Source organism: Anopheles merus, chromosome X (genome assembly GCF_017562075.2).
Source record: "Anopheles merus strain MAF chromosome X, AmerM5.1, whole genome shotgun sequence".
NCBI lineage: Eukaryota > Metazoa > Arthropoda > Insecta > Diptera > Culicidae > Anopheles > Anopheles merus.
In genome coordinates, this window is record NC_054081.1 from 19,367,432 (window position 1) to 19,437,196 (window position 69,765).

At 42.8% G+C, this 69,765-nt stretch overlaps 7 protein-coding genes across 12 annotated transcripts; 2 read left to right on the forward strand and 5 right to left on the reverse strand.

Annotated features, from left to right (window-relative positions):
• Window positions 1-5,077: 5,077 nt before the first annotated feature.
• LOC121592686 (rapamycin-insensitive companion of mTOR) lies at window positions 5,078-12,248 on the reverse strand. The gene is made up of 6 exons (XM_041914356.1): window positions 11,336-12,248; window positions 8,783-10,878; window positions 8,501-8,689; window positions 6,798-8,440; window positions 6,641-6,732; window positions 5,078-6,534 (listed from the first exon to the last, which is right to left on the reverse strand). Exons 1-6 carry the CDS (start codon window positions 11,379-11,381, stop codon window positions 5,144-5,146), a joined length of 5,457 nt encoding a protein of 1,818 aa, XP_041770290.1. The 5' UTR covers window positions 11,382-12,248; the 3' UTR covers window positions 5,078-5,143.
• A 1,621-nt stretch (window positions 12,249-13,869) lies between these two features.
• Window positions 13,870-17,412, reverse strand: LOC121593281. Its single transcript, XM_041915517.1, has 2 exons — window positions 16,824-17,412; window positions 13,870-14,798 (listed from the first exon to the last, which is right to left on the reverse strand). Exons 1-2 carry the CDS (start codon window positions 17,117-17,119, stop codon window positions 14,726-14,728), a joined length of 369 nt encoding a protein of 122 aa, XP_041771451.1. The 5' UTR covers window positions 17,120-17,412; the 3' UTR covers window positions 13,870-14,725.
• Window positions 17,413-26,589: 9,177 nt separating this feature from the next.
• Window positions 26,590-31,154, forward strand: LOC121596305 (putative nuclease HARBI1). The gene is made up of 3 exons (XM_041921133.1): window positions 26,590-27,003; window positions 27,069-27,146; window positions 30,072-31,154. Exons 1-3 carry the CDS (start codon window positions 26,632-26,634, stop codon window positions 30,816-30,818), a joined length of 1,197 nt encoding a protein of 398 aa, XP_041777067.1. The 5' UTR covers window positions 26,590-26,631; the 3' UTR covers window positions 30,819-31,154.
• A 12-nt stretch (window positions 31,155-31,166) lies between these two features.
• Window positions 31,167-33,280, reverse strand: LOC121596319. Its single transcript, XM_041921169.1, has 4 exons — window positions 32,844-33,280; window positions 32,751-32,782; window positions 31,541-31,781; window positions 31,167-31,473 (listed from the first exon to the last, which is right to left on the reverse strand). Exons 1-4 carry the CDS (start codon window positions 32,845-32,847, stop codon window positions 31,346-31,348), a joined length of 405 nt encoding a protein of 134 aa, XP_041777103.1. The 5' UTR covers window positions 32,848-33,280; the 3' UTR covers window positions 31,167-31,345.
• A 1,767-nt stretch (window positions 33,281-35,047) lies between these two features.
• Window positions 35,048-36,669, forward strand: LOC121596312 (protein LST8 homolog). 2 transcript variants are annotated; one of them, XM_041921156.1, is made up of 3 exons: window positions 35,048-35,254; window positions 35,370-35,520; window positions 35,611-36,669. In XM_041921156.1, the coding sequence occupies exons 2-3, from the start codon at window positions 35,404-35,406 to the stop codon at window positions 36,490-36,492; spliced, it is 999 nt and encodes a 332-aa protein (XP_041777090.1). In that variant the 5' UTR covers window positions 35,048-35,254; window positions 35,370-35,403; the 3' UTR covers window positions 36,493-36,669. The 2 variants fall into 2 exon arrangements, with proteins under 2 accessions (XP_041777090.1, XP_041777081.1); XM_041921147.1 differs by having other exon boundaries at window positions 35,375-35,520.
• Window positions 36,670-37,651: 982 nt separating this feature from the next.
• On the reverse strand, window positions 37,652-41,019 carry LOC121594207 (xaa-Pro aminopeptidase ApepP). 3 transcript variants are annotated; one of them, XM_041917268.1, is made up of 5 exons: window positions 40,610-41,019; window positions 40,346-40,375; window positions 39,013-40,290; window positions 38,617-38,924; window positions 37,652-38,479 (listed from the first exon to the last, which is right to left on the reverse strand). In XM_041917268.1, exons 2-5 carry the CDS (start codon window positions 40,360-40,362, stop codon window positions 38,187-38,189), a joined length of 1,896 nt encoding a protein of 631 aa, XP_041773202.1. In that variant the 5' UTR covers window positions 40,363-40,375; window positions 40,610-41,019; the 3' UTR covers window positions 37,652-38,186. The 3 variants fall into 3 exon arrangements, with proteins under 3 accessions (XP_041773202.1, XP_041773209.1, XP_041773194.1); XM_041917275.1 differs by lacking the exon at window positions 40,346-40,375 and having other exon boundaries at window positions 40,610-41,017; XM_041917260.1 differs by lacking the exons at window positions 40,346-40,375; window positions 40,610-41,019 and having other exon boundaries at window positions 39,013-40,339.
• Window positions 41,020-53,804: 12,785 nt separating this feature from the next.
• Window positions 53,805-57,210, reverse strand: LOC121596536 (cholesterol 7-desaturase nvd). 3 transcript variants are annotated; one of them, XM_041921576.1, is made up of 6 exons: window positions 56,894-56,967; window positions 56,613-56,709; window positions 55,687-56,025; window positions 54,883-55,592; window positions 54,497-54,788; window positions 53,805-54,406 (listed from the first exon to the last, which is right to left on the reverse strand). In XM_041921576.1, the coding sequence occupies exons 3-6, from the start codon at window positions 55,900-55,902 to the stop codon at window positions 54,245-54,247; spliced, it is 1,380 nt and encodes a 459-aa protein (XP_041777510.1). In that variant the 5' UTR covers window positions 55,903-56,025; window positions 56,613-56,709; window positions 56,894-56,967; the 3' UTR covers window positions 53,805-54,244. The 3 variants fall into 3 exon arrangements, with proteins under 3 accessions (XP_041777510.1, XP_041777517.1, XP_041777525.1); XM_041921583.1 differs by adding an exon at window positions 56,326-56,450 and having other exon boundaries at window positions 56,613-56,939; XM_041921591.1 differs by lacking the exons at window positions 56,613-56,709; window positions 56,894-56,967 and adding an exon at window positions 56,982-57,210.
• Window positions 57,211-69,765: the final 12,555 nt, after the last annotated feature.

A 69,765-nucleotide genomic window follows, 5' to 3' on the forward strand; every position in this document is an offset into this window, starting at 1 on the left:
AAGTGGTACCCTGAATGCCAAAAAGCCTTCGAGCAGTTCAAAAGTATCCTTTCATCGGAACTGCTCCTGACGCACTACGATCCAAGGCGTGAGATCGTTGTATCCGCGGACGCGTCATCCGTCGGATTAGGCGCAACAATCGGTCACAAGTTTTACTTTTAAAGTTGTGCAGCATGCGTCCCGTGCACTTACAAAGGCAGAGAAAAACTACAGCCAGATAGATCGGGAAGGCTTGGCAATTATCTTTGCTGTGACGAAAATCCATAATTTTATATTTGGACGGCATTTTATTCTACAAACGGACCATAAGCCACTTTTGAGAATTTTCGGCAGCAAGAAAGGCATCCCCGTTCACACCGCTAATCGCTTGCAGAGATTCGCGCTCACCTTACAGCTGTATGATTTCGACATCAATTACGTATCGACCGACAATTTTGGGATCGCCGACATCCTTTCGCGACTGATTCGAAATCACGGAAAGTTAGAGGAGGACTACGTGATTGCTAGCATCGGCCTGTAGGAGGACGATCAGTCGTCGTTAACTCATTGAGTTTAGTTGCATTAAATGCAACGGATGTCGCAACGGCTACTAAAACCGATCCCATTCAGTGGCGGATCTAATGGTAGGCGGACTAGGCGGTTGCCTTTGGCCCCGCCGATTTAGGGGCCCCGTAGATCGCCATTCAGTAGTATGCCGTAAGGACAAGGAGTACTAGCGACAAGGGCCCCCGGGAGGATGGCCGATGGGGCCCCGAGGCTGGCGACTGATTTGCACCCCCCAACCTACCCCCCAACCCCTCCACGAATCCTTAATACCATGTTTGCGCGATACGGTATGCCAGTAACCCTTGTTAGCGATAATGGTCGCCGATTCATCAGTTCCGAATTTGAGGATTTTTGTATTTGTAACGGCATAGAGCACCTCACATCCGCCCCGTTCCACCCTCAGTCTAACGGGCAAGCGGAACGCTTCGTGGATACATTCAAGCGCGCCAGAACCAAAATCACGAGCGATGGAACTGCAATAGAAGATGCACTTGACATGTTTTTACAAACATATCGCTCCACGTCAAATCCTGAAGTGCCAAATAAAGAAGCGCCAGCGACAGTCATGTTCGGACGACAAATTCGCACTTGTTTAGAGCTTATACGCCCTGTGCCTAAACCGCAAGAAACCAATAACGATGAGTAACGCCGCAATTTCGTCCCAAATGATCTAGTCTTCGCAAAGATTTCCTCGTAAAACGGATGGAAATGGAAGCCAGGAAGAAAATTGCGGTATAGAATATAGCACCGTGTTATGACTGAGGACCATAAGATTATACGAAGCCATACCAACCAACTACGTCGTCGGGTCCCTTCTAACCAGCATGCCAGTAAGCGTGATCAACACCTTTTGTCGCTACATATTCTCTTGGATGAGTGGAACCTTACGCCTCCGTCGTCGTCACCTCCCAAGTAACATTTTAAATCTTATCATAGTTTTAACTTTGTTGTTACGGTTATTCCATTAAGCCTCCCTTTTTCATTTGAATGTCTTGTATGACCTAACAAGACTATAATAAAACTCTCTTCAGACTGATAGGGCCCATCTACAGAATTCTGTTAAGACTACTTGTTAAAACCAATTCTAGACCATTGAGATGTGAGGCGTAAATAAATTATCAAAATTACAGCTTATTGCTATGGATATGTTCTTAAGACGGCAATGAAGTAATGATTGTGAAGTCATAATAATGGTGAAGAATTATTTTTGAATTAATATGTTGCCTTTTGCCCGTCATGGGTTCAAGCCCCAAATAGACCGTGCCGCCATACGTAGGACTGACTATCCTGCTATGGGGGGGGAAATCAATAAGTCACTGAAAGCCAACCCCACAAGTGGGTTGGCAGGCCTTGACCGACATCGGTTGTTGAGCCAAACAAGAAGAAGAAGAATATGTTGCCTTAATATTTTTTCTGATTCTGAAATCGCTCGCGTATAAGCAGAAATCCACGCCAAGAAAATTTCACTGTTGAAATACATTATAATAATTTAAAAAATATCAATTATAATCAACTTTTTAGTTTAAAAATAAATTATTTTAAAATATAGTTTTCATTGAAACGCCCTCAATTTGCACAAAAAGCTTATTCAAGGCTGTGGCATGATAAACATGACGGAAAAACGTTTAAAAAAATGCCATTTTTTCTATTTGTCTTGTAAATTATGAATGGGTTTATCTACACATCAACATTGCTGACACGTTTTGGGTACACAAATCAACAATCTTATGCATTAAAATGGATTCAATTGGCTTAAGATAAAGAGGACTTTCCTGATCACAAGTTCAGTCGATTTGTAGTGCTGTATGTGTGGCTAAGATAGTTTTAAACAGCACATAGCTTTAGTAAGCGCTTGTGCAAGACTAACAAGTTTTAACACTCTCCACGTACAGGTAGTGTCCGAGATACGCGGATCCTGGTATATGCAAATTTACACAATCATGGGTTTCTGAATTTGACAGTTCTTTGAACAAATTTTATTGATTTGATACAATATCAGTTAATAGCAACATGATTAAAAAACAAAAAAATGTTTAGAATTTGAATAATAACCCCTCACTGCAAGCAAAAGGAAAAGAAACTTAAATATATAATGGCTGAAAACCGCTTCTTCGCGATTTGCGATAATAGCGTATCTGAGATACAGCCTGTATAGTTTGTTCCAAGTTCCCTTCATTCAAGAATTAATAACCATTTAATAAGATCAGTTGATCTTGATGTCCCAGTCTCAAATAACGTGTCTTAAAACATGCTTTAGAATACGTTTACTGGATGGTTTAAGCCAACCATCTTATAAGTCTTATAAGACAGTCTTATAATAGGTTTCAGAACATTTTAAAGGTTTAACAACTTAAAGACTGTTAAGCATCTATAAAAGACATGTTAAAACTATGTGGCTTCTATTATAGTTTTAACAGACAGTCTTATAATCGCTTTCAGAACGTTTTAAAGTTTTAACAACTTCAAAGACTGTAAAGCAAAATACATTTTAAAACAATAAGGCTTAGTACACTCATAGTAAAGCATTCTTTAGACATGTTTAAGTGTAAAAGCTATAGGAAATGTTTCTTGGGCTGATTCATCGTCATCATCGTCCTCATCGTCTTCATCGTCATCGTCGTTGACGCCACCGTCCGATTCAATTCCGTGTAACCTATCACCGCCGTCCGCTGAATCATCATCTTACAGGACCGTGTCCCAATCATCAGCATCACCACCTCCTGAACGTGATTGCATCCTTGAAGAGTCGCATCGAGGAGCACAGCCGGTACACAACCACGCCGGTCTTTTAGAGATAGAAAAGCACCGCGTTGGTTCGACCCGTACCTGCTGTATTAAAAGAAGGGAGATGTTGTGGGAACGCAGCCTCAGCAGCGCCAGCTGCTGAATTAAAAATCAATGCAACGAAAACGAAGTCCTGCTTCGCTCAGACCATCTGGGAAGCAGTGTATTAGTTGACGGCGACAATCTCGAGGTAATAAAGGAGTTTTGTTATCTTGGGACGGTCGTTACTTCGGACAACAACAACTGTGAGATATATCGCATTGACATTGACACCCGGTGGTCTTCTATGAACACGAGTCTTGAACCATCCGAGCAGAGGATGCAAACGTTATGAGCGTGTTCAAGCGACGTATCCTCCAGACCATCTTTGGCAAAGACAAAGACGTGCTCCATCGTGAGCAGGCCAGAGAGAGAGAGAGAGAGAGAGAGAGAGAGAGAGAGAGAGAGAGAGAGAGAGAGAGAGAGAGAGAGAGAGAGAGAGAGAGAGAGAGAGAGAGAGAGAGAGAGAGAGAGAGACACACAGACTTAAAAACAAAACGGTTGGATATTAGTTCAAATTACAGCATCAACCACAATGCATTTGTTGTCGACGGTATCGATTTCTCGCCATCCCAACTTATTGCTATCGACAACGTGATGCACAGTACACATGTGCAATTTTTACGCTCCGGCGGCGTAGATTTTAGTCCACATGGGAAAAATATAAACATATGTAGACACTCGTTAGATGGCAAAGTAAAGGAAACGAACTGAAACTAATGTACTTGCCAAAAACAGCTACCACAAAAAATCTACAACACTCCTAGCAAATTTTTTCTTCTTCTTTTGGCTCAACAACCGTTGTCGGTCATGACCTGCCTGTACCACTTGTGGGGTTGGCTTTTCAGTGACTTTTGGATTACCCCTCATAGCAGGATAGTAGGACTTACTTATGGCGGCATGGTCTATTTGGGGCTTGAACCAATGACGGGCATGTTGTTAAGTCGTACGAGTTGACGACTGTACTACGAAACCGGCTCTTGCAAATTTCATACTGCTGTTTAAATACAATACAACAGCATCGACTTCGTACAGAAAATCGACATGCTCCCGATTCTTGGAGATAACCCGTTGTTGTACTCGCAGTAGTATTAATAGGTCCAATAGGAATGCATGCAATACGATGTATCGCAGATTAAATAAGCGCGCACGTGGGGGAGGGAGGTATTGTGCAGATAGCATGTGTTGAGCGTGTTACGAACAGTTAAAGCAACTTTGGAATTGCTCCAACTTCAATGGAATGATCTGGTCCCTCAATTTTGTTTGTTATGTGATAGCGATCGTGGCCTTGGTATAGAATAGTATGTAATGTTTATTTAAAAAATAACCAAATCTAGTAAATTTACTCGAACATTTCAAAGTGCCTCTATCTAGCTATCCAAGGCTCCTGACTAGACAATTGAGACAGAGTTTCATCTCTCTCTCTCTTTCTCTCTCTCTCTTACTCTATCCCTTTATCTCTCTCGTTCGATCACTCTTCTTCTCACTATTTCTCTTTCTCTTTCTCTTTCTCTTTCTCTTTCTCTTTCTCTTTCTCTTTCTCTTTCTCTTTCTCTTTCTCTTCTCTTCTCTTTTCTCTTCTCTTTCTCTTTCTCTTTCTCTTTCTCTTTCTCTTTCTCTTTCTCTTTCTCTTTCTCTTTCTCTTTCTCTTTCTCTTTCTTTTCTCTTTCTCTTTCTCTTTCTCTTTCTCTTTCTCTTTCTCTTTCTCTTTCTCTTTCTCTTTCTCTTTCTCTTTCTCTTTCTCTTTCTCTTTCTCTTTCTCTCCTTTACATTTTTACTTGTTCTTCATGAGGGTTGCCTCCGATTTGGACGACTTGAGCCGTAACCGCTGCTCGCAGAACAGATTACCGAAGGTGGCCGATGCGCCCGGTAATGCCTGCGTCGGGCTGGTCACGGCGGACACACTGCCAGTGCTGATGAACGAGGCTGACGAACTGCTGGCGGACAAGGGTAAAGTCGATGCAGTGTGCGTCCCAGTCGGCGTCGTCGGCGAGAAGTCGTGTTTCTTGCTTCGGTCCCGTATTGGAAATTTGTTTCGTGAGCAGCTTAGGTCCAGTTCGAGCGTGTTGAACCGGGGTCGCGTACTGGCCGTCGCACCAGCGCTGCAGCTTTGTGCTCCAATTGAACGTGGTCGATGGGCAACGGTAGGCGGGAGCGTGGTAGACGCGGAGGAAACGGTGGTGGGTTCACATAAGCGCATGGTGACTTCTTCTTCGGCCGGGGGTGGCTCGGGCACAACAATCGTAGTCCGTGCCTTTGGCAGCTTCGGCGTGGACGACATTTCGTCCAGATTTTCTACGCTCGCCTCGTGCACACTGGCGAGTGGTGGTGAGCGAAGAAGAAAGGCGACGCCACCGGCGAGCGGCGGCCCCTTGCCCGGCACCGCCGACGGTGGGAGATTCTGCGTTTGGATCTGGAGCGGGGTGTTGAGTGCTTTGGCAGTGGTTGCGGCTAACATGAGTTGTGGCTGCTGTTGGTGCTGCTGTTTGCTCGTTGCGCCATCGGGCGTTGATTGATTGCCGGTCCCTAAAAAGTCGAGATCCAGGAACAGCTCCTGCAGGAAGCGGCGCGAACCAAGCCGATACGTGTTGCAGCCGAGCAGCCGGCACACCTCCGAGTACAGGCAAACGTTCTGGAAGGCGGTCGGGTGAGACTGTTTTAAATCAAGCAGGACGCTGCGGGATTGTTTGCTCCACACTGGGTTCGCCATACGCTGCACGTGCCGCAGCACGTTATTGGCAATCGTTTCGTCTAACGGGGGTCGGTCAATAGCGCCAACCGCCAGGTTCCAGCTCTCCTCCGGACGTTTGCTCCGGCAACAACGGACGCATTGGGAGCGGTTGTGCATGGCGTACGACCACCACTGCGGCTGACCGTCCTCCGTATTATCGTGGGGATTCGCATCGTGTTGGGAGGAAGACGAGGGCGAACTGAACGACGGATGGGCTGACGCAAAGCCCTTTGTCTCGCACTCGTAATCAACCACAATGCCTTCGTGCACCTCTGGATCGGTTTTGATCCGCGCCTTTGTCACCTGCATCGATCTGCCCGTTTCTTTGGTTCGCGTTTTAGAGCGATCTAGCTGTACCAGCGATCCGAGCGCTAGTGAGCGACGTGTCTCTAGCTCTGGGAACAGCTCCATTATATCTAGCGGGAAACAAATTCCTGAGAGGAGGGCAATGAAAAAAAAGAACAACGGAAAGGGGAGTTTTTATTTTGTTCGGACACCAATTGGATTGGTTCGTGCCGTGTTCTAGCTTAACTCTCTTACCGATAAAACAAGGTCCTTGCGTATTTGACTTGGTGGGGTGAAATGAAGATTTCATCTTAACGCTGGGATGTCCATCCTCGCTTAAGGAGTAGCTAGAAAGATTTAAAAGAAACGAATGAATCACCATGTGCGTTCCGCCTTCTACTGTTCAACTTACTGCTGTAAACTGAGGCGATGGTATTTGCGATCGAGACTGCGAATCTTGGCACTGGACTCACTCGGTTCGATAAACATAGGAGTGCGGAAGGAATAAAACAGCCGCTCACTACCATCCAGCAGCTGCTGCACATCCTCCGGATCGGTCATATCCGCAGACGAGCTGGAGAGCAAGGGTCGTCTCACGTGGAACAGATGCCGATGGTGCTTGCGCCCACTTATGACCTCCCGCTCGACGCTGCCCGGGTGTGAGCTACCCGGTATGGGCGAAAGCTCCCCTGTCACCGAGACAAGACAGGAGGAGGCCGGAAAGGACATGCTGTTGGCTGTGCTGTCGTCTTCGGTCGAGGCGAAGCTGTGTCGCCGTCGCCCGGGGCCCTCGCAGTCACTCTCGTTGCTGGCGCTCGATGCTGACACCGCCGTTTCCCAATAGTTCGGCTCCGTCACCGGCCAGTGGGTGTTACGGTCGTGCCGCACCGCAACCCAGCCCATCGTACGCAGCGCGTCGGCACCCTGTGCCGTGCTCGCCACCAGACAGAGGCCACCGAGTGCGGTCGCCCGGATCGAGTACACGTCCGCACTACGCACCAGCTGCACCACATGGGCCAGCAGCCACGGTACGTGCTCAGTGAAGTACTCGATAGCTTCCTTGCTGGTGCAGGCATGCATCAGAGCCCACAGTGCCGCCTTCAGCCGCAGGCAGTCGCGCTCGTTACTGCACTGGCTCGCTCGGACGCGCTCCGCTAGTTCCAGCAGCCGGCCGTGCGTCAGCAGCTGTGAGAAACCTTTGCTCGTTTGCACCAGCTGCCCGTACAGATGCGGAGCGAGGTTCGGGGCGCCAGCGCCCCCATTATCACCCGGGGAACCGCTTGCCACGTGCCGCCTGCTGTACGTACCGTCCTCCGTACGTATATGCTGCGTCAGGTGGGCGTGCGTGTCCGCCTCGACCAGCAGCACGTACTGCTCGTTGTACACCGCGACCCACTGCTCGAGCTCGCGCACCGTGTGTGCCTCGGGATGGAAGATTCCGCGCGGGATCGAGTAGAAGCGCATCATCACCATCTTGCCGCGATGGCCGAGCTTGTCCAGCCGGGGCCAGAAGTGTGCCAGCTCCTCCAAGTAGGCCCGCTCGTAGCACGCCTCCTCGAGCAGCTCGAGCGCTGCCGTCTGGACGCAGCGAGCCTGACCGTCCCCGAGCATGGCCGCGACGAGCTTCAGCATCAGCTGTATGCCCCACACCTCGAAGTTGGGCAGCCGGGCGCGGAGCAGCACGCGCAGCATCTGCGTTGCGTACAGGCGCGCCTTTGGCGACGGGTGCCGCAGCAGCGCCTTCGCCAGGATGACACGCGGTTCGCCTTCGAGACTGTAGTCCAGCCCGGACACGATAAGTTTCACGTAGCACAGGTGATTCGTCTTGAGCACGATCGTGGATAGCTCCTTGAACACGTCGGTGTTGCGCAGTATCTCAAGACCGCCCTCCGTCCGACACATACGCCCAATGAACAGGAAGTAGTGCTGGCACATCGTGCCGGTCATGTGCAGCGGACTGAACAGACACTCGTGCGCGGACTTTTTCGCGTGAATTGCCAGCAGCTGACGGCTGATGTCGGTGAAAAGGTCGGTCAGGATGCGTATGTACTCGAGCTGGAAACACAGGGGGGTTATGTTAATTCAAGGGTTCAATCAAAGCCCTTCCGAGCTTACCTCCGTCGATTGAAGCATCGCATCGATCAGCTCCAGTCCAGCTGTTACGTATGCTGGCATCTGCCGGTTGCTGTTGAGGTGCGCAAAGTCTTGGTGCGAGAAGCGGTTGTTGCTCGGCTTGAAGTAGTCCACAATCCGGCGCACAAAGCGTGTATTCTGTTCGTCTAGCTTCGTGCCCAACAAGTCCGACTGAAAAGAACATTCATCAAGCGATATTAAACAACCGTATCTTGCCGCTTTGCTCCCAATACTAGGCTACCACACACACACACACACACACACCCGCAGTATCGTGATGATAATGTCCCAGTCCCACAGGTTGGCATCCTTCACCGAGAGCACCCTCGATTCTTTCAGCAACCGGTCGCCCTCGGTAATGCTGGCCCACAGCTGCTGCAGCATGTTGCGCTTGGACGACCGTTTCATCGAACCGGTGCGGCTGGTTGTGCGCGACACGTCCCGCAAAAAACCGTCGTAGTTGGCGCTCCACTCGTACGCACCGCCACCGCCGCTGCCGCCACTACTGTTCAGGAAGATGTTCCCGAACAATCCACCGAACGTGCCACCGGCCGAGCCGCTGCCGATGCCGCCACCGCTCGAGCTGCTCGAATCGTGCCGCGACCGCTTCAGCCCATCCAGCGTGCCGTACTTGAATGCACTGGCCACGCCGCCCACCCCCAACGGGCTGCCCTGCCCTCCTGCGACTCGCACCGGTGCAACGAGTTCGCGCCGAAACGCGCGGGTGTTAATCAGCTCGCCGCTCTGGATGATGCAGTCGAGGTACAGGCTGCAGCTGGCCGGTCGGTTCTGCAGCATCAGGTGGTGCTGCTGCAGTGCGGTGATGGCCGCCCGCGCCTGATGGTTCCCCTCGATGGCGCGGGCCACCAGCATTGGCAGGGTGGCGGTAGGCGTCCGGGCACACAGCTCCGCCGGCAGCAGACAGTGCAGCTGGTGGGTGATGCGGGCTAGCAGTATCGTCGCCCGGACCGAGATGAGCGTGTCGCTCGAGACGATGACCTCGATCAGCGCGTTCAGCAGCCCGTTCTCGACAAAGCAGTAGAGCAGCAGGGCGAGATGGATTTCGCACAGGTTCGGAACGGCCCCGGCCAGGCTCGGCAGGATCGCAATGCCTTCTGCCGCGACGAAGCCCTCGTGCAGGCGCCACGCGTCCTGATACTCGGCTGGGTCCACCGCCGCCATCGCGACCGAGTATTCGTCGGTCCACACCGGCTGGGGCAGCCCGATCAGCTCGTACAGCAAATCCAACACCACCTTTCGGATCTCGAGCTGGTTCAGGTAGAGGATATCGATGAAGGCGCGCAGCCCGGACGGTCGGTGCGGGTCGCAGAACTCGATCGTGCCGGCCCAGGACCGCAGCACTGACAGCAGCGCCAACCGGCTGCAGGTGAAGCGCAGATCCCGCGCGTCCTTGTTCCGGTCGAGGATGCCGATGCGGTATGTAAAATCGCAGTACGGTGCGGCGAAGCAATCCAGCCGCACGCCCGCAATGTCGCGCGTCTGGGGCCACTCGAGCAGGTACAGCAGCACGCCGCACAGGCTCTCGGCGATGCGCGGGCTGTGGCATTCCAGCACGCTGCGCGTAATTACGCCCACACCGCCACACTCGATCAGCAGTAGCGGATTCAGCACGCCAACTTCACACAAAGTCGCCAGACAGCAGCGCAGCAGCCGATCCTCTCCACCAGATCCTCCCACGCCCGAATGAGCACCGCCTGCGCCCGCTCCCGCTGCTCCTGGAACGCCGCCGCCGCCGCCTCCTCCAGCACCTCCGCCGGGTCCTGCGGATCCGGCCATGCCGCCTGCGCCACTTTCGCACAGTGCGACCAGGCAGCGCACGAGGGCCGGTTGCAGCTCCTCCGGTGCGACCACCAGCATCCTACGCACCAGCTTTAGCGCCTGCAGCCGTTCCTCCCCATTCCGCAGCATCACGTCCAGGCTGCGGCAGACGAGGTGCGGCAGCTGTAACCGATTGAACTCGCGCAAATCGCTCGGCGCTAGCAGCAGGCGGCGCATCACACGCAGCGCACCAGCCCGTATTTGGGGCAGCGGGTGAACGAGACTGCGTGCCACACAGCAAACCCACTGCTGCACCGCATACCCTAGGCAAGCGTCCCGCTCGGCCGCGAGCAGCCCGACCGACCGGCCCGGCGGCTGGACCGCCAGCTCGAGCGAGGCACCACTGTCCAGGCCGGCGTCGCGCTTCCACCGGTCGATCAGCTTCGCCAGCCCATTCAACAAGCTGAGCCGCTTGTTCACGGTAGTGTGAGGCGAACAGAGCCCGCCATAGATATCGACCGCATTTTCCCGCAGTGACTTGTCCGTGTCCAGTCGGTAACAGTCTTCCGGTGCGGGGCGACCTACAAAAAAAACAAAAACGGAAACGATAAGTGGCGCACAGTGCACATGAAGAAAAAAAAGATTTATCGTTCGATTGGAAAACAGCTGAACAGCGGATGAGGTAGGGTGTGGAGGGAGCAGCGAAAGCAGGAATGAGATGCAATTAGGTGGTTGGTTATTTTTAATCCTGGTAGACTGAGGCTAACTGTTGAAAGACATACAACACGGAAAGGAGTGGGGCACGCGGCTGGGGGATTCCGATCGAAAGCATTCTTTCCTCCCCGTACGGACCGCCGTCTCTATACACCTCCTGTACTGACTGTTTGTTTTGTTTTCGCGATTGGTCACTGAACTCCAATACTGCGCACAAGGGGCGCACGCGGGGCGCGGAGGATGTGTTCATATGACCTTTCAACCAGTCGGACCTGTAATGATATTATCAACGGGGTGTGAAGGAGGTAGTAAAAATCCACTTACTTTTTTGCCTTAAGCTTCGCCGGATCATCCAGCTGGACATGGCCATTTTGAGGATGTGTGTTTGTGTGATTGTGAGGATGCCACAGATGGGCCACTCTTCCGTGACGCGCTCGCTATCAATGCCCCCGCTATTGCTCGGACTGCCAATGTAAAGCTTCCTCGCGTCCCCGTGCGTCCCCTCCCTGGTCGGACGTTTCGGGATTTATTTTCGTCTCGCGTAGCGCTGATGGACGATGTGTTTTGTTGATGGGCGCAGCGATTGGTGGCGGTTGCCTCGCTAGGCAAACAACCCCGGGGATCGCACTTCACGGTTCGGTCACGACCTCCGGCACACTATATGCCACACCACCGCCGACGGTCGGCGACGCAAGATGCTTTTTGATCGACGCGCCCCCTCCCCCGTACGGCGTAGTCTTTTCTCGATCGCACGTAAGGTTGACTGTTGCTGCTACCTGATCGGTTGCATTGCAGGATTCGTTCTTTCTAAAGATATGCACACACACACGCGCGCACGCACACACACACACACACAGAGACGCACGCTTAGATTTACACCCGACGCACACCTCCACGGGCCACAATCAAAATAACCGACGCTCACCAACGGAGTAGGGGGTGCCCGGTCCGAACTGACATCAGAGCCCCGCGTGGCGCGGTAGATACAACAGCGGTAGAAGCAATGGAGCGGCCGAGAGGTGCTGGGTTGTGGGTTTGATGTACACTTTTATGTTCCCACGCGCACCTGGTCGAAGATATTATGTGCGTCTTTGTGGTGATTGAACGTAACTAGTGCTTTTCCTTTTCTTCGCTTTCACCACTGCTTGTGTCTAGGCAAAACGGGGGCCTAATTCGTCTCCCTCTTGGTCCGCTTGTTGTTTGGCAAGTGGTTACGCGGAACTCTACAACAGATGCGACATTTTCCGATGGCTGTCAATTCCTGTTTATAGAGTGACCAGAACAAGGTGTATCAATATGAGAAGCAAGGTCAAGATCTATGTATGTACTAGATCAAATATTAGACAAAATCGAGGATGTTAGGGAGGTGGCAACGCTCATCGGAAGCGATTTTATCGGACGAAATTTATATGGGATTTGACAGATAACGTCGGACGTGCGATTTCGTCGTCCGACGTTATCTGTCAAATCCCATATAAAAATTTGAGACGCCGTCCAATAAAATCGCATGCGAAAAAGCGTTGCCACCGCCCTTAGGCCGAAAATACACGGACCGGAATTTTGTGGCCCCGAAATTCCGCCTGCTGGCAAACCCATGTACAAACTGTCAACGGCAACTTTCCCGAACTGTCATATCCATACATTATTCAGCAAGTGGCATTCCCCGGCCGCGAAATTCCGGTCCGTGTTTTTTCGGCCTAATGTTGTTGCGCGCAACATTGTTGCTCGGAAACATATCGCGGAAGTAGTCTATGAATGTTGCTGGCAACACTGTATAGCGTCAAAAAGTAAGGCAATTAACAGCTCATAGTTTATTTTTTATCATTCCCCAAATAACCAAGATACCGAAAACGCCACCAATTTCCTGTACTAAAATCCAGTTGCATCGAACAAATTTAAAAAAAAAACTGTCAGTTTGGTGGGTTAAGCTACGGCTAGATGATAGCTACTTGTATGCGGCTACAAATGACAGCTACCGATTTCCTTTGTTCTAGAACTGTCAGCATGTCGCCGCTCGTAACCCGATGTATGCGGGTTACGAGCGGCTACACAGTGACATATCTGTTATCGCTCATGTTTATACCATACATTGAAGTGTTGGAAAGTGACATTCAAAAATAAAATTTATTTTTAAATTGCATAATTATTTCAAAAATTTAAATTATATATGAAAGAAAATGTTATAACATAATTTAAAATTATAAACCGTGTGTCTCGGTAGGTAAAACGAGTAAAGGTAGGTTGGAAACACAATTATTGAAAAAATATCTTGTTTTGTTGGGCACACATTTGGGGCTATTATTATCAGTTTTCTAGGAACATCCAAGCAGACATATTTGGTACGCCGGTCAAAGATACATCGAAAGATTAATTCGACATGGAAGCAATAATTGGATCATATAAAAATAAAAAAAAACGTAAGTTTATTTGTTCTCGAAAATAAATAATCATTACAGTCCTATAATTTCTTTGTTTTTAGCCAATACAAGCAACGGAAAAGGTACTGCACCTGATCCAGCTGGTTGGAACCTATCCATGTCTGTGGAAGGATTCCGGCCGGCAGTATAAAAACCACGAAATACGCCACCAGGCTTGGCGAGAAATTGGAGCAGCGCTGGACGAAAAACCTGAGGACGCCCAGGAAAAATGGAAAAACCTTATGAATACCTACGGACGCACCAAAAAAGAAATCGCACGAAGCCAAACAACGGGTTCCGGTAAGTAAAATTCTCTTTTTTATTAAACTTTTTTAGTATTCACAGAGTACAAACCAGGCTGTTTTCAAAATAATATTTTATTTGTGTTTTGATACTGTTTTTTAGGCGCCAGCAAAATCTTGCAGGATGTGTGGTACGGCTACGAAGCCATGTCGTTTCTGCACGACACAGTTGTTCCGCGTCGAACGCTAAATAGTGTAAGTAAAAAAGTGTGTATGTAGAATGGTAATGGTTGCCGGTTGAATTTTACATTAAGTTATTCTACGAGGCTGTGGTAGAGAAAACGGAAGTGGATCGTTTAATTTCAAATGCCGCGCCAAGTGCAATCGCATGTTTTGCAACACTCTAGTCGGTCTCAAAGCAACATGTCGAAGAGGTAACATTGAAATAGTGGATTCAACGTTAGATTCTTCAGATGTAGATGCCGTATTTCTAGAGCGTGCAAGAAGTGTTGAATTATAGTTACAAAGTAGATGTCTGCGTTTGAAATTGTGCAGATGTATTGTTGCAAGGACAACTTTTTCCGCTACATCTGGTTCCAATTCCATTGGTTTTGCCAAAACTCTCCACACCTTTGCATCAATACCAAAACCGTTTTCAACTGTTCGACGAGCGCGTGAATGTCTGTAATTGAACAAACGTTCAATTGAGTTTGCTGCATGCATTCCGCTGAAAGGTCGAAGGCAATATTCTTTAAATGCAAAGGCTTGATCACCCAAAAAGAAATATGGCACCTCGATATTGTAGGGAATGTGCAAAATTTCAGGAACAGGTATATTTAACTCCCGTCGCTCCAGCCTTTCATATATAGCACTGTTTGCTAAGACACCTCCATCTGAGATACGCTCTTGACAACCGACATCAGCAAAAATAAAGTTGCAATTTGCGTCCACTATACCCAACAGCACGATGCTAAAGTTTTGTTTGTAGTTGAAAAATTGGCTTCCAGTATTTGCCGGCTGTTTTAACGTCACATGTTTTCCATCAATGGACCCTATTACGTGGGGAAAATTCCATTTTTCTTCAAAGACTTTTGAGATCTTGAGCCATTCTGTAGCATTAGACGGTAACTGAAACGAAATAAAATTAAAATAAATTTTTCTATATTATTACAGGCAAATCTGGTAAAAACTCCTACGGCGTCAACCTCCAACACTTGCTCTACAACCACCTCCACAGCTGCCCCTACAGATACCTCCACCTCCACTGCTGCCCCTACAGCTATCTCCACCTCCACTGCTGCCTCAACAGCTACCTCCGACTTAGACAGTGGTATGCTTCAGGGCCGAACGCCTTCCAAAGGTCAAAAGAGGAAGCTCGACCGTTCAACACGATCACAGCAAATTGCAGATTGTTTAGAGACTGTTAAAGCCTTGGTAAACCCAGCTACTACTTCTGCAGCGTCCTTTTCCAAAGCCAGAGCTTTGGGTAGCTTAGTAGAAGCACAAGTTGCCACTTACGAGCAAAGTCACCCACAGTTCTGTGCAAAGCTTATTCATGCTGTGACAACAACAATGAACGAGCAAATTGAAAAATTTTATGAAGATCAACTAGTGGAACACAATGATCATGCCTACTTCTAATTACCCAAGTGCCTATTTGTTAGCTGTTTTACTTTGACAGTAAATTCTATGAACTTTTGGTACAAGAAAAATAAAAATTAAGAATTTTGATGAAATAATCTTCATAACAGTACGATTTAGCCTTTAACGCATGAATTTGTGTTAATAAAATATAAATGTTTTCTATTGTTTGCTAAAAACGTATCTTTCGCAGTTTGTATATTAAATTGGGTGATGATTACTGGGCAGTTCGGTGGAGACATTTAGGGTTCCCCAAGACGATAGTTTAGGCCGGTTTCGTAGTACAGGCTGTCCTCGAGATACACGGTACCTCTTATTCGCGGATTCGGAGATACGCGGTTTTCAAAATTTGACAGTTCTTTGAGCAAATTGTACTGATTTCACACATCAATTTTAAATTGCCAAATAATAAAGGTTTGAAACTGTTATATTCAGTCCGAATCATAGCAAATAATTAATAAAGTGGGTTAAACAACACCCTACTTGCAAAATTACACGATAATAAGGGGTATTTTGGTTGCAAATCACGAGAAGCGACAAACGCGGAAATTTGAGTTGTTCCATAAGCAATGTTATTAATTATACGTGTGGTAAGTAATTATATAATTTCATGAAATATACTAACTTTGTCTAACTTTTCTCTCTGCTGGTATTATTTTCTATGAATGAAATATGATTAAAAGAGAGCAAATATGATGGAAAAATAGAACATAATGCATATTTCAATATGCAACACATTTTAAACGTTCGATTTTTTAGTAACAAAGATGAAATAACACAAAAACATGGTTTAAAAAATATTTGTTTATGAATAATTCCTGCTTTTATTTTCATATTTCATAAAAATCATCAGAAAAGTCCAAGAAGTATAAAATTACTAATTAATTTAATATGGTGCAATATTGAAGGCAACCAATGGAATAACCGGTACCATGTGTAAAATAAAATATTTTATAAATATTAAATGAAGCTTTAAAATTCTAATTTCTTTATCAAAGTTAATAAGGCTAATGCCTTTATCATTACAGCAAATTTAAAATTTATTAATAAGTATCACACCATAAGTTATGAAAGTTTTAAAATTAAAAAGTATCACTTCTCATACAAAATAAATGGGATACCCGTTTATACCGGTCGTAGAGATAAGGTGTATCAAAAGTAAATATATTTAAATATTAAGGTTTTTTTTTTTAAATAAGTTCATCATGTTCCCTTCTTAAGAATAAAATTTCCTAACGAAACGTGAAAAAATTAAGTAGTTACTGCTTTTAAATAAAAAGTTATTTCAGTATAAAAATTAAAATATTACCCGAATATCCGGTCGTAGAGTTAAAGATACATTAGATGTATTGAATACTATGGGACTTTCGAAATATTCCTATTAAACAAATACAATTCATCATAGATGGATATATCGGATCGAATACAATCCATCTTGGATGGATATATGTGATATATCACGTCGGAATATTTACACTCATCAGTTCGGTCCTATTTCTATTTATAACTTACGTGTCTTCCCTGGAACTTATAACGTCCCTGGTCATTCTAGGACCAATCCGTGAGAGCAAATAGTAAAATTCTTCCTTATTCACCCTTAGAAAGCTATTGAGCTGGCCATTTGGTCCTTCTCTGTCAATTGCCCGAAACAACCGGCTCCATACACTTTCCCGCTCCAGGAAGAGATCGGTCATCCAGCAGCGCCTTTCGATTTCCTGTTGATTTTCTTCTTCCTCCTCTTCAATAAGAAGCATCATTAAAGTAGCCACTTCAGAAGCAATAGCTGGTAGAAGTTGAGTTTGATCCATTTTATCGTTGTTCTTAAAATAAACAATAAAACTTATGGAGCAAAGCACAAACCAATCATCTTTTACAAGTATAAACACAAATCAATCATAGATGACAAGCGTAATATGACAGCAAACCAAACAAGCGTAGCTGGGCTCCCAAACGATAGCTACATTCCGCAGCTACATTTGACATTAAGAACAAAAGAAATTGGTAGCTGTCATTTGTAGCCGCATACAAGTAGCTATCATCTAGCCGTAGCTTTAAACATCACATCTACAGAAGCGGCCACTTCAATGTTTGTTAAAGTCAGTTTTTGTTTTGTACTCAGTACATTTACTCAACGTGTATCACTCCAAAATATGTTGATTTGTGCAAAGGAAGCTGTAAAACTTGTGTGTTTAAGTTCATTTGTTGTGAAACACATTTTTGTAAGATGTGGATGCATGTGTTCCCATATAACCAAGATACCGAAAACGCCAACAATTTCTTGTACTAAAAATCCAGTTCCATCAAACAAAGCTAAAAAACTGTCAGTTTGGTGGGTTAAGCCACACGGCCACAGAAGCAGCCACTCCCACTTCCGTGGGAGTGTCACTTACATCACTTCACTTCAACTTCAGCAATATTATTGGTCTAGAAACTATGCACTGAGCAGCGAAATGAAAGAGTTCATTCGCAAGTAAACAAACACAAATATACAAATATTACACATGAATGTTTTACAACAAACCAATTGAAACACACACGTTTAATTGCTTCCTTTGCACAATAAAATAACATTTTAACACAGGTGAAACATGTTGAGCAAATAAATTGCCCGTGCATAAAAATCTGCCCAAGTAGCCTTAAGAAACTCTATTTGATTATTAACAGTTTTTTAAAGCCTTTAATAATCAAATAGAGTTTCTTAAGAGAATATTCAAGGCATGTAACGCTTCTCCTATGTAATGTAGAGGGCTGACCCAAGTAGCACAATCCTGTTAAGAAACCGTTAAAGTATGCCTAAAAGTATTACTTTTAGCTTTTCATACAGCAGTAATTTCAGGGCTTAAAACACTGCGTAACGCTTTCCTGGCTTCGTCAATGCTTCGTTAACAATTAAAATTTTGCCGGCATTTTTAACGAAAAATGTCAAACTCAACGAACAAATCGACAGAGGTGGCTGTATTGCTCTGTCTCATTCTATATGTATTTTGGATTTCCGTTTGTGTTTCATAATACATATCTTGGCAATGTGCTTGTGAATTTGTGTTTCGTCAAGTTTTATTTTTCCAACACACCACACAAACGGATGTCATAATACAAATCTTCCGATTTTGACAACTTGTCTTTACAATTTGTGTTTAATAATCGGGCCTAATAATGTCTAATAATCGAAACTTTATGAACGTTCAGCAATCATTCATAAGGTTCAGATTCATTGATAATTCATTACAATAAAAAAATAATTATATGACTATTACCTTACTATATTTGATATTTATTAATGTTATTTAATTTAATAATTACTTTTAAAACGATTAAAATATTAAAATGCTTAAACATTTCTTAGCCCACTGTTGGGGTAAAACTATGATATTAAAATTATAATCAATGTGCAAATTTATTTATTAACCTAATTCATCGCCCTTATAATAGTGCCTTTAAACTAAATGTAATTATGATTTAAATTGGCCAGAAACGTAGATTTCATAGACAATAAATACATGTCATATATTTAACCTAATTAAATATATTTTACATATTTTTTATTTTCTACTTTTGGAAATGGTACTCCAATTTAAGACTTCAAGAGTTTTTATGAACTTCTGTTGACTTTTTTTCATAAACTATGTATATTACTTGCTCTGTAATGGGATGGGATCCGAAGCCCCTTTGAGGGATAATACAGGCTCTCTCATCCAACTCCTATTCCGACACGTCCTCGTCGTGCAGAGTGGTAACATGTGTCATCACATATCCAAGCTTGGGTACACGGGCTTGACCCAACCCCTTGGGCGGATGGTGGCATATGGCGAACCAGGAGGGGGGTGGGTATCCCGGGAAACCGGTTGCCTGAACGTCGGGGGGCAACCCGACGCTAAACAAAACGGTCACGTGGGCGCGGGGCCAGTCACCCAGTCCCATGGAACAATCGACTACGGAAAGCAACAGGAAGTTACGAAACGGATTCAACGATATCGACCCTACGCAATGCCCCCGGACTACTCTAAAAATGGGCTCATGGAACGTACGCACTCTAAGCGAAGCCGGAGCCTTGAAAAAACTTGATGACGCCCTAGCCACACTGAGCATGGACCTCGTAGCTCTACAAGAGATTCGGTGGCTAGGGAACGGTGTGCAGAACAGGCGTGGTAAGCATTGCTACGACATTTACTACAGCTGCCACGACCGCCACCGCGTGCTCGGAACGGGTTTCGCCGTAGGTCCCCGGTTGAAACCCGCAATCATGGATTTCAAGGCTATAAACGATAGGCTATGCACCCTGCGCATGCGAGGCAAATTCTTCAATATAAGCCTCATAAACGTTCACGCCCCTACCGCAGGTAAAGAGGAAGAGGAGAAGGACCTTTTTTACGGCCGCCTCGCTAGAATCGTAGATGCGTGCCCCAGGCATGACCTCAAAATCATCCTGGGGGACTTCAACGCAAAAGTCGGTAGGGAGCCAATGTACCGCCAATACACTGGCTGTCACAGTCTGCATGAGCACAGTAACGATAATGGTAGTAGATTGGTCCAGTTCGCCGCAGTGAACAATCTGGTTGTAGGAAGTACCAAATTTGCGCGGAGGGACATCCACAAAATGACGTGGGCGCACCCGGATGGCGAATCCTTCAACCAGATCGACCACGTGTTAATAAGCCGCCGACGAAAGTCGAGTCTGTTAAATGTCAGAACATATCGAGGAGCCAATATCGATTCCGATCACTACTTGGTTGGCTTAGTGATACGTTGTAGAATCGCCCGCCCCCGCGCCAATGGGGGTGGAGAAAACACGCAGCCTCGGCTCAACACGGACTCTCTAAGGGACATTACTGTCCAACAGGAATTCAAAGCCGCTTTAGACGAGTCTCTACTACCAGAAAACAGTTATGAAACTACGAGCGAGAGGTGGAACGCTCTAAAAACAAAAATAATAAACTGTGCAAGAAATATACTCCCACCACGTCGTGGCAACACCAAATCTGGCTGGTTCGACGATGAATGCAGACAACCCAAATAGCCAGAATTGCTTAAGCAGCTCATTTTGGCACGCTAAAGATCGCTGCTCTAATTCGCCTTTTGCAGTAGATAAACAGCATCAAAGTTCTATGTGGGTCTTTCAAACAGCGCCTAAGCAGCTTCCTTATGCCACGATTCCAGGGATTATTTTTCTGTGTGTTTTATTTTCAAGCAAGCGTCATCGATGAAATAAACAACCAGATTTGTTTCGTTTAAACACATATGTATATTTTTAAAACTTTTGTATTGATGAATTACACAAAATTTTACACAATTTACTGATAATTCACAATCACTTCACTCAATATTCCTTCTTTAATTAACTTATCTAACTTGTACAGCAGCAATGAGATGATTGACGGCGTCTCTCTTTGACACTTTGACAAGATCCACCTTGTACCGATGCCATGCATTAAAAAGCTATAAAGTTCCACCAAGTTCGATACACACTCTTAACAAGCCTTAAAGTTCTATCATGAACCCTACACATAGTGCTAATCAGCCGCAAAGTTCCAAAGAGTACCATGTGCCTGTTAAAAAGCTCCATAGTTCCACAAAGTACCGTCTATCTCTTAATCAGCCACAAAGTACGACATCGGAACGATTTTTCGTTAAACAGCCCTAAATCAGCTATAAAGTACGAGCTGGCTATTTGGGAAGTGACCGAACGTAAGAATACTGCATACCGAGCAATGCAGCAACGGCATAGAACGCGGGCATGCGCAGAGGAATATTCACGGCTCAGACGCGAAGAGAAAAGAGTTCACCGCTCCAAGAAGCATGCTTTGGAAGAGCAAAACATGCGGGAACTCGAGCAAACCAGAGAGGCGTACGGACCGACACGAAAGTTTTACCAAGCGATAGCAGGTCACCGAAACAACGTTGTACCTAAGGTAACCTGCTGTCGCAACAAGGATGGAGATCTGGTCAGTAACCAGCCAGAGGTCCTCTCGCGGTGGGCTCAGTACTTTGATGAACTACTCAATGACCAGTTTAGCGAACAGCTAGAAGCGCCACTGGCAGATGGTGACATGCTACTGCCACCTAGCATAGAAGAAACACGAAAGGCTATCCGTCGGCTGAAAAATAACAAGGCACCCGGAACCGACGGAATTGCAGCCGAACTGGTCAAGAATGGAGGTGCACGACTAGAAAACGAGATTCATCAAATTGTTACTGAGGTGTGGGATAGCGAATCGATGCCTTGTGATTGGAATCTCGGCATCATCTACCCCATATACAAGAAGGGAGATAGGTTGGACTGCAACAACTACAGGGGTATTACGGTGTTGAATACCGCCTATAAAATATTCTCCCTGATCCTTCAGGATCGCCTTGTCCCGCACGTCGAAGAGATAGTCGGAAACTATCAAAGAGGATTCCGAAACGGAAAATCTACCACTGATCAGATCTTCACCATGCGGCAGATCTTGGAGAAGATGGCTGAATACAGACACGACACATACCATCTCTTCATTGACTTCAAAGCCGCATATGATAGTATAGCCAGGGTAAAACTTTATGACGCTATGAGCTCTTTTGGAATCCCGGCCAAACTGATAAGGCTAGTTAGAATGACTATGACCAACGTCACATGCCAGGTGAGGGTGGATGGAAAACTCTCAGGACCTTTTGCTACCACCAAGGGTCTGCGCCAGGGGGACGGGCTTGCTTGTCTCTTATTCAACCTGGCGCTAGAGAGGGCCATCCGTGACTCGAGGGTGGAGACTACGGGAACCATCTTCTATAAGTCAACCCAGATCCTGGCATACGCTGATGATATAGACATCATTGGTCTGCGGCTCTCCTATGTAGCAGAAGCCTACCAAGGGATCGAGCAGGCGGCAGAGAGCCTCGGATTGCAGATAAACGAGGCAAAGACCAAACTGATGGTGGCAACATCAGCGGGCCCACCAACAAATCAGAATCTACGTAGGCGTGACGTGCAGATAGGTGAACGCACTTTTGAAGTCGTCCCACAATTCACCTATCTTGGGTCAAAGGTCAGCAACGACAACAGCATGGAAGCTGAGTTGCGCGCAAGGATGCTGGCTGCCAACCGGTCATTCTACAGCCTGAAAAATAAGTTCACCTCAAAGAACCTGTCGCGACGGACGAAGCTGGGACTATATAGTACCTATATAGTACCAGTACTCACATACGCCTCTGAGACATGGACACTGTCCAAATCTGACGAAACCCTCTTAGCCGTGTTCGAGAGGAAGATGCTCAGAAGGATACTTGGCCCCGTATGTGTGGAAGGACAATGGAGGAGCCGCTATAATGACGAGCTATACGAGATGTACGGCGACCTCACTGTCGTACAGCGTATAAAGCTCGCCAGGCTCCGGTGGGCTGGCCATGTTATACGCATGGAAACGGACGACCCAGCCCGTAAAGTTTTTTTAGGCCGTCCACAAGGACAGAGGAGGCGTGGTAGGCCCAAATTGAGGTGGCAAGATGGCGTGGAGGCGTCCGCCATTAAGGCCGGGATAACGGACTGGCAGACGAAGGCGCGAGACTGTGAGCGGTTTCGGACACTCCTGAGGCAGGCCAAGACCGCAAAGCGGTTGTAGTGCCGGATAATTCTAATTCTATTTATATTACTTGTGTTTCAGAATTAAATTTCCTTGATATTGGTTAATCTTAAAACATAAAACTTTTATTTTCATCGCAGTTTTAAATATTTTTTATTTGAAAAATAGACTCTGGTCGGTCGCATGGATAACAAAACTAGAATAAAAATTTTGCTTGGGAATGTTTCAAGGCATGTAACGCTTCTCCTATGTAACGTAGAAGGCTGAGCCTTACTTTTACCGTTCAATTAGACATACAGCGACAACGTCGCGCGCGACGAAAAAAAGCTCAAAATTTCACTCTGTGTAGATCAAAGTAGCTCATTTGACTCAGTCATCCAACTTGTTTTATATTTTAAAACACACAAAAATAGGTTAAAATGTGTTCAAATCTAATTTTTTGTGTTTGGCATTAATCTGGCTTGTAAAAAACTAGATAATTCGATTATTTCGGATGAATCAAAATTGTCGCGCGTGACGAGTAGCTCTGTTTGCAAAATTGAGCTACTTTTTGTAGCGCGCGACGTTGGCGCTGTATGTCTATTTGGATGGTTATCCGTTACGCTAGCGTTACGCGTAACGCCTGTTTATCTCAAACCCAAGCACGTTATTTGAACGCCTGTTTTAACCGTCGTAGATGAGCAAATTAATAGAAAATAATGTCTAATAATCCAAACCTTATGAATGTTCAGCAATCATTGATCATTGATAATACATTAAAATAAAAAAAAATATTTATTTGGCTATTACCTTACTATTTTTGATATTAAGTAATGTTATAGCAATTTTAATAACTACTTTTAAAATAATTTAAATATTAAAATACTTATACATTTCTAAGCCTTGGCATATTGGTAGAACTATGATATTGAAATTATAATCATTGTGTAAATTTATTTATTAACCTAATTCATCACCCTTTAGCCTTTAAACTAAATGTAATTATGATTAAAAATGACCAGAAACGTAGATTTCATAGACAATAAATACATGTCATATACAGGCGGTCCCCGAGATACACGGTACCTCTTATACGCGGATTCGGAGATATGTTTGCAAAATTGAGCTACTTTTTGTCGCTGTATGTCTATTAGGACGGTAACGCTAGCGTAACGTAGAGGGCTGAGCCTTAGGCTGCGCTCTGGCACCAATCGAACACGACATCCGACTCGAACAAACCCATATAATCATATGGAGGCCCTACTAGCAATGAGAATGAAAAAGTGTGCGACTTTCAGGCGTGGGGCATGTAGAAGCATGGGGAGACGGTTGGAAATACGCGGAATTACGCGGAGGCGCGAGCGTGTTTTGGTTTCTACACAGTTTTTGCACTCACACAATTACACATGTGTAAATGTATGCGTTCACTTTCAGCCTGCGCGCTCAGTTTGGTTTTCTCGCAGCGGCATGCGGGTATCGGTGTCTCGCTCGCACTAGTGCAGCGAGTGTTCTTCTGTGCGCTCCCTTTCTTGCCACCACACGAAATCGCCAGTTCAGCTCGAGCGTTCGCCGTGAAAGGCCGCGCGCGTGTTAGCCTAAGTCCCGGGCGATCGAAGATTCGCTAAGTGTTGTGCACATTGAAATGAAGCTGCGCTTATCTTTCATCATTTATCTTAAATGTGTGATTTGCGCTGCTTCATTTCATTTTTTTTTGCTGTAATGAATACCAACAACGGGATCCACGCAGTTAGACGGCTATTTTAAATAAGATGATTTTTTAATATAAATAATGTGTGTGATTTTATAGCCGGTCTCGTAGTACAGTCGTCAACTCGTACGACTTAACAACATGCCCGTCATGGATTCAAGCCCCAAATGGACCGTGCCGCCATACGTAGGACTGACTATCCTGCTATGGGGGGATCAATAAGTCACTGAAAGCCAAAACCCACAAGTAGTGTGGTACAGGGCAGGCCTTGACTGGCAACGGTTGTTGAGCCAAAAGAAGAAGAAGAAGTGTGATTTTGTGGCAAGATTGTGTGAAGCTATTTGGGAAAATGCCCCTTTATTTGCAATAAAAGTGATAAAATATAAACCAAGTTTAATGTGTTGAAGTTTTTGTTTTAATTCGGGTGCACCAAGTCCGAATGAAGGGAAGCGCACAGCGTGATACGAAAAAAACGAGCGGGAGGGGGTGTCAGTCCAGCACAGCACAATTCGCTGGAATCAAGTGGGAGGGGGTACCAGCTCAGCGCAGCGCAAGCCGAAAGAAACGGGAAGGAAGGGGTATGATGAAACAGCGCGAGCGAGCGTTCTTTACAGCGAGAGCGCCTCGTGTATTTTAGAGGCAAGCAAGAGAGCGCATTCTCTCCGTGGTAGCGCTCCATCCGCCATTTTTAATTTCGAGCCCAAAACAACGGACTTCGGATCCGATCTTGGGCCGGGCCCCCACCGCATGTTTCTACCTACCCCTCGCCTGAAAATTTCGTTCTCTTTGTCTGTCGGGGGTGCACTGTCAGACACAAACAAACAAACAAGACAAACATGTCAAATCCCATACATTTTTCATGTTCGATGTCGTGTTCGATTGGTGCTAGAGCGCCGGGTTACTTTTACCGCGTAAGGCCCGTGTCTGTGCTCCATCGCATGCGATTTTATCGCACGTGCTGTCAAACGCTTTTTCGTATAATATTGCGATTATTTGGATGATTTTAATAATATAACGATTATGAAAAATTAAGTTGAGATTGTTCCTACAAAACACCACACATTTAGTTTGACCGATAAAATCGGATGCGGCGTCCGACGAAATCAATTTTTTTTGATTCCGTCGTACGACGAAATCGCACGTCCGACGTTATCTGTCAAATCCCATATAAAATTTTGACAGGCCTTCCGATAAAATCGCATCCGATGGAGCACAGACACGGGCCTAAGAGAGCGGTACTTGTTCCGACGCAATGCGTTGCGATTTTGCCAAAATGTATGGGATTTGACAGACGCGTGCGTTAACGACGCCCGACGCAGCGTCAAAGTAGAAAAATTTCTATTCCGACGCACGACGTGATGCGTCTGTCAAAATAATTTAACCATATCGGGTGAAAATCGATATTTTTTTTACGTTAAATTGTTTCGGGCGCAATTTTGCTTGTAATTGGACTACTAAATAATTTTATAAACAAAACAAAATAAATGTAGAGAAAATAATTGCGTAATTTCTGCAAAACAGGTGTGTGCGGGTCAGTATACAATACAGGCGGTCCCCGAGTTACACGGTTAATGGGGACCGAAAACGGCCGTAAAAAACCGCGTATCTCGAATTTCCGCGTAAGTCGAATCTCGTGATTTCTAGCCAAAATATCACTAATTTTCGTGTAAATTTGCAACTAGGGGGTGGTTTTAGCCACTTAATCAATTATTTGATATGATTCTGAATGAAATAACAGTTTCAAACCTTTTGAAATAGTTTTTAACATCCGATCAAAACAGAAATTATTTGGCATTTTACAATAGATGTGTCAAATCAGTACAATTTGCTCAAAGAACTGTCAAATTTAGGAAACCGCGTATCTCTGAATCCGCGTATAAGGCCGCAAATACACGACGCGCGTTTTCCGCGCCCGCGTTCAAACGCGTATAACTCAAGTGTCAATTATGTCAACCTGTATATGTGTCAATAAAATGTCAACCCATGTCGATGTGTTTATTTACACTGTTTGAAAAGAGCGCTGTGTTTGGTTTGAGTTTGTTGTGTTGCTACTTCTAATTTCATTGTGAAAAATTACAGCGTTATGAACCGTGAACAAAAAGTGGCCACCTTGCGGCTTACAAATGCGTGGTCCACTTTCATTAAGTTACATATGGTGTCTCTTCGACAACCTCCACAAACCAGAGAATGGGCGCGCCCCATGCTTCTGGAAAGAAACTATCAAGCTAGTCGGTTGGTTAACACCATTATGGAGGAAGAATTGGATACCACCATTATAAATTTTATGAGGTTATCCAGAAATGATTTTAACTATCTGCTTGAGCAAATTACGCCAAAAATTAAAAAAATGGATACCAATATGCGCCCAAGTTTGTCACCAAGGGACATGCTTATTGTGACATTACGATATTTGGCTACGGGAGACCAATACAAGTCGCTTGAATACGCTTTTCGGGTAAGAATATTTTTTTAGGTTTTCAAACGTTTCAAAATAACTCATTAACCTATATTTGTTTTTAGATTTCTGCCCAAGCGATTTCTAAATTCGTACCTCAAGTATGTGATTGCCTTGTTGAAGTTTTAAGAAACTATGTGAAGGTAAGAAACAAAGGAGCATCATCTTATTTTCTATATTAGTTGCTTTCCATTGCCAGCTATAATGGTCTAGGGCAGGGGTCTCCAAACTTTTCAGTTCGCGGGCCGCATTGCTTCACAATCAATCTTGTTGAGGGCCATTTTGACGCTACCTTTAGAATGAGTGGAAGTTCAAATCTCGTTTTAATAAGAAAATATTATTGAAATATATCAAATTTCGGCAGCTTTCTTTTATTGAATCTTGATTGTCATCTTTCAGAAGTAAAGAAAATAATCTGTTAGAAAAGAAAGCTATTTAATTTAACTTTAACCCAGTCCTCGCGGGCCGCATTAAAGGCGCTTGAGGGCCGCATGCGGCCCGCGGGCCGTAGTTTGGAGACCCCTGGTCTAGGGTATTCGTCCACCGTATCCGTGTACAGTTGCGTTAATAGGCTTAGTAATGTTAGTTAATAATGGGTGGAAAAAGTCTCATCACCAACGGTGACAGTGATGAGCATAGTAACACGCCTAGACCAACAGATGGCAACACATTTCATGTGCTTTATCATACAACTCCACGGTAAATAAATTTAACAACCATCTAGACCGTAAAAAAAAACACTAAAAAAATAATATGAGTCTTGGGACGTACACTACCGCTACGGACGGATTCAATGATAGCAGCTATTAATTTGTAGCTCGCCTATAGTTCAGTTAACTGTAAATATTACTATTTCCTTTCCGCTGTTCCGTTGTATTAATTTGTCCTATGTTTATATAATGTTTCTTCGCTAAGTCTTTCATTAGATCCATGGTCTGTAGGTAACCTGATGATTTCTTTTCTGCATATCGCTTTCAACAATTGACTATCAGTTAGCCTTAAACACTTCCTCTTGCATCCTGATTGCGTCCTACTCTTTTTGTGTTTGGTTATAATATGACGGTGATAGTATAATTGAATCCAAAAAAAGTATTTTGATTGGCTTTCCTTGGTTCTTTAACCTGATTGTTGCGAAAATTGTGTGAAGCTGTTATTTTCATCTGGTGCTACTTTTTACATTTTTAATCTCCTCCTACCTAAGTTACCTACTATAGCATATCAGTTTTCTACTGATTCTACTGAATTTTATTTTCTAGATCAATAGTATACCATAAAAGAACCGTAAAATAAGCCTTATGGATTCAAGCCTCAAATTAAACGAGTCCCGGAAGATAGAACTATTCAATTAAGTCCCTGGTAATGAACCCATTATTGTATGAGATATGCATAGACTATTTACATGTATTAAGTAAATAATGAAGAAGAATATCGGTTAGGATGCATAACAGAATTATAGTTTTATTTTCGCTATTTTTTTGGTGTTAACATCACAGAATGAATGTATATGCTAAGTGTCAGCTGAAACATGCATGTACTGCGTGCTTGTGCTTTTCATTAACATGTTAACATATATCTCATTTATTCCATATCACATTTTTATCACATTTACATTTCATCATTTCACAGCTTATTTTGTGGTTTCCAACTTTTCTACTAAATGATCTTACCCCCACCACTCACCCCCCCCCCCCCCTCTCTCTCTCTCTCTCTCTCTCTCTCTCTCTCTCTCTCTCTATCTCTCCCTCTCTCTCTCTTTCTCTCCCTCCCTCTCTCTCTCTCCTTACTATCTCTCGTTCACTCTCTCTGTCTCTCTCTCTCTCTATCTCTCTCCTTACTATCTCTCGTTCACTCTCTCTGTCTCTCTCTTGTTGGCCTGCTTACGATAGAGAAAGTCGACGTGACATGGCCCAGTCAACAACAATTCTCCAGGATCCTCGGTCCCTGGCTGCAGCCTCCCATCCATGCAGACACCCGATCTCCCTCAGGTCTCGCTTCACTTAATCTAGCCAGCGAGAATGCTGCGCACGCCTGCGCCTCGTGGTAAGCAGGAGGTCGCTGTCGAAGACTTTCTTGGTGAGGCATGAGTCCGGCATTCTTTTCACATGCCCACATGCTTATAATTCCAGCCTTCGCCACCGTCAGGATGATCGCGGTTCATTCTTCTCCTCTAGATTATGCGTTGCTCAAACACTTCCAGAGCGTTTGCATCCTGGTAGCATTCTTAGAGATCTGCCGAAAACAATATTATAAGCAAGTTATGTATTTCCTAGCAAAACTGTTTGGCAGCTATCGATATGATTTACCGCTACTCTCTGCTTCTGCCTTTCCCTTTATTGTGCTCGGCGTCCTTGACGAGCCTCAAATCTCTCCTGTTGAATCTCTGCTACCCTACTCAACATCGTCGCAGTAAACTCCTCTTGCCGATCAGGCGACCAGCTACGAACGATGTTGCATATCGAATCTAAGTCATCCGGTGGTGCATTCAAACGATCGATTAGATTGTTAGTTGCCGATCCAATCGTTTTGATCACCTGCAACACATCCTCATTATAGGCTAAGTTGGCCTCTTGCCAACGTCTTTGCCTGTTACGCAACGTTCGAGCTGGTGGAGTTGTTGGGCGAGGAGGAGTAGGGTAGCGTGGAGGCGATCGGGACCTCGGTGATGTAGCACGGGACATTCCTGTGCGCTGCGTTCTACCACGGGACGGTCCAGCTACCGGCGACCCACCATCGTACGGTCCCGAGTAGTTCGTCCTACCACGGGACGGTCCAGCTACCGGCGACCTACCATCGTACGGTCCCGAGTAGTTGGACCTACCACGGGACGGTTCAGCAACCGGCGACCCACCATCGTACGGTTCTGGAAGCGGCGAGGCACTGTAGGACGGTGATGGCAGCGGTGACGGTGGAGCAGGAAATGGGGTAATAGCCTCGTCCAATACCTCTATTTCTAGGTGTGTTAGCTGAACGAATAATATGTATAATAATATAAATAATAATATCTAAATAAGAATATGATTTTTTTGTTCCTGTTTAAAAAAAAAATCTATCTCTTCTTCTTTTCACAGTTACCCACCAATTCGGACGAATGGATGAAAATTGTGCAGGGCTTTGAAGAAAAGTGGAATTTTCCCCATACACTCGGGGCGATTGACGGCAAACATGTTATGATAAAAGCTCCACCGCATAGCGGAACTGACTATTTTAACTATAGAAGGTTTTTTAGTGTTGTATTTTTAGGTGTGGTAGATTCTAACAGTAATTTTATATATGCAGATGTTGGCTCTAAAGGTAGAATATCAGACGGAGGAGTCTTTAGAAATTCTGTACTCTACAAAAAACTAGAAAGAAACGAGTGTGGTATTCCAAGCCCTGCACCGTTATACCAAGCATCCCGCATCCTTGTACCGTATATGTTTTTAGGAGATAAGGCTTTTCCGTTGACGCATTACTGCCTTAGACCGTTCAGTGGTTTAACGGAAAGAGGATCAGTCCAGCGCATTTTTAATATGCGACACTCGATTGCCAGGCGTCCTGTTGAAATGGCCTACGGAATCCATAGTGGCAGGTTTCGGGTGTTGAGAAAGCCTATCGAGCTTAGTGAGGAAAACGCTAAAAAGGTGATAATGGCCACTATATATTTGCATAATTTTATACGACGGGATGAAAATACTAGGAATCAAGATGCCAACCAATTTATATATAGGCAAGACGACAATCCAAATAAGCTTAGATTTAATGCAAATAGATCACGGCCCAATTTCAATATGATGGAAATTCGGATGCATATGGCAAATTATTTAGTAAATAATTGAAAATAGGAAAATTAATGAAATTAATAAAATTAATAAATTTATATTTGTGACAATCCTTGCCGAACACTAATACTACGAACTTACTCTGCTTACATAAAGTAAGGATTATTGCACTACTACCATTTAATGTATAAGTTGAATTTGTACAGTAATAAATGTAAGTCTTATCTCGCAACTCATCTCGTTCACCTCTCTTTCAAATAAACAATCAGTAAATCAAAAGAAAGCGCTAAATATTTAATAGTTTTTCTAATTTCGGATAGCTTGTAGCATACAATGCGCTTGAATACATTTGTAAAATTTGTGGAAAACAATATTATTAGTTTTATTATCTTTTTTACCATATACTATCGGTAATACGTTCGTTTAAATGATGTGAAGAGCTTATAGAATAATATAACCATAGACATAAAATAAAACATAAATAGTTTGAACTCGCTGATAGAACTTAGATTGCATGTCAACTATTAAACTTGTGCTTTTTCCATACAAAAACACAAATAAAATTATTGAGATGATATCAAAGTTCAACCAACGCGGACCGAATGTATATATTTACTTACGGTATTCAACGTTTTACCACAATCGGTTGTTCCATCGAGAAACCGCATCGCACTATAGGCAAACCAAGTGGGGTTGTCAACTTCATCAGCTCCTATAAATAATAAAATAATAAAATAAGTTTTTATAGCTCTGCTAAGTTACTTTCTGATAGTTCATACCAGAACCAGTTACCAGACTCTTGTTGTATGTTGATCGGCACTTTCTATATGTAGACTGGAGTGATGCCCACTTGTCCTTCAACACATTGACTGGCAATCCCACTTGGTCAGCTATGCTGCACCAATCGTCGTTCCGACGATTAATATCTTTGTAATCCTTGTGTTTCCGGTTCCAAATGGCTTCATGCCGGAACACAAGGTCTACAAACACAAGAGTAATTTCCTCACTCATATGGATGTTCTGAAAAGAAAATATTTTTGCAAGAAAATGTTGGTTCAGTTATGATTGTATTTTACGACGCATTGGAAAGTATTGTAGCATATCTGCATAAATAAGAAATCATTTCTCAAACACAATAAAAGCGCAGCGTAGGTAAAGATAATCAAACATTTAACAGTTGAAACTATTTATACATAGCACGCCAATGCAGGAGCAGTTTAAACAGTATAACCTACAAGAGTTATAAAAGTCAACATTCATGCTAACAAAAGATAAAAAGATAAAAATGATAACTTTGAAACATACAACCATCAATGAGCATAAATAAAACCATCACGTATCTTAAGGCAAGGCCTCTTTGCCAAGGTAAGACCTAAGCTCTTCTAGTAAGGAAATTTTTAATGAAGTATATATTCGCCTGGTAGATCCATTGCAGGATCAAACTAGGCAGTGATGAAAAGTTTTCGCAAAGTTTAAGTTAGGCTTATACCAGTTAAATGCTAATTTTCCTCAAAAGGTGTTCGAAAGCCACTGTGACCAATGAGTGTAGCTTGGAGCAAGGTAGTGGTAATCGCTCTTGCGGGCGTGCATGTGGAAAAATCAAAATTGTTTGATTCTGCGCTAATGAAATACATGCCGGCGGAGGACAAATAAAAAATTATACGCGACCATGGTGATATGACGGGTCGCAAGTACCAACAACACAGACGTGGCTATCTCGGTTCGCTGGAGTAGATGCCACAAGCCCTAATGAAGCTGCTTGAGAACATATCATGGGAAACGATTAGCGATGAACCCGTGCTGTATCACATTTTGGTGATTGTAAACCAATCTTGGCTCGCAAAACCTCGCAATCGTACACTTTGCCGTCTTTTTCCCCGTCTAGATCGATCTCAATCGCTTCCAGATGATCAACATACAATAGCATACAGCGTAATCAAGCGGTGGTTTTTCGTCATCGAAAAATTCATACTGTATTTGTATACATACCTTCTTCCTCTTTTTTTTGTCCGGCATATAATCTAAAAATAGAAAACTGGGGTTATATATCTTCAAATATACATTCTATCACTCCTTTATTACCCATTTTTGTGTTTTTATCGTAAATTTCACGCAAATACAACAAACAACGTTTTACCGGCCAAAATGTAAACAATGATGAAATGTCATTCGAACGCGCTACCGCGGAAACGCAGAAATGTTCATGGTGGACATCTCTGCGGAACTGTTCTACTGTTATACGCGTTTGAACGCGGGCGCGGAAAACGCGCGTCGTGTATTTGCGGCCTAAGAGGTACCATGTATCTCGGGGACCGCCTGTATGCAAAAAACGTAAACATGCTTTGCACTGTTTTGGGTACAACTGGAAAGGATTTTACAGTTTTTATTTAACATTATAATCAGTTGTAAAGCCTTTAAATAATAGGCATTATTGCTGTTTGTTAATGTTTTTCTTTGTAAAATGTGTTGACACATCCATGCAGAACGCAGCGAACAGATACCAGCTTGCGTCACGCAATGCGTTGCGATACACTGCGTCGGAACAAGTACCAAGCCCTAACGTAGAGGGCTGAGTTACTTTTACCCAAGGTGGATTAAGAATATCAGGTGGTGTATAAGGGTCTTTGGGGGGTCGCCATAGTTGAGGGACTTTACGTCATTTTAAAACCGTTAACCATTGGTTTCCGCACACAAAGCTTAGCAAATAGAATAGATTTCTTTGTTATTATGTGCATTTTTGTGTGTCTATTGATTAAATCGAAAAAATGAGATATATTAACAAAATATTTGATGATTTGTTTAAGCACGAAATTTAAAATCATGTGAGTAAGAGTTCTAATCTCACGTAGATTGTCCATGCGGTTCGTAGATAATGTTGAATTAATGTGAAAATTGAAAAAAAAATACGATTTCTTAGTTTTTATCATCAAAAATGTCGAAAACACAATGAATTATAGAATAAATTCATAGAATAACACAAAATAACACACTTTAATCGATGTTTTAATGTTAATAAGAACTCAATAAGTCCAAAATATATTTTTAAGGAATATTTAATCAAAAAAATGGGGTAGGGTAACTGTACCAGTTTTCGGCAGTATACCTATTTTCGGCATGGTAGCTAAAAGCGTGAAATTCTGCACAAATGTGGTAAAAAATTTCACAAAACACAATTTTGTAGTGAAAGTGTAATTATTTGATATTCACATACGAAGTTTCACACCATTTCATTACGTATTTTTCAAAATATCAAATAAATTGTGCTTTTTTTCGACAGCTTTGCTGTCAGCCAATGGTTCGGCAGGTTTTGTGATTAAGAGAATCAGAACAGTAAAATAATGAAAAAGTGGTGTGTATTAAAGATTTTATGCTTATTTAATTTATTCTAACTTGTTCGGAATTTTAAAATCACGATAAACAGGTTATTTTTCACTTTAAATGCTGCCGAAAATAGGTACACAGTAAATGTTCATTTTTGACAGCTCAATGTTGTGGGCTCCTGCCGAAACTCGGACCAATAACACACCTTGGATTTGGCTGAATATTTCTTTAAAAATTGATCAGAACACTACAATGCGTATATCGACACATAATATGACCTTTCTTGTACCAAATATCACCAATTTTACGACAAACAATGCACTAACTTAAGAGAAAAATAAATATTTGTAAGCCAATTCGCACCGTACGCTATGACCATCAACTGTCAATGGCTGCTCTGTTTAAACGTCGCATCAAAATGGCTGTCAAAACGGGCCAAAACAAGCAACATAAAATTATTAATTAAAGTGCTCTTTAACATCAGTATTAGGAAAGTAAGAGTGTAAAATTGCTTTAAACATTTTTTTGTACATATTTACATAGAAAATAACATTTTCTGACCCGTATTCGCGCAGCCGAAAATAGGAACACAACCTGCCGAAAATAGGAACAAACTGCCGAAAATAGGAACAAAAGCAATGTTTGCATTTTTACGAATATTTATGAAAAAGGGCTTTGATCCGGCAAATAAAAAAATAGTGTAACATATTATGATAGTTTATCAACCAGAATAACATCACTTTCATGAAAAATAATAAAAAATGTTTATTTGTGAGCAGTTTTTGTGAAACTGCTGCACTAGCGTGCCGAAAACTGGTACAGTTACCCTATATAAATCAAATGAACAAATTAAATAAATGTAAACAAAGTTTGAATCCTGGGGACCTTACGTCAAGTGACGAATTGTCAAAATACACTAGAGTCCACCACCTGATATTTTTAAATACACCTTGCTTTTATCCCAGATTTTCCTTATTTCTGGCCCTGTCAGCTCGCCGCCGCTCGTAAACCGCATACATTGTGCGAAATTCTGTTTACGCCAGAAATTTACGCCTCGTGTGTCGTCCGTATTACGCGAAACAAACAAAGAAGAATAGACCGCTCCTGTTTTCGAGTTTTTCGGGAAATATTCCAACCCCGCATTCGAAAACGAAACTAAGGAAAAGGAACTGGTTGGTAGTGCGGATTTCCGCAAGGATGTAGTTTTGGGTGACGCGCAAACTACACGGAGCGAAAATTTCATGTCCGAATATTCTTCTACTTCCACTCAAACGCACTATCAACAAGCTTAGAACGATTTGCCGAACTGTTCAACTCCAGTATGACGGGTGATTTGATCAATGAGCCGATTTTGGTGACCGGCAGCTACGACCACACGATACGGGTATGGCACCCGTACACAAGCCAATGTATACGAAACATGCAGCATGTAGACTCGGTAGGTAGCGTAGCTGGACTACTTTGCAATTATTTCATTTCATTTTCATTGCCACCCCCTCCCTCCCTCTCCACCACCTTTTGCACACAGCAAGTGAACGCGCTAGAGATTTCACCAAAGCGCAACATGCTGGTGGCGTGCGGTTACCAACACATCCGGCTGTACGATCTTAACTCGAACTATCCGAACGTCAACTTCGAGGGCGTGACGAAAAACGTGACGAGCGTTGGGTTCCAGGAGGACGGTAAGTGGATGTTTACTGGGGGCGAGGACGGTAAGGTGCGCATCTGGGACATGAATTCTCCCAGTCCGGCCTGCAAGCGTATCTTTGACTGCCAGAGCCCGGTCTACGCGGTCTGCCTACTGCCGAACCAGGTGGAGCTGCTGATGGCGCACCAGGGCGGAGGTATCTACCTGTGGGACGTTAAGTCCGACCAGCACGACCACCTGCTGCCCGAGGTGGAGTGCTCGATACTGGACGTGGCTGTCAGCCCGAACGGTATGTACATGGCGGCAATCAACAACAAGGGCAGCTGCTTCATCTGGACGCTGACGAGCTGGTCCGGTTTGTCCGACCAGGAGACGCAGCTGACCCGGTCCGAGGCGAAGCTGAAGATACAGGCGCACGACAAGTATGGACTGCGATGCAAGTTCAGCCCGGACTCTAACTATCTAGTGACGTGCTCGGGCGACGGCACGGCACGTGTATACCGCACCGACACGTGGACATTGCACGCGGAACTGCGCATCGAGCGGTACTGGATGTGGGACGCTGCGTTCAACAACGACTCAAAGTACCTGTTCACTGCCTCATCGGATAGTCTGGCCCGGCTGTGGCGCATCGACACCAAGACGGTTGAGCGCGAGTACACTGGACATCTGAAGGCGGTTACCGCGCTAGCGTTCCGGGATGAGCCAGTGCCCATCAGCACAACCGACGTCACCGGCACGGGGCTATCCTCCACCCACTAGGTTCGGGGGTGGGGCTGGAGCATCCTTTTCCTTCGTATTTTTTCTCGTTGTATATAATAAACCAAATAATATTAACTCGCTCCCGTTCCCTTAAAATGCATGTTGTGCCATGCAAAGCAAATAATTACATAGATAGTTTAGGAAAACAATAAAAAAATAAAGTGAAAATGCAAAAGATTTGCTTTGTTTTTTTAAACCTCTCACTGCCAATCAGTCATTACGATTGACAATTTACGCAGATCGAGCCCGAACGAACAAATTAAACGCGATTACAAAATACACGGTATGACTCCACTGATTGGAATGCGATTGCGTGCCAACTGTGTGAGTTCTTTGTGTTGTTTGCCCCACGGTGAATGTGATGAGTAAAAACGACACAGGAAAATAGTATTCACTAATCTTAGTGATACGAAAAGGAATGCATCGCAATGTCTTTGCTTAATTACTCGATGACTACCATGCCAGTGTTTCTTTCTGGTTTCAGTTCAACCATTGCAGCTGCCAACTAGTGAATCACCCAACTAAACAAGTGAAGCAAGGTTATACTGTAAAACATACTATATTTTTACGTGTATAGTAGTGATGGGAAAAATGAAGCTTTTGACAGAAACGATTCCGGCTAGCTCCGAAGTTTTCTGGAATCGATTTCAGATAGTAGGTCCGGAATCAGTTTCCGTTATCGGAATCGGATCCAGAATTGGTTCGACTCTGAAACCGACTCCGAAATCTCGGCTTCGGCTTCGAAACGGAGTTGGTTTTTGCGTATCCATAAGAATAGGCGTTTGGGTCCAATGATGCTACGTATTGATATCCGCAAAGAATCAAAATTTACTTGTAAAGGATTCATTCTCATGGAGATTTCCGGACTGATTTCGCTTCTAAAACTTTTTATTTCAATTCAAGAACTGATTCTCATTCCGGAGCTAATCCCATTTCTGGAGTCAATGGTGAATCCGTTACCGGGGCAAATTGCGATTCCCAGGTCAATTCCGATTCCGGAAGCGATTCTGATTCCGGAATCGAAATCCGATCCGGAATTGATTTCGATCACGGAATCGGAATCGGGTAGGTCCCATTCCGAGCTCCCACCACTAGTGTATAGCGCCTTTCGGGATGAGTATTTTTTTTACTTGTAACTAAACAAAATTCAACAATGACATTTACAACTTTTAGACATGCTATCAATTTGATTCAAATGAAAGTTTGATTTATTTTCGTACTTCTAGGACAAGCGAATGGAAGGCCTTCAGTGTTTACCATCATATTGTTTGGGTATTTTGTGAGCTTTAGTTTTTGACCTCATGTCTTAAGTGGTTCCTTGATATGAATTTGAATCACCAATTTAAAGAACCAGTGAGATCAATAGTTTCTTCAGTTTCCTCACCTCTTTCCTTGTGTCTTTGTGGATAGCCATGCACGAGACTGTCTTTGTATGTGATCGAATGTGATGTCTCAGGTGTAATCGAAAAGTAACTACCCGTGTATAACACGACCCCTTGAATCTGATTTTGGCCTTTTCCGACCTCAAAGTGGGTCGTTATACACGCCAAAGTACAATATTATCGGCTGCACACGTTTGTCGCTTCTCGTGCGCTTGGAAGCCAGTGACTCAGACGCTGGCCATCCCTATGCTCGTTACTAGCCTGCCCTATACATGCACTATTACCAATCGCCCCCTTCCCTTCCTACGCTTTTTATATAGCCTTCGTTTCACGCTCTAGCCAGGCGAGCGTCTCCAGATCGTTTGCTTCGCGTAGAAGAGGCCCAAGCGTATCGAGCACAGTTTGATGGTACGCATTCAAATGGTCGCGCTCCTTCGCAGTCAGCAGTGCGACATCAATCAGCCGCGTCTGGATCGGACACATGGTTATCGTGCGGAAGGTGAGTGCGCCGCGCCCATCAAAATTGGTACCCACGTTGGCCGTCACCACCTGCACGATGTCCTCGATGCGAATACCAAACTGGCCGTCCTTGTAGTAGCCGGGTTCTGTGAGCGAGAATGCTGTTACTACAACCTGCTCACCGCAATAAGTAGCCGTGCGTGCGTGCGTGCGTGCGTGCGTGCGTGCGTGCGTGCGTGCGTGCGTGCGTGCGCGTGTGTGTGTGTGTGTGTGTGTAGCTTACCATTGGAAAGGAACATGTTTTCCTCCAGCCCCGGATCGTTCGGCATCAAGCGAATACCGATACCCATCGGGCCTTCGTGCACGTTCAGGAAGTGACCGATGCCGTGCCCGGTGCCGTGCCCATAGTCCAATCCAATGTCCCACAGTGCCTTTCGCGCGATCGTATCCAAAAACTGACCCTTCACCTTGCGCGGGAAGATGGCCGTCCCGAGACTTATCTGCCCCTTGAGCACGTGCGTAAACGCCCGTATCTCTTCCGCCGTCGGCTGCCCGAAATGCATCGTGCGCGTTACATCCGTGGTGCCATCGCTTCGGTTTGCGGAAATATAAACGACAAACAAAATCGAGCAAATCATTACGTGAAGCTTCCCGCCAACCCTTCCAGCCGCTAACTTACAGATACTGAGCGCCGGAATCGCACAGGTAGAGCTCGTTCGCCGTGATGGGGCGGTTCGTTTCCGGCAGCGGATGGTAGTGAATGATGGACCCGTTTGGCCCGGACGCGCTGATCGTTGTGAAGCTCAGGCCTTGGTAGTGTGCCTGCCGGCTGCGCAGCTCCTCCAGTCGGGTCGCCCCACTAATCTCGTCCACCGGCGTGCCGTCACTCATGCAGCGCTCGAGCCACGCAAAGTACTGGCAGAGCGCCACTCCATCCCGCACGTGGCAGTCCCGAATGCCCTTTGCTTCCGTTTCGTTTTTGACCGCTTTCATCAGGTTGATCGGTGTGATGTCGTTCAGCCGCCGCTCCTCCGGCACGAGCGCGACCAGCGCGTAACTCGAGCCGGAGCTAATCCAAACCAACGGTCTGGTACCGCTGGGCGTGGCCGACGTCGAACTGTTGCCCGCCAGTTCCTGCAGCACCGCGTGCACCTCGTCGTATCCTCGCACCTCCACCGTGACACCGTTCGCGCGAAAGTGGTCTTCCACCTGTGGGCGCATCTGGGCCGGATCGATGAACAGGTACAGAGCGTCCGGCGTCACGATCACATACGCGAAGAAGACGGGATTGTAGTCGATGTCGGTGCCGCGCAGGTTCAGCAACCAGGCGATCTCGTCCAAAGCGCTCACCACCAGCACGGACGCCCGCTTGTCCGCGAGCTTCTCGCGCACCGTCGCCAGCTTCTGCGCAATCGTCGCACCGGTGAAAGTCGTGGCGAGCGGCAGCAAGGGATTGTGCGGAACGGCCGGCTGCTCCTTCCAGAGCAGATCGATCAGGTTCGGGACGACGGGCAGCAGGGTGCAGCCGGCCGTCTTGAGCGAGGTTTGCAGCGGCGTCCAGGCGGCGGCCGTGATCAGGTTCGCATCCACGCCGACTCGCGCACCGGGCTGGAGCGCTTTTGCGAGCCAGGCATCGATCGATGGCGTTGAGGGCTGGCCGTCCCGCATCAGCGTCCAGTTGGTGTCGAGCTGCTTTGTCGCCTGCTGGTAGTAGCGACCGTCCGTCCAGAGCAGAGCCTCACGTTCGGTAACCACTGCCGTACCTGCGCTACCGTCAAACCCGGACACGAACGCGCGTCGCTCGTCCCGCGCCGCCAGATATTCGCTCTGGTGCGCATCGTTCGACGGGATGATGTACGCGTTGATAGAGCCGAGATTGTTCGGCAGGTTCTTCATTAGATTCCGCAGGGCGGTCAGTACGTCGCCGGTCGGTTTCATCGTGGCCGGGCTGGAGTTGCTGGAACGAACCGGTACGTTATTCATAACGGTTGAAGTGTTATGTGTAGACTGACATCGTCTCGAACTGCATCACCTGCCTCCATCTCCATCGTGGGAGGTGTTGCCGGGTGGGTTGTAGGAAGGAGAGAGTAGGGGAAGAAAGCTATACAATTCAAGTGGCACACGGGTATCAGTTAGACACAGGCCCTCTGTCATGATGGATTACCCATTATACGCTATATACTCCACAATACTTCCACCATATCTTATCTGGCAGATGTAAAGGTTTCCTCCCCCGTTCGCTCACCCAGTCCACCAAAAGGGAGTCGCATACATACCCGCACAATTTCTAGAATGATAAGGCAGTTTTCTGTTTACGAGTAGTCGGGAGAGCTTTCCCTTTTCTGCAACTACAATCCGTTCTTCTCGTTAGCCACAGTGCAATTTGGTGGACGATAAGGATGCTTTGTTGAATGAAAAGTGCACGAACCCAACGGAGAGCAGCTACCAGAAAATGTACGATCATACACAAAAAAATAACATACAATAGTAAATAAAACTCCCAATCGCGCTGCCAGCAACGTCATGCGGGTGGACGGTGGGAAATAAGGTGATTTAAAAATATCAGGTAGTGGAAAAAAGCCTTTGGGGATCGCCTTAGTTGAAGGATTTTACGTCATTTTAAAACCGCTAACCAATGGATTCCGCACACAAAGCATAGCAAATATAATAGATTTCATGGTTATTACGTGCATTTTTGTATGATTTTATCGAAAAATGAGGTATATTAACGAAAGATTTGATGATATGTTTAATCATAAAATTTAAAATCATGTCAATAAGAATAAATCTTATTTAAATTGTTTATGTGTATCGCAGATAATGAAGAATAAAAGTGAAAATAGGAAAAATTAATGATTTCTTAGTTTTTATTCTCAAACATGTCGAAAACACAGCTAATTATACAATAAATTCACGAAAAACAGGAATTAGCACACTTTAATCTAAGTTTAAATGTTAAATAAGAGCCCACAAATATTTTTAAGGTAGGCCTATATAAATCAAATGAACAAATTTAATATATGTAAACAAAGTTTGAATCCTGGGGACCTTACGTCAAGCGACGAATTGTCAAAATGCTCTAGATTCCATCACCTGATATTTTTAATCCACCTTGGTAAGAAAGATTTCAACTTGGGGTTAAATAATTTCACACTATCTCATTAAGGCCTCGGTACACGGACTCGATAACTCGAGACGAAAACTCAAAAATCTGACATCTTTATACGGACGTCACACGAGGCGTAAACTCGAAAAGTTGACGCTTGATTTGTATGGGAGAGCGTAAACTTCCTGTCAAAAGATTATAGGGTTGTATGGCTGAAATTCAGTTTACGCCAAAGTTTACGCTTCGTGTGACGTCCGTATTACGTCAAAAAGATTTCGAGTCATTTATCTGCGTTAGGGCTAAGGACTGATTAGGAACGAGGTTAAACACCCAAATAGCCAAAATTGCTTAAGCAGCCAATTTTGGCATGCTTAACGATCGCTGCTTGTATTCGCCTTTTGCAGTAGATAAACAGCATCAAAGTTCCAGGTGGTCCTTCTAAATAGCGCCTAAGCACCCTACCCGCAAATTTCCGTTAAATGCCTTCTAATCGCCTTGTAATCGCCGGCGAATTGAAGGCGATCAGCAGTGCATTTAGCAGTAATTAAATGCCTTTGAAATATGTCAATGAAAAATTTCGCTTTTAATTTGAAATTTGAAATTGCAACTGTCAAAAGAAAAACCTTACAAGCGTCTTCAGCACTGCACTGTTGTAGTGTTCCCAGATATGAGCGTGAGATTCGATAGCACGATTTACGTGTTATGTTCTCTTGCGTTAAGCTCTGAGCTATTTCACCTTATTAAAGATGATCTACATTATTCGGTTGTTAAAGACCAACTCATTGAAAGGTGATAATATATCAAACTCATTTCGATAACTAAAATAAAAGGAAAAATGAGATACATATTTCTCCCATCCTGATAATGAACGGTGAACATAGTGTAATTATTATGTTTTTTTAAAAAGGTATTATTTTAATTTCGCTTCACATAAATTTTGTTTAAAGTAATTATAGTAAGAAAAAATTAATTTAAAAAGAAATAAACGCAGAAAAAAGATTATAAAAATCTGGATTTGAACACACGCTTTTTCGGTTCGGAACCAAAAGCGTTGTCACTGCTCTATTTGGCAGTTACATTGGTACAGGTGCAAATTCAGTATATAAACAAGCTAAGATGGCGGCAAGCTATCTGTTCTCCTTGAATCAAAAAGTTGAAAGATTTCGAAGAGAACCCGTTACAGCCGTGAAAGTTTCGGTTGAAATCTTTATTCGCCTTCTAAGGCGACTAAGGCCTTAAATGCCTTCTGAATGCCTTCAAAGCCGTTTAATGCTGGTAGGGCAGCTTCCTTATGATACGGTCACCGACAAACCGACATGACACTGGCGTTACAAAAGTGTCCCACACGAAAGTACTGTCATTTACCAGTGAGGCGAACACTTCTGTCAAAGTAAGCTCTGTTCACTGCTGCTTCGATGTAAACAACTTTTCTAAATACAAATGGCGAAGGAGGTGTGAGGCAAGATTTTGTGAGAATTATTGGACAAAACACCCAGGAAAATCATTTTATAAGTTTTCAAATCAATGCAAAAGATGTGAGAAGTACATAAAACAATACGCATTGGAATTTGCGAAGAAAAACAAAAAGGGGTTTTACCAGTTTCTTCTCTGTGTCAGTGTAGTAAGCGAATCATTATAGAGATGGCGCTACCCAAGCGCCACAGATTAAGCTTAAACGACTGGAAAATTGAATATCCATAGGAAAAAAATGAAAGCTTCACAGCTTCATTGGTTTGATCAATAGATGGCGTATTACAACTCATCATTATATTGCTATCCTTTTCTTGCAATGTGTTTCGACAAGTTTCATCTTATAATGACCTATATAGCCTTCTAACTTTCTGAGCAAAAATCTATGTGAATGGTCGTGTGGTCAGATACGTGGGTATCAACACCAACGACCATTACTCAAATCTCACTTGCTTCAGTACTGGTGGTTTTCGTTGGAGTTTAGTATTTAAACAATCGTATCGCCGTTCTAGTTCTAGCGATGCATAACTTCAATGCGAAACCATACAACAGTACAGAGGAAATGAGAAAGCTCTCCTCCAAGCGAGGAAGCTCCACAGGTTGGGTATCCCACAAACAGATGGCGCCACCAGCTTTTTTGCTATTTTTAGAATGCATGAGTCGTTTGGCGTCTGCTAAACGAAGTCTTTCTATATTCCGTTTAGGTAGAGAATTTGAGGCGTTTAGAAGCCGTTTAGTGGTCGTTTAGTGGATTTGTGGCACTTGGGTAGTGTTTAACGTATTTTCATTTGAAAAAAGGAGACAACTTTTGAAGCTCATTTTGTTCGTAGTGTCACGTCGGTTTGTCGGTGATACGGTGCCGGGGATTATTTTTCTTTGCGTTTTATTTTCAATCGTCATCGATGAAATAAACAACAGGATTTGTTTTGTTTGTGTGCATCCTTATATTTTTAAATCTTAAATATTTATAAACTACACGAAATGTATCACAATTAACTGTATATCCACAATCACTTCATTAAAAATCCCTTTTTCAATTAACATATCTAACTTGTGCAGCATAGATGATGATGGCATGAGACGATTGACGGCACCAGTCTTTGACACTTTGATAAGAGCCACCTCGTACCGATGTCATGCATTAAAAAGCTATAAAATTCCACCAAGTTCGGTACGCTTTCTTAACAAGCCTTCAAGTTCTATCATGAACCATACACATCTGGCTAAACAACCGCAAGGTTCCAAAGAGTACCGAGTGACTTAGTTCCACAAAGTACTTATTATTTCTTAGTCAGCCACACAGTACGACATCGGAATCTCAGATTGCGCATATATTTATCTGTGAAACGGATCGGTTTGATATATATATATATATATATCCCTACCCGCAAATTTCCGTTAAATGCCTTCTAATCGCCTTGTAATCGCCGGCGAATTGAAGGCGATCAGCAGTGCATTTAGCAGTAATTAAATGCCTTTGAAATATGTCAATGAAAAATTTCGCTTTTAATTTGAAATTTGAAATTGCAACTGTCAAAAGAAAACCTTACAAGTGTCTTCAACACTGCACTGTTGTAGTGTTGCCAGATACGAGCGTGAGATCCGATAGCACGATTTACGTGTTATGTTCTCTTGCGTTAAGCTCTGAGCTATTTCACGTTATTAAATATCCCAAATAGCCAGAATTGCTTAAGCAGCTCATTTTGGCACGCTAAAGATCGCTGCTCTAATTCGCCTTTTGCAGTAGATAAACAGCATCAAAGTTCTATGTGGGTCTTTCAAACAGCGCCTAAGCAGCTTCCTTATGTCACGATGCCAGGGATTATTTTTCTTTGTGTTTTATTTTCAAGCAAGCGTCATCGATGAAATAAACAACAAGATTTTACACAATTTACTGATAATTCACAATCACTTCACTCAATATTCCTTCTTTAATTAACTTATCTAACTTGTACAGCAGCAATGAGATGATTGACGGCGTCTCTCTTTGACACTTTGACAAGATCCACCTTGTACCGATGCCATGCATTATAAAGCTATGAAGTTCCACCAAGTTCGATACACACTCTTAACAAGCCTTAAAGTTCTATCATGAACCCTACACAAAGTGCTAATCAGCCGCAAAGTTCCAAAGAGTACCATGTGCCTGTTAAAAAGCTCCATAGTTCCGCAAAGTACCGTCTATCTCTTAATCAGCCACAAAGTACGACATCGGAACGATTTTTCGTTAAACAGCCCTAAATCAGCTATAAAGTACGAGCTGGCTATTTGGGATGGAAGGCATTATTCGGTTGTTAAAGACCAACCCGTTGAAAGGTGTTAATATATCAAACTCATTTTGATAACTTTTATTAGAAAAGGAGTAATGGAAACATATTTCTCCCATCCTGATAATGATGGGTGAAGATAGAGTAATTATTATGTTTTTTAAAAAGGTATTATTTTCATTTTGCTTCACAAAAAGTTTGTTTATATTCATTATAGCAAGAAAATATTAATATAAAAAGAAATAAGCACAGAAAAAAGATCATAAAAAATCAGGATTTGAACCCACGCTTTCTCGTTTCGGAACCAAAAGCGTTGTCACTGCTCTATTTGGCAGTTACATTAGTAAGGGTGCAAAACCAGTATATATACAAGCGAAGATGGCGGCAAGCTATCTGTTCTTGTTGAATCAAAAAGTTGAAATATTTCGAAAAGAACCCGTTACAGCCTTGAAAGTTTCGGTTGAAATCTTAATTCGCCTTCTAAGGCGACTAAGGCCTTAAATGCCTTCTGAATGCCTTCAAAGCCGTTTAATGCTGGTAGGGATATATCCCAAATAGCCAGAATTGCTTAAGCAGCTCATTTTGGCACGCTAAAGATCGCTGCTCTAACTCGCCTTTTGCAGTAGATAAACAGCATCAAAGATCTATGTGGGTCTTTCAAACAGCACCTAAGCAGCTTCCTTATGCCACGATGCCAGGGATTATTTTTCTTTGTGTTTTATTTTCAAGCAAGCGTCATCGATGAAATAAACAACAAGATTTGTTTCGTTTAAACACATATGTATATTTTTAAAACTTTTGTATTGATGAATTACACAAAATTTTACACAATTTACTGATAATTCACAATCACTTCACTCAATATTCATTCTTCAATCAACGAATTTAACTTGTGCAGCAGCAATGAGATGATTGCCGGCGTCCGTCTTTTACACTTTGACAAGAGCCACCTTGCACCGATGTTATGCATTAAAAAGCTATAAAGTTCCACCAAGTTCGGTACGCTTTCTTAACAAGCCTTCAAGTTCCATCATGAACCCTACACATAGTGCTAATCAGCCGCAAAGTTCCAAAGAGTACCATGTGCTTGTTAACAAGCTCCATAGTTCCGCAAAGTACCGTCTATCTCTTAATCAGCCACAAAGTACGACATCGGAACGATTTTTCGTTAAACAGCCCTACATCAGCTATAAAGTACGAGCTGGCTACTTGGGATATATATATATATATATATATATATATATATATATATATATATATATATATATATATATATATATATATATATATATATATATATATATATATATATATATATATATATATATATATATATATATATATATCTGTCAAAATATTATTGATTACTCAGAGATTTGGATCTAAGTTAGTACTTTTATACATTTTATCATTTGTTTGATATGATTCGTGCATAAAATTCTAATATTTCTGGCTTTTAAGCGGTTTCAATATGTTAGCAAAAATGCAATTTATACCGAACTTGAAGCGAATTCCAGCAATAGTCTTAGGCCGAAAATACACGGACCGGAATTTCGCGGCCGCGGAATTCCGCTTGCTGAAAAATGTATGGATATGACAGTTGGGGAAAGTTGTCGTTGACACTTTGTATATGGGTTTAACAGCAGGCGGAATTCCGCGGCCGCGAAATTCAGGTCCGTGTATTTTCGGCCTTACAGAAGTGCTCAACTTATCTTTCAGAGCCACTGGTACATCTGTTTAACCGTCATGTGTACAACCGCCTACCCGGGTAAGTCTCGCATCTTTATTCCAAAATAACTTTGGATTAAAAAATCGTATCGACTTCAAATTTTAAAAAAAGAAAAGATGTTTTCTACCCATGTGCAAAATATAAAAAAATATCAAAAATGTTTAAATATTTTTTTTAGTTATTTAAGTTTATTTCATATATAAACCGACGGACCATCGTGTCTAATCGTCAACCTTATAATTAAATTAAGGAGCATATAAATAAACCTCTAGTTATAAGCTAACATTAAATGTGACGTAGACGCAATTTCTCCTTGAACGTGGAAGTAGACATACTAAAATCGAACAAATCTAACACTTCATTGAGCTCGAGGGACATACCTATAATAGGGTGTCCCTGGCTATGGTTGTTGCGGGTACGAGGTACACGGAGATGGAAATTGGATCTAAGAATCCGACAGGAAGCGAACAAATTGATGCTGGCTAGTAATGCCGGGGAATCGATCTCTCCGTTAAGGAGCCGGAATATGAAAAGGCATTGGGCGTGTTTACGTTGAGAGCAGAGTGGTTCAAGTCCGAGAAGCAGACACCGCTGATGGTAGGAGGGCCGAGCGTGGTGGGATTGCCATGGAAGGAGTCGAACCGCGTACCTGGTGAGTCTCCGTTGAATGGCTTCGAGGCGATTGATGTCACCAACGCCAAGCGGGCACCAGATCGGGCAGCAGTACTCCAGGCACGACCTTACGATGGCACAGAAGATCGACTTGACGCACATGGGATCGGTAAACTCGCTACAGATCCGCGTAATTAGACCGAGTAGCTGATTTCCCTTCGCAACAACGCTGTCAATGTGAGGGCGAAATGACAGCTTCTGGTCGAGTAGCACCCCTAGATCACGGATACATGTCGTGCGAGACAAAGCCGTGTTGAGCATAGTGTATGTAAACGTGATGGGGTGACGGGCTCTGCTGAATGATATACACTGGCATTTATCAGCACACACTTGGAGCGCGTTTCTGCTGCACCAGCTGTCGAGATTCTCAAGGATCATTTGAAGGCGTACACAGTCACTGTCGTTTCTAACTGGAGCGAATATTTTTACGTCGCCGGCGTACATTAGGTGTTGGCCTGGCGGTAAAACAAAAGATAGGTCATTTATATAGATGAGGAAGAGTAGCGGTCCCAAGTTACTCCCTTGAGGCACTCCGGAGGAGCTGGTGAAGGAGTGAGAGCGATGAGATCCTATGCTTATGTAGTACGAACGACCAGTTAAGTATGAACGCAGCCAGGTGATGTGCCAGTCCAGGAAACCGAGTTTTATTAGCTTCGAGAGTATAATATCATGAGAAATACTATCGAACGCAGCCCTGAAGTCGATACATACTGCATCAACTTGAGTACCACGATCCATGTGGTCGAAGCAGAAACCAACAAATTCAGCAAGATTAGTGGTGGAAGATCTCCTTGGGAGAAATCCATGCTGACTAGGGCTCATATAGTTTTGAACTGCTGTGAGTAGCGGATTGTATATTGAATATATTGGATTGAATGAGCTCAAACACCTTTGCACAAGCGCATAGGGAAACAATGCCACGATAATTGCAAGCATGAAGTCGATTGCCCTTCTTATGGATAGGAACCATTCGCGCGTGTTTCCAGGACGCAGGATACGTGCCACGCATAAGGGAATCATTAAATATTTTGGCAAGAATGGGTGCGAGTGATTGATGACAGTGCTTCAAAATGTATGCGGGAATATTGTCAGGTCCAGATGATGTAGATGATTTTATATCGCTGAGTGTGCACGCAACTAATGCTTCGTCAATTGTGGGTATAATGAAATCGATAGCATCCGATGGAGTATTGCGAGTGGCCTCTGCTAGAGTGTTAGGGTTGTGAACAGGAAGGGTGAATGCATCAGCGAAATGATTGGCGAAAGTGTTGCAGATATCGGATGTATCGATACTAGTTTCGCCATTGTAGCTCAATGACCGAGGGATACTACTTATATTGCGCCGTTTGGTCCAGAAGCTCCAGAACCGTGTCGGCTTAGAAAATAGTTGCCTTTCAGTACGGCGAATGAAGGAGCGGTAGAGCACACGATTTTGTCGACGATAATTGTAATTGTTTATATACCCTTCACATGTACAACCGCCTACCCGGGTAGGCCATACATTTTGTATGGAAGAATTATGTTTTTCGTGGTTAAAAGCGTATATCTTTTGAATTACTTGTTAAATTTGATTAAAATTTGTTTTATAGGGTTACAATAATGTTTTAAAACATATCGTTGTAACATTAGAATTTTAAAAATCCTATCAATATTTTTTCAATCAAAAATGTGCTGTAACTCTAACACCCCAACCGGCCTTGCCGCATGTTTTGAGAGGATGTTTATGTCTTTTTCTTTTCTTTCAAATGTTGTATTACAGTGTAACAATATTTTGAAATTAACACTGAAATCATCTCTTTTAAAATGATACCAACCAGTACAAGCAAACCAAATAAAATTGGCTGAAAGTTAACACACACATTCATACTTTTGGCATAATGTTACTGCCGAATAGGGATAGGTATTTTGGAGCGCACCACTGGCTCCGAAGTCGGCTCTGCACCCACGGCTCCATAGCCGGATCCACACCAACAGCTCCGGAGCCGGATCCGCACCAACAGCTCCGGAGCCGGCTCCGTACAAACAGCCCCGGAGCCGGCGACGAATCAAAGGCTCCGGACCAACGGCTCTGGACTAACGTTTCAATAGGGATGGCATTGTATGATAGCCTAAAAAACGAATCTATCTTCTCGCAAGTGTAGAAGCTAACACCCGATGTGATTGTGTGATTGTTGAACAATGTTCAACACTTATCGATTTTTTTTATAGATTCCTTTCAACATTATTTACTCAGCTAATTATGGATCTTCCCGATTGAAACTTTATTCAAAATGGTTTTTTTGGTGCAATCTTTAAAAACCGGCTTCGGAGCCATAAGTGCGGAGTCGTTGGTGCGGAGCCGGTTCCGGAGCAGCTGGAGTGGAGTCAGCTTCCGAGCCATGGGTGCGAAGCCGGCTCCATTGGGTTGGAGTGGAGGAGGTTCCGAAGTTGTCTGAAGGCGGTCGGAGCCGGTTTTTAATAAAACATAATGAGCATATTTTAACTTTTGAACTGAACTTTTGAACTTCATACAACACCCGTTCATACAAAAGGTCCGAGACATGTTATATCTAATTATCGTAGCGTAACTTCCCTATGTGCATCAGCAAAAATACTCGAAATTCTTGTCCAAGAAGCGTTAGTCAGTGGTGGCTTGAATTATATCAGTCCAAGCCAGCACGGAGTTGTTCCCAAACGATCGGTGTCGACCAATCTCGACCAATTCGTGTCTGAATGCCTTACGGCAATGGACGGTGTTGTGGGAACGCAGCCTCATGCGGCGCCAGCTGCTCGACGTCGACATTCGCCTGTCGACTATTGAAGCACGATCGTGTTGAGTGCCTGAGTGTTCCCGTACTGGTGAACAAGGACCGGAGCCGCACGAGAGTTGATACCGAGCGCTCAAGGGCAACGGACGGTTGCACACCCACACACCAGTATTCGCGTATCGTCCTATGTGTTATTTTACCGTGTTTCCTATTAAGTCTTAAATAAAGTGTAAGAATCACAACAGACGGCAAGTCACAGATCGATGCAATTTATACTGATTTCATGTCAGCATTTGATCGGATTAACCATGACATACTCCCTATCAAGCGAGACTATAATCTTGAATCGTGCATAATCCCACGTAACATAGAAACTAAGGACCTCGGTTCTATTCTTGACTCATCACTCTCCTTCCGTCAACTATATTCGTAAGTCATCGACAAAGCATATCGGCAGCTTGGTTTCATTCATCGTCTGACAACTGATTTTAATGACCCATTCTGTTTAAAACAACTGTTCGTCGCCTTAGTCCGGTCCGTACTTGAATTTAATGTTGTAACATGGTCTCCGCACATTAACAACTGGTCCACACGAATTGAGCGAATTGAGAAAAAAAATCACAAACATAGCTATAAGAACCTTACGGTGGCACATGGACCAGCCTCTAACATATCAAACTAGACGGCTTCTTATAGGATTGCAGTCCTTAGAGAGACGTAGGGAGGTAGCACAAGCAGTTTTTGTAACAAAATTAATAAAAGGCGAAATTGATGCTCCCGAGTTTCTTCTTAAAATAAATTTGTACGCCCCTGACCACGCACTACGTCCTCAAAATTTTCTGATCAAAATAGACCGGGTCCGTACTTACAGAGGAGCTCATGATCCAATTATTTCAATGTGTAAAGCTTTCAATAAGTTCTACTGGTTTTTTGACTTCAACAGTAGTAAAGATTGTTACTTTAGTAACAAATAAATTTATTTCCGTTAATTTTCAACAACGGCGATTCGAACTTAATGCGCACGCTTAAAAATTTGTCCGGTCTCTCTCGTGTTTGCTTTCTAACTGCTTGCTGCTAATTGCGCCAAACTCGACCTTCTTTGACCCTTTCGCTAAGGTTTGCGACCTTAGCATGAAGCGCTAGTCATCTCGCTCTTATCACTGCCTAATCTCCTGATCGCACGCTAGCGCCAATCTGCGCTTGGTGGTGGAATCGCTCCGGTTAATCCGTTCGCTTCAACTCGCTGACAGGTGTTTGTTTACAATGTAAACTTTACATCATACCGTGTGCCAAAACGTGTCAACAATTACAGTTGCCACGTTTAAATGTTCATGTCTGTTTTCAAATATACAGTAAGGTTATTTTAAGTATTACTTTATTTTAATATTGCAAAGCCCGCTGCGCGCGCCACGCAATTATCTTCAATAAATAAATAAATAAATAAATAAATAAATAAATAAATTCTGCACTGATTTGACATTTAATCTGTCAAATTAAAAAAAACCGCGTATACAAGGACCAAAAAGATATCAGGTCCAGTTATAAGCCCGTTTTGACAGCTAGGTGGAAGAAGAATCGACGATGAAAACTGACAGTTAGTTTTCCGCGTTTGGCGAACGCTTCAAGTTCTCGAAGGAAAATTTCCATTTTAAATCACGGGCTGTGTTCTAATAAACTAAAATATTCACCCAAATTGATCTCCACCAAATATTGACCATGCAAAACGTAAACAATCTATCAATACATATACAGGCGTCCCCCGAGTTACGACCCTCTCGAGTTACGACGATTCGCAGATACGACGATTTTGATTTTGACGTTGAAAAGTTGTCATCGAGAAGAAATTGATGTATATTTTTGAATTTCTGAGCTGATAACCGTTACACACACATTTCCAAAGATTCCACAACTACCTGATATTGAATATCTATATCGTATAAACGACTTTTTGTGTAAAATTAATACATTATCGAACATTATTTCAAATAAAAACACGATATAATAGATTTCAACTCTTCAACTTCGGTTATAAACTTTACATTGACAGATATTCGACATACGACTTTTTCGACTTACGCCTTGCGTTGGGACCTTTTTTCGGTCCTAAATACAGTCGTATCTCGGGGGACACCTGTATTGCAAATTATGTTTCATTTGACAATTGATGGAGAAAAAATTGTGCTGATTTGACATCTGAACTATCAAAAATAAAAATTCGCGCAACTCGAATTTGCGTTACTCGAGTGTCGCGTAAGTCGGGGAAAGACTTGTTTATATACTTAACTCCAATAATAATTATCAGAACTGAAGCATGTGAGATTTGAGTAGTGGCCGATGGTGTTAATATCCGTGTATCTGACCAAACCATAAGTGTAATGATGGACAAACAAAAAGCGTTTTGGTACTTATAATGTATGACTTTAGTTTGGATGATATTGATTTATCTTAAAACAATATGCTTCCAGTGAGCTTTCTTTTATTTGAGACATCTCCAATATGAAAATCCCCTCTTTTTGAAAAATTTTCGTAGTGTCTTGATTTTCATTACATTTTTGACCCTATAATTTGTAAAACTTTTGAAATCTGTACCCTTGTTATTTGTGTACGGTGTTGTCATGGGTATTTATTTTTTTTCTTGTTTGTATAGGCCGCTGCGGCCCTCAAGAGACTTTAATGCGGCTCGCGATGACTGGGTAAAGGTTAAATTAAATAGCTGTCTTTTCTGATTAATTAATCAAAATTAATGTTTTACTTCTTACAGACGAAAATCAAGATTCAATAAAAGAAAGCTGCAGAAATTAGATTTACTTTGTTAGTATTTTCCTATAAAAACGAGATTTGAACTTCCACTCATTCTAAAGGTAGCGTCAAAATGGCCCTCAACAACGTTGATTGTGAAGCAATGCGGCCCGCGAACTGAAAAGCTTGAAGACGCCTGGTATAGAATGTTCTGTCTCTTATAGTTTGGACAGACTTTTCATTTTATTTCAATTTCTGTAATTAGAAAACCCCTCTTATTTGAAAGTTCCATCGCCTCTCAAATAAGAGAGAGTTTTGTGAATTTTCTTTTTTTTATAAGCTTATACAGAAGAAAGTCAATTATCCGAGCAGCTCGGGATCGGACTGTGATCGGTTAATTGATTTCCACGGATAATGGTTCAAGAAATGTCAAATTCATAGAAAAATTATAAAATTAAATGGTTTTACTTTTAATTCACTACGAATGAATCTATTTAAATTAAACAATTGATTACGAACAAAAATGAAGTTCGAAAATATAAATAAAATTTTACCAATAGACGAACAGGATTTTTGATCTTTTTATCCCGTATGTGAATCCAGCTTCCGGTATTTATATAATATGAATCAAGTGGTTTACCAATGGAGGACGAGTGTTAGTGAGAGTGTGTTATATCAATTTTAATAAAATTGTGGATGAACAAGATAAGGCTGACCCTTTGCTAGGCAGACAATGCGATGTGAAATAAAATAGAAAACTGATTAACTTTATTCTCGATAATAATCCTATCGCTAACATGGTAATTTTGTCATCTAGTAGGATGAAGCTCTCTCTCGCAGCTCTCTAAGTCACTTTCGAATACGACACATTTTTTTGTAGGCATTATAAGCTAATTAGTTTCTAATACTAATAATTTGATTAGTATTGTTAGCTAATCAGATTCAACCTATTGTCGATTCGGAACGCACTAAGTACAAAAAAAAAGATCACTGCACCATTATTCCCCCCTCCCCCATCCTTTGTCCCTTCTTTGAGTAGAGCCTTGGACATTTAGCAGTTAGTTTTTCATTTTAGAAGGGGATGGAAGGTGCTTACTGCCGTCAGGTAAGAGTATCAGATTTTTTTAACACTATTCTCTCTGACATGTGTGTATTTGGGTTTGATTTGGTATCTCTGCACTTCACCAGTCAAGCTTCTCCTTTGCCATCGTAAAGCTCATACTATTTTCGGAGTAGAACTGGCTATACCACTTCCGGTAGCTCTTGATCAGACGATCCTCTTTGATTAAAAGGGGGTTATCGATGAACTGCTTGTGGTTCCAGACCATCATGTCACGTTCGAACTGTAACGAGCAAATCACAAACCCAAAATTATATACAAAGTAACACACCTGGAAGGTAAACCGCCCTCCCAGTCACATATATTTTCTCACCATGATACTCTCCGCCAGGATAGCAAACTTCTGGAAGATGGCATTCCACATGCTGCGAGGCGCGTAGAACCGATGGATCACCTTCTGCACGAGCGGCTCGATCGGCGTGACCGTCTGCAGCACTACGAACGGTCCCATGCTGGTATTCATCATCAACTGCACGTAGCCGGGCCCAATTTGATACGCACGAACGTCAATCTTCCCCATCTCAAACTTATTGAAAATCCGGAACGAGTGCACCAGGTCCATCTTGGCGATGTGCATTGGCTCACCCTCTTCCGGCGCTTTCCAGCTAAGAGCAAAAAAAAAAAAAACAAACAAACAAAAAACAAAAAACAGGCTACTACCTCGATCACATCACAAGGAATGCATGGGAAAGATCTTACCTTGCGAACCACGAGTGCATACCAAAATTGGCCCAGGCAGGCCGTGAATATCGAATGTCACTGCCCGATATCATGTTCGGCCCATGGACGGCAGAGAGATGCGCCACGTCCGCACCGTTTTCCGGCACATCCTGGATGTGGCAGTTGACCATGAATTCGTTCTTACCGTAGTACACCCAGCGCCCATCCTCGATTTCCTGCACCACGTTGAACGTCCACGGTTCCACTTCCGGGTCGACGTGGTGCCACACGAAGATAAACCCATTCACTTCGAGCGAGCGCCATTTGCGAAGCCGGGCCACCTTCGGCACCGTGCCGGACTTGCTGTACGGGATGTTTGTGCACTGCCCATCCTGGCCACTGAACGACCAGTGGTGGAATGGGCACTCGATGCAGTCGCCTCTGACGATGCCTCCGACGCCCAGGTTGGCGCCGAGATGAGGACAGTACGCATCGAGCACGTTCACCTCGCCCGCCTCCGTTCGGAAGACAACCAGGTTTTGGCCAAGACAATCGACGCTCTTCGCCTCCCCAGGGGTTAGATTCTCCGACTCAAGTACCGAGAACCAACCGTTCGGGTAAGGGGGCGGCAATCGGTCGCCGATTTTGCGTAGCCGCCGTGCCCGGTTGATCGTGTCGACGCGCGTGCGATCGCTCTTGCCGATGCGCGCCGCATCAAGGATGTGATTGTAGCCAATGTCGGTGAGGTCCTGGTACGTGTGGTTGACGGTGAGAATTGAGCTGGTTGCTGTTGCGCAGGAAGTAGGTTGGGATGAAGAGGGACATTGATGTCGTAAAACTTACCCGTTTCCACACCAACACATGATAGTAGAATAGATACAGGCCGTAGGACAGGATGAGTCCCAGCCCGCCGTACCAGAGCACGGTCACCAACGGCCACAGCACGAGTGTGTTGCAGGCATCGTTGAGCAGCTCCTCCAAAGTGCCGTTGCCTGACCGTCCTATCCAGCCAGTAAACGTCTTCAACCGGTACTCCATCATCGAACCGAGCTTCTCCATCGCGCCGAACCGACTGATCACCGTCCGCGACGTGTGGAGTGTAGCTGTACTAGAGCAGAACCAACCAACCAATGCTGCCGTCGCTCGTCCCGCAAGTCTCGTCCCGCTTGAGGCTCGTGTCGTCTATCAGGGCGTGTAGGAGAGAAAGAAGCGAGCAAATCGAGCTCCATCAACAACGTATGCGTATCAATCACATGGGCGGTAGAATTAAAGCGCACGGAGCAAAACAGGACCTAAGAACAACACTGTAAAGACGGCAAACGGAGTGGCAGTTGAAGGCACACACACAAACACACACAAATACACACACACACACACACACACACACACACACACACACACACACACACACACACACACACACACACACACACATCGAACACTCTTGTGCTCTCTTTACTTGGTTTTCTCGCATTCATGTACCTCTCTCGGGATGATTGCGTGCCCTTCTTTCCCTCACCCAAGTCAAACAAGAGCGAGCTAATCCTGCCCGGCCTGCTGACTTAATGTGCTATCGATCGTCCGCTATGTACCCCAGGATACCCAGGCTGTTTTGGAGATCAAGAGAATTTGAATAAAGTGGAATCAATTGTACCGAGCTTGCACCGAAAACACGCTGTTGTCACCCTTTTCCTAGTCTGGCTTGGCAATGACATGGCGAGCGATAGAGGCCGTCCATCCTGCTCCGCCTTACTTACGCTGAACCTTACCTTGCACAAAACTCCAACTCGCTGGGTCTGCGTCGGTCGAGTGTCTGTGATGCGTCCTGTCTACGGCACGTTTCTGTTACTTCTGTTCCGGCGCGCTCTACCGTTCGGATAGCCCCCAACCAAACCCCGATGATTAGTTTCGCCTCTGTTGCTTGTCTTCACCCCCCCTCAACCCAATGCCACCCTCACCCCAGGTGTTTGAATTTAAGATAGCGATTTAGATTACTAATCAAGTCAGCAAGGTGGTGGCGAAAAGATAAATACAAAATCAGCGAACTCACCAGAAGTGTAGCGGTAAAGTTTGGATACCCCTGCGCGACTCATCCAGCTCGTACATGGTTGAGCCGATAGTATACTAAGGGCACCTACCTCTGCAAACAAGGCATTCCATTGAGAAATTAGCCCCTCCTCGTAGTAATTACTCCATGCCTCTTCGATTTCGGGGGTAGCTGTAACGGACAGGAACTTTTCTTCACGTTCTTCATTGAACTGAATTGAAACAATAAAAAATCGAGTGAGGAAAATGCCATCTCACGCAATCTTCTATTCCTGTGAAACGTCATTGGCGTACGATAAATCACCCTTCAAACCCAACGTCCCCCTGTGTGCGGTGAAGTCTAAGTGCGCCAAGCGAACACCTGCACACTGTTTGTAAATTATATGCGGAAATTGGAGCAAGTGTGCCACCTTAAGTTTTTCATGCTATAACTCACTCAAACTTTTTTATAAAAAAATGTACAAAAATAAGTTCAAACATAGCTGTTTTTGTAAGCATTTTAATATGGTTTGAAAAAGACGTGATTTTTCTTGGGCTATGGGGCAAAAGTGCCACCAGGATAAAATAAAAGAATTCCATAGATAATTGGATTTATTTACGAGTGTGGCACTAGTGAATGTGTTCCTACATTTTTTGAGTGGCCTATGTACCCTATTTTGGCTATGAACTGAATCGCAATATCCTAACTACTGGCCAGCTTTTGCGGGACGTAATCCGCACATAACAGCGCACCATATCGCCATACAATACAATGTAAACATTTTTGACAGCTCATCACACCTATTTGCATTTTTGAGGCTCAACTGCCACAAAAGTTATTTTTTTGAAATTGTAAATCTTAGTGATATTTTTTTTCAACTAACCCCCAACTAACCCGAAACGTTAAATTTTTTCTCAGCTTTTTGGTGGAAAAGATATTTCCTCGGTTCTTTGATCTAATGAGTTTTGTAAGCTTATTTGATACGGTTAATTTTATGGAGCTCATGTGTATAATAAAGTATAATTTTCTGCCCAATTTTGCTACACATAACATAACATAACAACATAGTTGAAAACATTGAGAAAAGTCTATTATTGTATATGAAATTCGGGTATTCTATATGAAATTCGGTACAATACATCTAGTCGCTGGAACAAAAAGTTCTTTATACTCATTTGATCATTTTACATTTTTATCATTTTACATTTTACAAAAACACAGCTTGGTGGCACTCTTGCCCCTATGGCACTCTTACCCCATATTCAGCTACACACATTTATACATACTCTGTCAGCTTAGGTCGCATAACATAGCTACGTGAGCGTCACTTATCGGCACGTTAGTGGGAGGGGTGCCCGTTTTTGATCGATAGGAAGTCACAGGGAATGGGGTGATAACGTGCAATGATTAACGGAACACCGGTGTCATCCGGCCGGAATTGCTGAATTCTGGAAATCGTTGCATAATGCATGAGCCACAACGCAACCGGAAATGCGATGCAGTCGATATTATTAACGGTTAAAGAGCAAGATATGGACGAGATTTTATGAGTTAAGGTCTCAGGAAGATAATTGAGGAATGCATTCTTCCAAAAACGGATTGACGTCTTGTTTTTTTTTACTCAGCTCGAAACATCTGCCAACATAAACACTTATCGTCCATCTGAAATCATAACTCAAGTGTGCACTGTACTACACACGCTTTGTCCAGGGTGGGTAAATTGAGGACAAGTGCACTCGGCCACGGCAACGTGTAGTCCATCAAAAGCGAAAGCACCGAGAGCTGTGTGCGTCCGTGCCGTGCCGATTGCCTAACTCATAGGAGCAATGCGAAAGTGATACCATGAGTGCACGCGTACGCACAACTTTTCGCGCTTGCTCTCTCTTCCATTCCCATTCTTTATGCCTTTTCATCTTGATCTATTTTAATTTGTTATTCAGTTCAATCGGTGAATCGAAAAGTCATTGCTGTTATTTTATGGGTATAACACGGAACAGCTTTGCTGCCGTCTGTCTTGACACGTGCTACCTATTTGTGGTACTAGTTCGTTTACGACCGTGTTTGCAATAGCGGCACGAAAGTGGCTGCCCGCTGGTTTGACAAGCCTGTCCCATGTGAATTTTAACCACATCAGGACACAATTGAATGCAGTTAAAAACGAACCAGAGCATCAACGGTGACGAGAAAAGTAATGATGATGATGTAGATGATGATGATGGTGTGACCAATTGTCATTGCGGGAGATCCAAAGATTGCTTGTTAAGCATTCTTTTCCAGCCGATTCCTCTTTTCCTCCTGTCATTGCCATTAAATCGTTACAAAAACCAAAACAAAACACCCGCACTAGAGAGCGAGCGAGAAAGGAGACGATGAAACAAATCTAGAACGCAATAACCTACTTCTGAACACAAAGCGGAAAGTTCAAGAGCCTAGCGAGTTGCGTGGCGTGGCGCCGGACTACTCGTTGCGTTCTTCCCAGCAAAAACAGAGTTATGGCAACGACGAGACGATAAAAGCAAAACTGCCTAAATGTGACCCCCTTTCTTTCGTGCCGTTAAATTCTCCGACACAACTGAAGCAATTGTTTTCGCAACGGTTCCAGAAACGGGAGGTTCTTTCGCACGAGAACTGACCCGTAAATTCCAGCACTCCCCCAAAACCAGCTGAAAGGAGAAACCAAAATGTAACCTTTGCGCAGTACCGTACCCCACCCGTTGTTACAGTTCTCGGGCACGATCCTTCTTCTTGCGCTGCTTGCGCGAAAGAGGAGAAAGGAAAAACCAATACATTTAGGTAATTGAAGGATTTTTTTTAATTCATAATGAATTAAAGGGAATTCGTGGGTAGTGATGAATAACTTCATCTGATACTTGCTTTCTTACTCTTTCTCTTTCTCTCTCTCTCTCTCTCTCTCTCTTTCTCTCTCTCTCTATCTCTCTTTCTTCTCCTCTCTTTATTTTCTCTCTGTACTCATCTTTTCTCTCTTCATCTTGCTTTTCTTTCTCTTTCACTCTATGTCTTTCTCTCTCACACACACACATACACATAATGCACCAACAAAAAAAAAACAATGGGAAAACGGTTTTGGTTTTATTTAACGGTTTTTTAAGCTTTTCGCTGATCAGCAAAAAGTACAAATCGTCTAAAACAGCGGTCGCTACACTTTTGGGGCAAAGGGCCAAATTTAGTAAATTATCTTAAACCGCGGGCCAGAAGAATGCGATTTTTCTATTATTGTGCTTTAATTATACATTATAAAATTTTAGAAACAAAATAATTGATTAATTATATCAAGCAATGCGATTGGTAGCATTTTTGTTTTTTCCTATAATTGTGTTATCCAAGCATGGTCCAAATTGATGATACCTACTTAAAAACTAATTAGTTTTTTAAATATACAAAAAAATAAATCATAACATTTCGTATGCGTAGAACTTAAATCATGCAAATCTTTATCCACTATGGTGAAAATTCCTAATAACTGACGGAGGCAATTCGCAAAGTCTTAAACTTATTTGTGCAAGTAAGCTTAAATAATTCCCTTTCAACAGATGTAAATGTAAAGAAATTATTTTTCCTAGTTTTTTATCTATAGCCAGCCGAAAATGGCATATTTTTTTATGAAAAAGTTACGGGGATATCGAACTCGAGTTCGAACAAACTGAACGCTTTAATATTCCATAGTTCTTTAATTCAAGTTGAAAAAGTACGATGGTATAAAATGATATACTAAAAGATCTTCAGTAATTTGTGTACGAATAATTTCTTCCCATCTCTCAAAATCAGTCAAATCCTTCGCGGGCCGGATTGAGGCAGTGGTCAGAACTTCGCCGCATGCGATTTTGCCGCAAGCTTTTGTATGGGATTTGACTTAAATGACAGCACTTGCGAATCTGCCGCATACGGCAATGCGGCAAAATCAAAATCATTTGATATTGCCGCATCGCCGCATGCGATTTTATTTCAGATGTCAAGTGTCTAAAATCATATCAAATAATGATTATCTTTATAAAGAAATAACAAAATATCATTATAATACCTTGAAAAGCTAGAAAATTGAGAAAACTCTTTTCTTGCCGCATGCGGCAAAATCGCATGCGGCGAAGTTCTGACCGCTGCCTGAATGTTGCGGTGGGCCGCATTAGGCCCACGGGCCGGACTTTGCCGACCGCTGGTCTAAAACACTTGATCCTCAACGAGCGAAAGTTCTACGCTCTAGGCAACATAAGCCGACTAATAAAAGAACCTCCGCCCCTCCCCTCACCTCCCATAAAGACTGGGTACAAGATGGCAGAGGTGGTGGTATAAAATTATCGAAATTTTGATACAACTCGTATAACCAGTTGCGAAAAGGTTCGGATGTTATCGGCGCTTGCGAGGCAGGGAGGGTAACAGGGCGAGTGATCCAAAAAAGTGTATTAAAATAGTATTGGGACCTGTCTATATGTGTTTGTGCTGGAGATAGTGAGAAAAAGGAAAGAGAGAAAGACGAAAAAGGAGAGAAAGAGAGAGAGAGAGAGGGAGAGAAAGATACGAAGAGAGATAGAGAGTGAGAGAAAGCGAGAAAGAGTGAAGGAGAGAGATGCATAGAGAGAGAAGGAGAGAGAGAGAGAGAGAGAGAGAGAGAGAGGGGTAGAGGGAGAGACAGGCAGACAGACAGACAGAGAGTGAGCACGCAACCATGCAACCTACATAACCTGCATGCAACTTACACAACACGTACCCGAGTGCTAGCCACGTGCGGTGTCAAGTTCAATGTTAGTGTCACATCGACACCCTTCTGCCTTCATCTAGTCAAAGTTTCTTCGGATAGTCCGTAGCGTACCATCGATCGACCAGTACGCGCGTCTTCTGTCTGTTTCCCAGGTGACGGTACAACGGTCTTCAAGGCCTCGGTACATGAACCGAAAACTCCAGGCGAAAATTCCTAGGGCTCCTGTCAAAGATTTCGTATGAGATTTGAGCTCTCAGAGCTGAAATATTTTTGACGTAAAAATGTTCACCTTGCCCCTCTCCCACCACCTTGTTGCTCTTTTTTTTACATTTCGGTTCATGTACCATGACCTTCAAATTTCCATCCCTTTATTTTTTATCATTGTCACGAAAATTTTCTAGCCTCATTGTCACGAAAAACTCTCCTCTAGCCAGAGGCAGTGGTCTCCTACCCATGCTGAATGGTTCATTGGTGGCCCTTGGAAGATTTTTTTTCAAGAAAATGCTGATTACACTGTTGTTCGGATTTTTCACAATACAATTTTTCACAATACAAGGCTTTCAACTATTTTTAATAAATAAATAGTATACGCTTTTCTAACATACTTTTACAGGGGTTTCCAAAGCACTTTCGAATGTAAACATTGTTATTCACCGCGTGTAAGATGTTAAAAAACATCAATCATCATAATTTTAAATTTCTTCAGTATGCCTTTTCAACACGACTCAAGTTGGACAGTTAAGTTATAAGTTCATAGTGATGTGTTGAAAATCATGTGTATAAATTGAAATTTCATTATTAAGCAAATACACCATTTAACAACTGTTGAAACACATTTTGGAGGTGGTGAATAATAATGTTTACAATCGAAAGTGACTTGGAAACCCCTATATAATGAGTTGAAGTACATTATCTTTGATTTTGCAACCATTTTGCTAAACAATATAATGTCCGGAAGTGAATGCTCGTTTTCAGTAACGTGTACTTTTTATTTTTGTTATTACTCGAACAGTTTTTGGACTTCTTCTCTTTTTTGTGCTTACTGCATGGAGAGAAGGTAAGGGATAACAGAAATGCAAAAAAATTTTTGGTTCAAGCGGTCGGGGGCCACACGGAATGTCCTTGCGGCCAACCTCTTTGACAGCTCTGTGCTATATACACCGCAATACATTAACCTTTTCGTGCACCAAAAACCAGGAATTCGTCCCTTAAACTGGAGCCTTAAACTTCCCATAGACTGCACCTATTTAAGGGAATTTAGAAAAAGTCCTTTAAAATCAACTGTGATTCGGCTTTTTCGTTGCTGTCTTATAGATTTGCTCGGAAATGATGTTTCTTATCGTTATAATTGGTTATGTAGCCATTTTATACTTAAATTATACCGATTTTTTGTCAAATAATGTCACACAAAATTTAATTTTGTTTTTCATCAAAAACCAAAGCTAGGGATTTAAAATGAGTCAGACGGCATCGTCCATCGCTAGAAGAAAGTCTAATTTACGAACAAACCAAATCTTAGCGGATTCAGCACACTTGACCTCACACAAATCCACAATTTCAGGCATATCGAAAACGAATCGAGCAGATATGGAAAAAATATTTCGAGCAAATGTCTCTTGGGAATGTCTCTAGGGTTACCCTGCCATAAATTCACTAAACGACCACTAAACGGGTTCTAAACGACTCAAGCTCTCTACTTAAGCGAAACGTACAAAGACTTCGTTTAGCAGACGGTGAACGACTAATGCATTCTAAAAATAATAAAAAGGTCAACCAGGAGCGCTTTCCTCGCTTTAAGAGCTTTCTCCTTCCCTCTGTACTGTTGTATGATTTAGCATTGAATTTATGCATTGCTAGAACTAGAACGGCTATACGATTGTTTAAATACTTAACTCCAATGTGATCCATTTGTACAGATGCAAGTGAGATTTGAATAATGTGGTTTCGATTGTGTTGATACCCAACTTAACATCTGACTACACGACCATTCATATAGATTTTTGCTCGAAAAGTTAGAAGACTATAGTGCCGATTATGTGACTCAACTGCTTGAGAAAAAGTATCAAAAATGCTCATTTTCTATTATGATCCGTGTTAGAGAACTCGACTTGTCTCTGGTTTGATATATCGAACTGAACGAAGGTGATTTCCATTACCTGACTCAAACGGAGACCGTTTTTTGTCCAACAGCTTTCCGTTAGATCAAAGCTACGGAAAGTGTTTTATTATAGGATTTAACTACTAGATAAATATATTAAACCACACGAATTGCATGTCATTACATTCAAAAGAGATTTTTTGTAATTATTCACTGGAAAAAGGGTGGGAATAACAAAATACACAGAAATTAGATATGATTTCTGTGTATTTTGTGTTTTTTTTTAACAAGCGCTACTTTTCATGACATTGCCAATCATATTTAAAGAACAATAATATGCCACTTGTAGACATAATTATTAATTGGTACAATACTTCCTGCGTTACGCGTTGCAGTTTGTTTTGACAAACAAACCATTTCAGATCAATTTGGTAGCAATGTCTGGAGTCAACGAAAGAAGTCTCTAACAAGCTTGTATAATGCCGATTTCGTTTCAGTTCGTGTAGCGCGGTTTTGTTTGATACTTTTCCGTTTGAATCAGATAATCGACACTCATATAGGTCATGATTTGATGAAGCTTGTCGAAACACATTGCAAGAAAAGGACAGCAATATAATGATGAGTTATAATACGCCATCTATTGAGCAAGCCAGTTAAACTATGGAGCATTCATTTTTTTCTATGGATATTTATTTATTTATTTATTTGTTTCTTTATTTATGTATTTATTTATTTATTTATTTATTTATTTATTTATTTATTTATTTATTTATTTATTTAAATTAAATGCTCGCCCACGTTGGGTTACTTACTTACTGACTAAAGTGTACAATTATTCGGAAGTAAGAAGAGGCCGGCAGAGAGGTCGAAGGAGTTTATGGTGCGAAAAAGAAGCGAAGATGGAATCGGTAGACAGGATAGGATAGGTTGAAATCGAACAGATCTGAGGTACTATTAAAAGACGAAATAGCTCTTACAAAAGGCTCGTTGCGAGCAAAACGTGTACGACATATAGGTAACTAGTGACGAAAACGGTAACGTAAGGTGCGACAAGGCCCATACAAATGTAAACACGACAGAAGGGAAGGAGTATCAATCGTATTAAGCAATATGCCAGCAACGAAAGAAGCCTGAGCGACTGAGAGGCGGTGCTCCAACTTAGCAAGGCCTAAGAGAGTGCATCTATCGTCATATGAAGGAAGCGGAATAGAGTGATGACCCAGCGACCTACGAAATACAATCCACGTAAAACCTCTCTGTATCCTCTCAATCCCTTTGCAGTAGAGATACATGGACAGGAGACCAGATGATACAGGCATATTCCAGTACGGAACGGACCCAGCAACAATAAAGGGACTTAAGACAGAAAGGATCGCGAATTTCAGTGGACATGCGACAAATATAACCAAGACTTTTGTTGGCCTTGTTGATGACATAGTCCGTAGGGGAAGTCGGAAGTCCGTAGGGGAAGGGTTGGTTCGACACTGTGGGTAAGTTTGACACCTCGCTGTTTTAGTAATTATAGAATTTTTTGAAGAATACCAATTTGTACACATTATTTAAATTAACTGTTTCGAATATTTGAGTCACATTTCAGTGATCAGAAACCTGTCAATTGTCAAAAAACAACAAAATAAAAACATAGTGGTTCTGATTAAAAGCCGATGTAATTTTTCACTGCTGGGACTTAAGGAATTGTGGCGTTTGTTCAACAATATTATAGTTTCCCTGTTAATAGTATTGCTTTATAAACACTATTGATTAGTTCTGTACCAAAGGGCGTAATTTTTATATTAAGCTATATATATTTATTTTTATTAATAAAATGTCACTAAAACTTGTGCGGCTAATGGGGGTAAAATCGACACCCCACTTGGTAGTAATGTAATGCTTATTTGTAGCACGTTAACTTTTTTTTTAAAGTGCATATATTTTATACAGATGTCCCTTAACTATGTACGACAAACATAATGATCAAGCTGAGCAAACACGCAATTTAAAAAAAAACGTAGAAGCTTTAAAACTCACGATGTTAACAAACCAAGGAAGTTATGATTATGGAATTTAGCTATCATTCTCTCATAGAACGTTTGCCAAACTCGGACTCAAAACACGTACTTAATCTATGGTTTGGGCTTATTAAAATTAATATTGTTATGGCTTTGACCGTATTTTAGGTTTACTTTAGGCCGGTTTAGGCTCAACTGAAGAAAAAAAGTTAATATGGAATCACATTGACCGATGTTCGACTTTTGGCTTTCGAGTTGACAGAAAAAAATAAAATTGAACACTTTTCGATTTTATAAATAAAGAAAAAAAATACTGGAAGATAGCTGCCAGGTTAATTTTTAAAGGAATCTTAACCAATCATTCCGTAAACCAGATGCTATCGCCGCAGCTTCTACTATATGGAGTCTGATCCGATGCTATTTGTGACGAGATTTTTGTTCTTGCTTGTAACTTCATTTCTTTCGCATATTTCAATAATGTTTTCTGTTAATTTTTCTTAAAATTGGTCTAAAATACTTTGTTGAACTTCAATAAAAACAACCGGCCATCAGAGTTTGTTATATTAAAGTTATAGCCAATGTGTTGTAATCACCCCGCAAGGTGTCGATTTTACCCCATCATGGTGTCGATCTTACCCGCACTGCAGTTGTGATGAAACAAAAAATACACTTTTTTATTTTTATGAAAATGTTATTTATCCAGGAACCGTTTCAAAAAATGATAAGAAAATAACGATGAGAAATCAATTCAGGAACCGTAGTTTCTCATAATGAATGGTACATAATGAATCAAAAAAGCTTTTTCGATGTTTACTAGTAAGTTTACATTGGCAAAAGTATTGCAATCAGGGGAAAACCTTACAGTGTCGAAACTACCCCCAGTTCCCCTATGTTCTTTGAAAGAGAGACTCGGGTCAAAGTAGACGCCAAGATCCTTAGAAAAGGACACACTGGGAATAGGGGCATCACATACATTATAAGTATGTGTTATACTTGTAGAGGATCGAATGAAAGATAAGACAGAACATTTTTCAGGACACAAGACTAAACCGTTAGAACCATGTAGAGAATTTACAGAGCCAGGATTGAAGGACTAGACAATCAGCTGTAGAAGATACAGGAAGAAAAATGTTAACGTTATCCGCATATAGCAAGAAGCCGTTAAGCGGAAGGATTGAAGTACAGTCATTGAGGAAGAGAATGAACAGTAAGGGACTAAGGACACTACCTTGTGGGACACCCGAAGAACTAAGAAAATATTCAGAGAAAGTGCCACAGATTTTAACTACATAGGAACGATCCTCAAGACAGCACGGCAATATAGAGCCACCGAAACCTAGTTTTCGAAGCTTAGCAACAAGTAGTGATAGAGGTATACTGTCAAATGCCGCTTTGTAATCGGTATGAACAGTGTCTACTTGCTTTGATTTGATTTGATTTTACAGTCGCTTAATCTGTGGCGCTTGGGACAGAACGTGTCTATTTACATCCTAGGAAGCCGTTTCTTTAAAAAATTGATGAGTTTCTTATATTATAATAAAAAAAAAATGATAAGAACTTATTAAAACGTCTGATCATAGCTGGGAGAGGGGCGTATTTTGTATTGGCGAGCTTCATACAGTATACGTCGTCGATGTATGGCGAGGAACCAAACATCTTATCTCGCCCAAGAGAGACGGTGTATCGATTGCGCCTAGTAATAGACTGACTAAAAAATTGCACAGCGTGCTGAGTAGAGTGGTAAGTTGGACTTATCGTTCCAGTTGTGACAACAAATAGCATTCTGGTATTTTTTTTTTGTACTGTTTCGATTCGTTTTATCTTTATTAATCACATTAATTCATAATTTCAATATGTTTTACAGACCAAATAGTCAGAGAATTGAATATCCTTTCTTTGGTGTACGATAAGACATATTCTGATAAATATTCAATGAAATATAGCAAAAAACCCACAATTTTACGATCCCTTTCACGCAAGGTTTAAAGCGACTTTAAGGAGGTGGTCTCCCGATAGCTTGTTGATTTATTTCTATCGCCTTTTTCAAATAACGGAGTCATCCGAGAGGTTTTCCATATTTCAGGTACTTTCCGTTAATTCAGTGACAACTGAAACAAGCGCGCTAAGGGAGAACCTAATGTGTCACAGCATTTTTTTCACAACACTCTATGTATTCCATTCGTACCAGGAGAATAACCCATTTTGAGTTTATTTAAGGCTACTTTCACATAGGCTAAGTTTCACATATATCTTGATCGTTGTCAGCGATGACGCCTTTGTATTCGATGTGCGAACAAGATTTTTTATCCTTGCGCCTTGCATGGAGAATCCCCAAAGCTAGGGTATCTATACGAAGATTGTTCTGGGTTTGTGCAGTATATTCATTGTATAAAAGATGATTGTACGTTCTGTATTGCCGCTGTAGTAGAGTAGCGTATTGCTTATTCATGAAGATGCGACGGTGACTTGAGTGGCGTAGAGCTTTATTTTTCCTTTTTTAGTTTTTAAGTCCTTTAATGTTGTTGTTGCCTAAGGAGGGTTATATGACGGCAGAGTGGGACATGTGCCACCAATTGACATCAGTAAATTTTTGGAAGTAGGCTTCAACAGCTGCATATGTGTTCGTCGAAAATGAAGACCCAATTAGTGTGCTGAATAGCGATATATATATATATATATATATATATATATATATATATATATATATATATATATATATATATATATATATATATATATATATATATATATATATATATATATATATATATATATATATATATATATATATATATATATATATATATATATATATATATATATAACAAAGAAGTTGTTTTAAATTGAATTTAACAGGTTAGCTGAGAAGTCCCCGGTCTAACAAAGAAAAACACTTTTTTTATTGGCAAAATTCGTTTTTATTATTCAACATAATAATAAAAAGCTCTTGATAGCGTCGTATAGTTTTACCCTGGCTATGCTATCATATCCAGATCCAAAGTCATATGAAAAGGATGGTACGTGTCGTGTCTGTATTCTTATCTTCAAGATCTGCCGCATAATGAAGATCTAATCAGTGGTTGATTTTTCGTTTCAGAATCCTCTTTGATGTTTTCCGACTATCTCTCCGACGTGAGTGACAAGACGATCTAAAGGATCAGGGAGAATGTTTTATAGGCGGTATTCCATATCGCAATACTCCTATAGGTGTTGCAATCCAACCTGTCTCCCTTCTTGTATATGGGGTAGATGCCGAGATTCCAATCACAAGGCGCGTATCAGAAAACGGCGTGGAACAGACTATATTTCATGAAACTGGCAGCTATGGCACACACACTTAGTCGATCGTGCCATCGTGCCTACATTTAACTCTAAACAATGATCACACACAAATTAATTTTGAATGCTGTGCAGCAAACACAGCCCATTGTTCCGGAAGGCTGTCACTGAATTTTGGCTGGATTGGCGAGTTAGGGCTAGGACTGCCAGGCAAGGAATTTCGCGTAACGGTTTTTAGGCCACGAATGGCGCCACAATCCACGTTTGGTAGTTTATTTTTCCCGGTTCACGTTCCAATTCAGTGCTTGTTAAGTGGCGTGTTGTGCCAAAAAGTGATCGAGCACGGTGCGGGTTAGTTTTAGGCACCGTCACTGGGCGATAAAAACAAACCTCGCCCCAACGATTGAAATTATCAAACCAAAACAACTATGGTGTCAACTAGACCACATCGGGTAGTTTTGCGCAGCTAAAGCTGGCCAGCCTTGATTGAAAGCTCCAGTTGCTTCCAGGTCTACCTTTTATACCCTCACATTTCTCCGAAGAATGTGGGGTTAGAAAAGCAAAGCACTACTGTTACTGTTGTCAGCGGTCTGAAAATTTTTGTCACTTTCATCAAACGCGCCCCACTGGGCCATGCCGAAACAAGGAGCTAATGAAAATGAAAATTTCAATTTTCAAGACGGCTACCCATTTCTACTGTTGTGAAATCATCTCCATTGGCAACATTCCTGTGAGATGTTTTGTTATTTTCATGTTATCGTAGTACTTTTTTTCGAAACCTTCTTGATGGTCTCAT

Bases quoted from the DNA above. Each gene is read 5' to 3' on its own strand.
- LOC121596319 (XM_041921169.1), bottom strand. The intron at 31,782-32,750 runs GTATGTATACAA...TTTTCTTTTCAG, and splicing joins ACAAAAAAAAGAGGAAGAAG to AACATCCATATGAGTGAGGA. The intron at 31,474-31,540 runs GTATGAACTATC...TATTATTTATAG, and splicing joins GAGTCTGGTAACTGGTTCTG to GAGCTGATGAAGTTGACAAC.
- LOC121596312 (XM_041921156.1), top strand. From the start codon at position 35,404: ATGACGGGTGATTTGATCAATGAGCCGATTTTGGTGACCGGCAGCTAC. The intron at 35,521-35,610 runs GTAGGTAGCGTA...TTTTGCACACAG, and splicing joins ACATGCAGCATGTAGACTCG to CAAGTGAACGCGCTAGAGAT.
- LOC121592686 (XM_041914356.1), bottom strand. From the start codon at position 11,381: ATGGCCATGTCCAGCTGGATGATCCGGCGAAGCTTAAGGCAAAAAA. The intron at 6,733-6,797 runs GTAAGTTGAACA...AAATCTTTCTAG, and splicing joins CATCGCCTCAGTTTACAGCA to CTACTCCTTAAGCGAGGATG. The intron at 6,535-6,640 runs GTAAGAGAGTTA...CCCTCCTCTCAG, and splicing joins GCAAGGACCTTGTTTTATCG to GAATTTGTTTCCCGCTAGAT.
- LOC121596536 (XM_041921591.1), bottom strand. From the start codon at position 55,902: ATGGAGAAGCTCGGTTCGATGATGGAGTACCGGTTGAAGACGTTTACT. The intron at 55,593-55,686 runs GTAAGTTTTACG...CACACGTACCAG, and splicing joins ATGTGTTGGTGTGGAAACGG to GACCTCACCGACATTGGCTA. The intron at 54,789-54,882 runs GTAAGATCTTTC...TTTTGCTCTTAG, and splicing joins ATGCACTCGTGGTTCGCAAG to CTGGAAAGCGCCGGAAGAGG.
- LOC121596305 (XM_041921133.1), top strand. From the start codon at position 26,632: ATGAACCGTGAACAAAAAGTGGCCACCTTGCGGCTTACAAATGCGTGG. The intron at 27,004-27,068 runs GTAAGAATATTT...ATTTGTTTTTAG, and splicing joins CGCTTGAATACGCTTTTCGG to ATTTCTGCCCAAGCGATTTC. The intron at 27,147-30,071 runs GTAAGAAACAAA...TTCTTTTCACAG, and splicing joins TTTTAAGAAACTATGTGAAG to TTACCCACCAATTCGGACGA.
- LOC121593281 (XM_041915517.1), bottom strand. From the start codon at position 17,119: ATGGATCAAACTCAACTTCTACCAGCTATTGCTTCTGAAGTGGCTACT. The intron at 14,799-16,823 runs GTAAGTTATAAA...ATTTCGTTTCAG, and splicing joins ATAAGTTCCAGGGAAGACAC to TTACCGTCTAATGCTACAGA.
- LOC121594207 (XM_041917260.1), bottom strand. From the start codon at position 40,316: ATGAATAACGTACCGGTTCGTTCCAGCAACTCCAGCCCGGCCACGATG. The intron at 38,925-39,012 runs GTAAGTTAGCGG...CGCAAACCGAAG, and splicing joins GATTCCGGCGCTCAGTATCT to CGATGGCACCACGGATGTAA. The intron at 38,480-38,616 runs GTAAGCTACACA...TCTCGCTCACAG, and splicing joins AAACATGTTCCTTTCCAATG to AACCCGGCTACTACAAGGAC.